The following is a 70,154-nucleotide window of genomic DNA, read 5'->3' on the forward strand; positions in this document are numbered from 1 at the left end:
CACTCCAAGATGAACATAGTCCATCAACTACTACCCTCTGTCTCCTTCCAGCCAGCCAATTCCTAATCCAAACCTCTAATGTATCCTCAATGACATACCTCCGTAATTTTAGCATTAGCCTACCATGGGGAACCTTATCGAACGCCTTACTAAAATCCATATACACAACATCTACTGCTTTACCCTCTACCACTTCCTTAGTCACCTTCTCAAAGAACTCAATAAGGTTTGTGAGGCACGACCTGCCCTTCACAAAACCATGCTGGCTATCCTTGATCACGTTATTCCTATCCAGATGTTCATAAATCTTATCCCTTACCATTCTCTCTAAGACTTTGCCCACCACTGAAGTCAGACTCACTGGCCTATAGTTACTAGGGCTATCCCTACTCCCTTTCTTGAACAAGGGGACCACATTCGCTATCCTCCAGTCCTCTGGTACTATTCCCGTTGACAATGACGACATAAAAATCCAGGCCAATGGCTCTGCTATCTCTTCCCTAGCTTCCCATAGGATCCTAGGGTAAATGCCATCAGGCCCAGGAGACTTATCTATTTTCATCCTCTCCAATATTCCCAGAACCTCTTCCCTGCATATTTCCGGGCCATCCATTCTAATCATTTGTGACTCCATATTCACATCAGCAACAGTGTCCTGTTCCTGAGTGAACACTGATGAAAAGTATTGATTTAGTGTCTCTCCAATCTCCTCCGCCTCCACACACAACTTCCCACTACTATCCTTGACTGGACCGATACCTACCCTAGTCATCCTTTTATTCCTGACATACCTATAGAAAGCCTTTGGGTTTTCCCTAATCCTACCAGCTAAAGACTTTTCATGTCCCCTTCTCGCTTCTCTTAGCTCTCTCTTTAGATCCTTCCTGGCTACCTTATAACTCTCTATCGCCCCAACTGAACCTTCACGCCTCATCTTTACATATGCCGCCTTCTTCCCTTTCACAAGGGATTCCAATTCCTTACTAAACCACGGCTGCCTCACAAGGCCCTTTACACCATGCCTGACTGGTACATACTTATCGAGGACACGTAGTAGCTGCTCCTTGAACAATCCCACATCTCATTAGTGTTCTTCTCTTGAAGCCTGTTTTTCCAATCCACACATCCTAAGTCATGCCTCACTGCATCATAATTTCCCTGCCCCCAGCTATAACTCTTGCCCTGCGGCGCACACTTATCCCTCTCCATCACTAAAGTAAAAGTCACCGAGTTGTGGTCACTGTCCCCGAAGTGCTCACCTACCTCCAAGTCTAACACCTGGCCTGGTTCATTACCTAGAACCAAATCCAGGATAGCCTCACCTCTTGTTGGCCTGTCTACATATTGTGTCAGGAAACCCTCCTGCACACATTGGACAAACACCGACCCATCTAATGAACTCGAGCTATAGCTCTCCCAGTCAATATCTGGGAAGTTAAAGTCCCCCATAACAACCACCCTGCTACCTTCACTCTTTTCCTGAATCATCCTCGCAATATTATCCTCTACTTCTCTAGGACTATTAGGAGGCCTGTAGAAAACACCTAACAGGGTGACCTCACCTTTCCTATTTCTAACCTCAGCCCAAACTACTTCAGATGGCAAGTCCTCTTCCATCGTCCATTCTACTGCTGTAATACTATCTTTGACAAGTAATGCCACACCTCCTCCTTTTTTACCCCCATGTCTGATCCTACTAAAACATTTAAACCCTGGAACCTGCAACAGCCATTCTTGTCCCTGTTCTACCCACGTCTCTGTAATGGCCACAACATCGAAGTCCCAGGTACCAACCCACGCTGCAAGTTCACCTACCTTATTTCTTATACTTCTGGCATTGAAGTATACACACTTCAATCCACCCTTCTGTTTACAGGCACCCTCCTTCGAGATCGCTGCATTATTCATAACCTCCCTACACTCAAGGTCCTGTACCCTAAAGCTACAGTCCTGGTTCCCATGCCCCCACGGAGTTAGTTTAAACCCTCCCAAAGAGCACTAGCAAACCTCCCCCCAAGGATACTGGTGCCCCTCAGGTTCAGGTGTAGACCATCCTTTTTATAGAGGTCCCACCTTCCCCAGAAAGAACCCCAGTTGTCCAGAAACCGGAATCCCTCCCTCCTGCACCATCCCTGTAGCCACGCATTTAACTGCTCTCTCTCCCTATTCCTCGACTCTCTATCACGTGGCACGGGTAACAAACCAGAGACAACAACTCTGTTTGTTCTAACTCTGAGCTTCCAACCTAGCTCCCTGAAAGCCTGTCTGACATCCTCACCCCTCTTCCTACCTATATCGTTGGTGCCAACGTGGACCACGATCTGGGGCTGCTCCCCCTCCCCCTTAAGGACCCGGAAAACACGATCAGCGACATCACGTACCCTTGCACCTGGGAGGCAACATACCAAACGTGAGTCACTGTCACCCCCACAAAACCGTCTGTCTGTACCCCTCACTATCGAGTCCCCAAGAACTATCGCTCTACCTTTCTCCACCCTTCCCTTCTGAGCAACGGGGCCAGGCTCCGTGCCAGAGGCCTGAACCTCGTTGCTTGCCCCTGCTAAGTCATCCCCCCCACAAGTATCCAAAACGGTATGCTTGTTCTTGAGGGGAATGACCGCAGGGGGTCCCTGCACTGGCTTCCTCCTCCCACTCCCCCTCACTGTCACCCATCTATCTTGAACTTTCGGAGTAACTACTTCCCTAAAGCTCTGATCTATGACCCTCTCTGCCTCCCGAATGATCCGCAGTTCATCCAAATCCAGCTCCAGTTCCCTAACACGGGCTTGGAGGAGCTGGAGATGGGTGCACTTCTTGCAAGAGTACTCAGCAGGGACGCTAATGGCTTCCCTCACCTCATTCTCCTGTATGTTTGTTCATCAGCCTGTTCTGTCATACTGTGACATACCTCTGCAACAGGCAGGACTTCAATCCAGGCCTTCTCGTCCAGAGCTAGGAACACTACGACACAAGTTCAGGAATTGGAATCAAACCCAGAGCTCTGGCTCAGAGACACGGACACTGCCCACTATACTACCATACCCAGATTTTGGGTCATATTTTAGTGCCCTCTTCCAGCTCAGTGTGGATTGATTATAATCAGGTTACTATTACTGAATTACAAACAACACTTTGTATTATTAAACAAATGCAAGATATTTGTCTCAACTGTAGGATATTGAGTGTACTTGCTGAATATTGAAATTAACTATGACCATCTTTAATCGCTATTATCTGTAGTCTGCAATATTAGGGAAAGAAATCCCGCAGAAACACTCTGCCCAATGAAGGGTCTCAAATAGATGTTTATTACTGAACACCAGAGGCGAAGGAAGGGATTAATTTCTGACCCCAAAACACCGATCAATCTTACCCACCTCTAACATGTGTCTGCCCTCTGCCTAAAACCATGAAATGATACCAGGCCGCTGATTACTGTCCAGCCTCTCCTCCCCACTGACTGTGTCTGCAATCTGTCCCTCCTCCCTCTAACCACACAAGGCAACCCAAGCTCAGGGTCTTTGTGAAAATCATGGCAAGAGTGTGCAGGCCTCCTGGAGAGGGGTGGGCATTTTAAAATTGAAGGGGGAGGGGGAGATGGCAGTCATATCGCACACTGGGCTGAGGGGTGGCAGATGGAGGATAGTCTGGATTAATGCCAGGCATTGGATTTGGTAAATCAAACAAGAACAGGGCCTATACAATTAAAAGTAGGGTCTTTTGGTGGTGTTGTAGTACAGAGACCTAGGCCGTCATGTTTAATTCTTTAAAATTTGCATCTGATATAGAAAGTGGCTAAGAAGGTGTTTAACACACTTGTCTTCATAGGTCAGACCTTTGAGTATCGGAATTGGGACGTCATATTGAGGTTGTACAGGACATTGGTGAGACCTCTCCTGGAATACTGTGTCCAGTCTGGTCATCCTGCCCGCTCATTCCATAGGCACACCACCCTCTGGGTGAAAAAGCTGCCCCTTACGTCACTTTTAAATGTTACCCTCTCACCTTAAGCCTATGTCCTCTAGTTTGGTCTCCCCCGTACCCTTAGCAAATACCTTGACTATTCTCTTTGATATTATTGACCTTGATATTATTAAGCTGGAGAGGGTTCAGAAGAGTTTAACCTGGATGTTGCTGGAAATGGAGGGATTGAGCTATAAGGAGAGGCTGAATAGGCTGGGACTTTTTTCACTGGAGAGTATGAGGTGGAGGGGTAACTTTGCAGAGGTTTATAAAATGATGAGGGGTACAGATAAGCTAAAGGGCTGATGTCTTTTCCCGAGAGTTGGGGATTCAAAACTGAGGGATATTTTGAGGCGTGAGGAAAAAGATTTACAAAAGTCAGGAGAGGTAATTATTTCAGACAGAAGCTGGCTTGTGTGTGGAATTAACTTCTAGAGGAACTGGTGAAAATAGGGACAGTTACAATGTTTAAAGGACATTTAGATCAGTACATGGATAAGACATCAGTTTGGATGGTGCTGTGAGCAGCTGCCCTCTCCCTCCCCCTCTCTGAGTGAATCCCTGTTGGTTTTCACCCTCTGCCAATGCCTGTGCAGTGGCGTGTGGAGGCCAGCAGAGGGAGGCATTGCATCACTTTCAGCACCACAGAGACAGCCAGACCTGCCCCACACAGAGACACACAGATACACACACAGTAATTGTTAGGGCACAGTGTGAAGCTCATTTGGTAAGTTAAACTAAACTAAACATAAAGAAATGCTCAAGTTACCTTGTAAACTGTTGAAATATGAGTGATAGAGAAGTCCCAAATTCCAGTGTTTAAACAAAAAATATCAATGTATTTTTTTAACTCTGAAAGTGAACATTTTACATCAACTATTCACAACTCTGGGACCCTCTTTCTCCTAACTGCTTATTACCCTACTCCAACTCTACAGCAATATACTGTTTCAATGAGACACTTATTAAAATTACATAAACGTAATTTCAAAACCACACAGCAGCTGTTGTTTCATCTGACCTCACACCAATGTCCCTTTTTCCCATCTTTCCTGGGAAGACTGGCTCATGTTACCGGATGCTATCGAAGTGTCTACATTTCAGCATTCTGACACCTGGGAACACATCCTTCCATGACACTGTCTCTCAGTCTCCCCCTCTCTGTCTATACCCCAAAACCCCTCCCATGTGGTGATATTTAAACTGATACCCCTGCCATCTCTCTCTGGCAGTGATGTTCACACCCACAGCACCCCCTTTTCTTGGCACAGTGGGGATATGGAGCTGGAAATGGGTGGGAGCTGCACATCCTGTCACTTCCAGCATGGGCTGCAAGTTTCCCCTCACTGGGCAGGGATCTAACAGTGTTACTGGGTAATGCACTGGGGTGGTGTACACAGTCCTACATGCTGGGAGGGTAACTGCTCCTGGGTTACAGATCAATGCACTGGGGTGGGGTACACAGTCCTACATGCTGGGAGGGTAACTGCTCCTGGGTTACAGATCAATGCACTGGGGTGGTGTACACAGCCCTACATGCTGGGAGGGTAACTGCTCCTGGGTTACAGATCAATGCACTGGGGTGGGGTACACAGTCCTACATGCTGGGAGGGTAACTGCTCCTGGGTTACAGATCAATGCACTGGGGTGGGGTACACAGCCCTACATGCTGGGAGGGTAACTGCTCCTGGGTTACAGATCAATGCACTGGGGTGGGGTACACAGCCCTACATGCTGGGAGGGTAACTGCTCCTGGGTTACAGATCAATGCACTGGGGTGGTGCACACAGCCCTACATGCTGGGAGGGTAACTGCTCCTGGGTTACAGATCAATGCACTGGGGTGGTGCACACAGCCCTACATGCTGGGAGGGTAACTGCTCCTGGGTTACAGATCAATGCACTGGGGTGGTGCACACAGCCCTACATGCTGGGAGGGTAACTGCTCCTGGGTTACAGATCAATGCACTGGGGTGGTGCACACAGCCCTACATGCTGGGAGGGTAACTGCTCCTGGGTTACAGATCAATGCACTGGGGTGGGGTACACAGCCCTACATGCTGGGAGGGTAACTGCTCCTGGGTTACAGATCAATGCACTGGGGTGGGGTACACAGCCCTACATGCTGGGAGGGTAACTGCTCCTGGGTTACAGATCAATGCACTGGGGTGGTGCACACAGCCCTACATGCTGGGAGGGTAACTGCTCCTGGGTTACAGATCAATGCACTGGGGTGGGGTACACAGCCCTACATGCTGGGAGGGTAACTGCTCCTGGGTTACAGATGAATTCACGGGTGATCACTGCACAGCTCCCGGTGCTGGATGGATATGTAGGCTGTGCACAGTACATCATGGTGGTGGGTAGGGGTGAAAGGTGATGGACAGGTCACGGAGTTTCCCGGAAGTTTCCGTCTCTGACATTCTATAACTGACATTCCCCGGAACGTTCTGTCCCGACATTCTATAACTGACATTCCCCGGAACGTTCCGTCCCTGACATTCTATAACTGACATTCCCGGAACGTTCTGTCCCTGACATTCTATAACTGACATTCCCCGGAACGTTCTGTCCCGACATTCTATAACTGACATTCCCCGGAACGTTCTGTCCCTGACATTCTATAACTGACATTCCCCGGAACGTTCTGTCCCTGACATTCTATAACTGACATTCCCCGGAACGTTCTGTCCCTGACATTCTATAACTGACATTCCCCGGAACGTTCTGTCCCTGACATTCTATAACTGACATTCCCCGGAACGTTCTGTCCCTGACGTTGTTTGTTTGTGAACGGCCGGACGTCAGTGAATTGAACAAACGATAAGATCCCGAGGGAAGAGATCCCGTTCCAGGGAGAAGGAGACACTGTTCCGAAGGCCCCTCAGGCAGTTAAAGGGGGGAATACGTTTTCCCTGCGTTTACATTTCTCCACGACACAGGATCGACCACAATTTAGACCAAAATATACGAAATTCCCAAACTCCGTTTGTCTTCAGGAAACTGGGAGAGAATCCTTCAGGACAACAACGTTCCCACCCTCCGTATTAGGAACTGGGAAGGAGTGACCTGTGTCTGCTCTCGAGTGATCGAGTGTGTGGGAATGTTCTAGAAACCATCTGTCCTTATGGATGTGTCTCTGTGTGTTTGGGGAGGGAGGGTTTCTTGTGGTTTATGTCACATTTTTGTCAGTAATTCCGACCTTCCCATTTGTTATTCCAGCTCCAATTATTTTAATAAATCCCTGAATACAGGGACACATTTGAAAATCTCACTGGGTCCCCGATCAAACGGGTCCCTTTGCCTCCAGGCTGATGGATAATGGGTTTGTTTTCCTTCCTCACAGTTAACGTAGTGACCATCTACGTCCTGCTTTATAAAGATTGTGGATTGTCTCCATGTGTCAGACGTTACCTGGGGGCCATGGCAGCGGCGGATCTCCTGGTCATTATCCTCGACCTGATCCTGAGACACATTCCCATTGTTTATAAGGAACAGTTTTATTTCCTGAGGACTCCGTCCCCGTGTGTAATATCCATGCCGTCCTGCTTTATGCAGCCACTGACTGCTCTGTCTGGTTCACCGTCACTTTCACCTTTGATCGGTTTGTGGCCATTTGTTGCCAGAAGCTGAAAAGTAAATATTGCAGTGAGAAAACGGCGGCTGTGGTTCTGGGAGCAGTGACTGTGCTGAGCTGTTTAAAGAACATTTCCTGGTATTTTATGCTCACGGCTCGGTATTGGCTGGGGAACGCCCCCTGGTTTTGTGATGTAACAGACGCTGTTCTATTCTCCAGTGTCTGGGTCACAATCGAGTTCCTCCACCACATTCTAACCCCGGGGGTCCCATTTCTCCTGATTCTGCTGCTCAATGTTCTCACCGTCAGACACATTTTAGTGACCAGCAGAGCCCGCAGGAGACTCCGCGCTCACACCAATGGGGACGCTCAGTCTGACACTGAAATGAGAAACCGAAAAAAATCCATCATTTTACTGTTTGTGATCTCGGCCAATTTCATCCTGTTATGGTCAATGTTAATGCTGTATTCTATATGGTTCCGGATGTATTGGATTGGGTATCGGTCTGTGTATCTCCATCGCTTTGTGCGGGAATTGGGCTTCATGCTGCAGCTCCTCAGTTGCTGCACAAACACCGCGATTTATGCCGTGACCCAGACTAAGTTCAGGCAGCAGCTGAAGAATGTGCTGAAATATCCCTTCACCCAAATCCATCCATCCATCAAATTCCCTCATTAATCACACCATCCGGGATTTTCTCATTTCAGTTCAGTGTTTCAGCGATGGAGCAGCCTGTCGCTATGGTAACAGACTGAGGGGAGCGCTGGTTTGTCCATCCTTATCCCACAGGGGGGGTTACAGGGAAACATTTCAATGTTTCTCACAACTCAGGGGCCAGTGAGAAAAGGCACCATCCCACTGACTGTATCCATCACTTCCATTTGTAACCAATAAAAATGCTGATTACAGCGTGCCGAGCAGCAGAGGGACCAATGTTGTTGTGTGTCTTTGTGTTGGAGAAGCTGAGCTGGAGAGAGGCAGACTCAGCCCCAAGTCCTGGTCCTCAGGGAAGGGGAGGGCACCGCGCCCTGGGCTCAGGAGCTGGGGTTAACTCCCTCTGGCCCCCACTCCAACCTGGCCTCCCCATTTCCTCTCCCCTACTCTTTCTCCACAATTCTCTCTCTCTCTCTCACACTCACTCTCTCCTCTTCACACTCCCTCGTTTCCCCTCTCACACAACAACCCCAACCCCGGTTTCTCCACCTGCCCACATCTTCACTGTCCCCTCACCCTCACACTCTCTGTCCTGCCCATCTCTGTCTCCTCCAGCAGTTCCATCTCTACCGCATTTTCCACTCCTACTACCACCAAGGGACAGGTACGTGATTTACGGAGTCAAGCTCCCTCCCCGCCAGAACCCCCTGACCCCTCCTGACCCCAGTCAAGAACAGGCCAGCGTGAGGTCCAGCCTGTTCTCCTGTCACAACCTGGGAAGGTTTGAGATAGCACCGAGGGAGGCCCTTTGGCCCATCGAGCTCCACGTGGGATAGAACCAAGCGAGCGCGATCCCACTTTCTTGGACGTGGGCCACTCCTTCCAGCGTACGGGGGTGGGCGGGCCTCTGGGTCGAACCATTGGGACCAGCAGAGTGTCTCCCCCCTCTCTCTCTCTCTCTGCCTCTCACCATCTTGTCCATCTCTATCCAGTCACCTCTCACCCTCCTTCACTCCCATGAGAAAAGCCCTAGCTCCCTCAGCCTTGCTTCATAACGTGTGCCCTCCAGGCCCGGCAGTGTCCTGGGAAATCCCCTCTGCACCCTCTCGAAAGCTTCCACATCCGTCCTCGATTGAGGTGACCAGAACTGAGCACAATGTTCCAAGTGTGGCCTAACTAGGGCTCTATAAAGCTGCAACATAACCTCGCGGCTTTTAAACTCAATCCCCATGCGAATGAAAGCCAACACACCGTACGCCTTAACAACCCGGTCAACTTGGGAGGCAATTTTGAGGGATCTATGAATGTGGACCCCCCCCAAGTTCCCTCGGTTCCTCCACACTGCCAAGAATCCAAGCTGTATTCAGCATTCAAATTGGACCTTCCAAAATGAATCACTTCACACCTTTCCAGGCTAAACTGCATCTGCCACGTCTCAGCCCAGCTCTGCATCCTGTCAATGGCCCCCTTGGCAAACTCCAACAGCCCTCCACACGATCCACAACTCCAAGCAAACGTCCCGTCATCAGCAAACTTACTAGCCCACCCTTCCACTTCCTCACCCAGGACATTTCTAACGATCAAAAGGGTAAAGCGCCCAGAACCGATCCCTGAGGAACACTCAGATCACCGAGCGCCTCGCTGAATACTTCCCATCTCCCACCACCCCCTCACGTCAATGGGCCAGGCAATTCCAAATCCGTGCCGCCAAAATTCCCTGTGCCCTCCTTACTTTCGGAATGACCGTACCACAGGGAAGCACATCAATGCTAAAATCCATGTACACCACACCCGCTGCTATCAATGTGCAGGCCTTGCTAAATTGTCCCCGTAGTGCCCAGGGATGTGCAGGTTAGGGTGGGATTGGCCGTGCTAAATTGTCCCATCGTGTCCAGGGATGTGCAGGTTAGGGTGGATTGGCCGTGCTAAATTGTCCCCGTAGTGCCCAGGGATGTGCATGTTAGGGTGGATTGGCCGTGCTAAATTGTCCCCGTAGTGCCCAGGGATGTGCAGGTTAGGTTGGATTGGCCGTGCTAAATTGTCCCCGTAGTGCCAGGGATGTGCAGGTTAGGGTGGATTGGCCGTGCTAAATTGTCCCCGTAGTGTCCAGGGATGTGCAGGTTAGAGTGGATTGGCCGTGCTAAATTGTCCCCATAGTGCCCAGGGATGTGCAGGTTAGGGTGGATTGGCCGTGCTAAATTGTCCCCATAGTGCCCAGGGATGTGCAGGTTAGGGTGGATTGGCCGTGTTAAATTGTCCCTGTAGTGCCCAGGGATGTGCAGGTTAGGGTGGATTGGCCGTGCTAAATTGTCCCCGTAGTGCCCAGGGATGTGCGTGTTAGGGTGGATTGGCCGTGCTAAATTGTCCCCGTAGTGCCCAGGGATGTGCAGGTTAGGTTGGATTGGCCGTGCTAAATTGTCCCCGTAGTGCCCAGGGATGTGCAGGTTAGGGTGGATTGACCGTGCTAAATTGTCCCATAGTGCCCAGGGATGTGCTGGTTAGGGTGGATTGCCCGTGCTAAATTGTCCCTGCATTAGTCAGAGGAGATTGGGTATGGGTGGGTTACTCTTCGGAGGGTAGGTTAGGATGTGTTGGGCCGAAGGGCCTGTTTCCACGCTGTCGGGATTCTAATCTAATCTAATCGAGAGGGTGATGGGCCAAGTGCTGGTCAACGGAGAGGAGGTGAGGTTGGGATATCTGGGTCAGCATTGACGCTGGGGAGTTCGAGAGAGAGAGAGAGAGAGGCGGGGGGACCTGTTTGAGTGATCAACAAACCCCGCTTCCTTCGTCAGGGAGGATCGATAAGGAGACCCTTCCTTCACACCCAACCCCGAGAGAGCACATGGAGGTCAAAGGGTCTCTCATGACGACAGCGACTGGCAACATCGGCGCTCCCGGTGAGTGAGGGCGACTGGGAATGTCGGAGACTGCAGGTGGGTGCGGTGGCATTGGCCAGGGTTAGGCCGGTCTGGAGTGGACAGGGCTAGGCCGGGCTGGAGAGGACAGGGCTAGGCCGGCCTGCAGAAGACAGGGCTAGGCCAGGCTGGAGTAGGGGGACTGGGCTGGGCTGGAGCTGACAGGGCTAGGCCGGGCTGGAGCTGGGGGACAGGGCTAGGCCGGGCTGGAGCGGGCAGGGCTAGGCCGGGCTGGAGCGGGCAGGGCTAGGCCGGGCTGGAGAGGACATGGCTAGGCCGGGTTGGAGTGGGCAGGGCTAGGCCAGGCTGGAGCGGGGGGACAGGGCTAGGCCGGCTGGAGTGGACAGGGCTAGGCCGGGCTGGAGTGGGGGGATAGGGCTAGGCCGGGCTGGAGCGGGCTGGGTTAGGCCGGGCTGTAGTAGACAGGACTAGGCTGGGCTGGGGCGGGGGGACAGGGCTAGGCCGAGCTGTTTGTCTGTCGGTGTTGACAGTGCCATGTTGTTACTACGCTGCAGGCTCCCAGCGGTACACCAGGGCCGTGAAGGTGAGTACGGACAGGGTGACGGAGTTGGCAGAGCGACAGCGGGCCATCGAGGAGATGTTGAGGAGGAAGATGGCCGAGCTGAGGGAGCTCTGCCTGCAGGAAGCGGTGAGTGAGATGGTCCCAACATCATCCTGCTGTGATCCATCGCCCCCCCGCCCCCAGCCTCCCTGGGGCAGGGGAGGGGGTGGTGGGGTAGGAGAGAGGAGGCATCTCTGGGAACGGCCTCACGTACCCCCCCTCTCTGCACCATTCCCACCCCTCCCTGAGAGACACTATTCCCATCATCCCCTGCTCTTGGCCATCTTGCTGCCCCTCACAGAGTCACACCATCTGACACCACGGTGACCACTCCACACACACACTCTCCATCATCGCCCCCCCTCCACGACCACCCACCCACATTCCCAAACCCTCCAGTATTTCCGGAGTCTCCCACCTCTGTATCCGCACCAACTCTCTGGAAGACTATAGCTGTTGCTTCCAGACACGAACGCAACATCTCTCTCCAGGAGATCCTCTCTCTCTCTCTGTCGCTCTCTCTCTCTCTTTCTCTCTCTCTCTCTCTCTCTCTCTCTCTCTCTCTCTCACACGCTCCCACACACACCCAGTCTCTCTTTCACTCTTCCCCATCTCTCTCGCTCTCTTCCCCTCTTTCTCACCCTCCCTCCCTCTCTCTCTCTCTCTCTCTCTCTCCCCCCCAGCCTCCCCTCCCGCTCTCTCACCCTCTCTGTCACCCACTCTCTCACCACTCTATCTCCCACTCTCTCTTTCACAATCTCACACCCTCTCTCGCCCTCCCCACTCCCTCAGCACTGACCCTCCCACAGCGCCCACTCCCTCAGCACTGACCCTCCCACAGCACCCACTCCCTCAGCACTGACGCTCCATCAGCACTGACCCTCCCACAGCGCCCACTCCCTCAGCACTGACCCTCCCACAGCGCCCGCTCCCTTAGCACTGACCCTCCCACAGCACCCACTCCCTCAGCACTGACCCTCCCACAGCACCCGCTCCCTCAGCACTGACCCTCCCACAGCACCCGCTCCCTCAGCACTGACCCTCCCACAGCGCCCACTCCCTCAGCACTGACCCTCCCACAGCGCCCGCTCCCTCAGCACTGACCCTCCCACAGCACCCACTCCCTCAGCACTGACCCTCCCACAGCGCCCGCTCCCTTAGCACTGACCCTCCCACAGCACCCGCTCCCTCAGCACTGACCCTCCCACAGCACCCACTCCCTCAGCACTGACCCTCCCACAGCGCCCGCTCCCTCAGCACTGACCCTCCCACAGCACCCACTCCCTCAGCACTGACCCTGATGGGTGATGGTTTTGAATCCTTGAAATTATATATATATAAAATGACTTGGATGCAAATGTGGATGAGTAAATTTGCAGGCGATACAAACATCAGGGGAGCTGGAGGACAGTGTTGGAGGTTATCACAGGCTACAGGGGACGTAGATCAGTCACAGATCTCAGTGGACAAGTGGCAGATGAAGTTTAATTCCGATAAATGCGAGGTGCTGCATTTTGGGAAAGCAATTCTTAGCAGGACTTATCCACTTAATGGGAAGGTCCTGGGGAGTGTTGCTGAACAAAGAGACCTTGGAGTGCAGGTTCATAGCTCCTTGAAAGTGGAGTCGCAGGTAGATAGGATAGTGAAGGAGGCGTTTGGTATGCTTTCCTTTATTGGTCAGAGTATTGAGTACAGGAGTTGGGAGGTCATGTTGCGGCTGTACAGGACATTGGTTAGGCCACTGTTGGAATATTGTGTGCAACTCTGGTCTCCTTCCTATCGGAAAGATGTTGTGAAACTTGAAATCAGAAAAGATTGACAAGGATGTTGCCGGGGTTGGAGGGTTTGAGCTACAGGGAGAGGCTGGACAGGCTGGGGCTGTTTTCCCTGGAGTGTCGGAGGCTGAGGGGTGACCTTATAGAGGTTTATAAACTTATGAAGGGCATGGATAGGATAAATAGACAAGGTCTTTTCCCCCTGGGGTGGGGGAGCCCAGAACTAGAGGTGGGGTTGGGTGGGGGATTGGGGGTGGTTTGGGGGGGGTTGAGGGTGGTTTGGCGGGGATGGGAGTGGTGGTGGTGGGGGTGTGGTGGTGGGAGGGGGGAGGTTTTACAACAGCCTGGAAAACGCTGAGGGAAAGGGAGGGCGGTCAGACCTGAAATGTCCGCAGTTCGGAGGCAGGAGGGTTGTCCAGAGGGAGTGGTGGGAGTCTGGAACGCGATGCCAAGGAAGAGGAGCTTGGTGGACCAGGCGGTGAGGGTGGGCATGGGGGCGTTTCCGGGATCAACGCGGTAACGTGCAAGGACACGGACTGAGGGCCAACAGCGAAGGGGAGAGGTTCGTTTCAGATTTCATTGTGAAGCCCATCGCCAGTCTCACATGCTCTCCCATCCCAACCAGGAACTGACGGGAATATTGCCCTCGGATTACCCACTGGAGCCTGGTGAGGTGCCACCAGTGGTGGGGCGCAGGGGGAGGAGAGGGAGCCAGTTACCCGGCCCCAGCGGGCATTTGGAAAAGGTAAGCAACACATAATCCAGGGAGGGAGTTCCAGACCGGAATCTAATCGAGGGATTCGGGATGGTTTATATACAGAATAACAGATACCCCGGGAGGGAGTTCCAGACCGGAATCTAATCGAGGGATTCGGGATGGTTTATATACAGAATAACAGATACCCCGGGAGGGAGTTCCAGACCGGAATCTAATCGAGGGGTTCGGGGTGGTTTATATACAGAATAACAGATACCCCGGGAGGGAGTTCCAGACCGGAATCTAATCGAGGGATTCGGGATGGTTTATATACAGAATAACAGATACCCGGGAGGGAGTTACAGACTGGAATCTAATCGAGGGGTTCGGGGTGGTTTATATACAGAATAACAGCTCCCGGGAGGGAGTTACAGACTGGAATCTAATCGAGGGGTTCAGGGTGGTTTATATACAGAATAACAGATACCCGGGAGGGAGTTACAGACCGGAATCTAATCGAGGGGTTCGGGGTGGTTTATATACAGAATAACAGATACCCCGGGAGGGAGTTACAGACTGGAATCTAATTGAGGGGTTCGGGGTGGTTTTATATACAGAATAACAGACACCCCGGGAGGGAGTTACAGACTGGAATCTAATCGAGGGATTCGGGGTGGATTATATACAGAATAACAGATACCCAGGGAGGGAGTTACAGACTGGAATCTAATCGAGGGGTTCGGGGTGGTTTATATACAGAATAACAGATACCCCGGGAGGGAGTTACAGACTGGAATCTAATCGAGGGGTTCGGGGTGGTTTATATACAGAATAACAGATACCCCGGGAGGGAGTTACAGACTGGAATCTAATCGAGGGGTTCGGGGGTGGTTTATATACAGAATAACAGATACCCCGGGAGGGAGTTACAGACTGGAATCTAATCGAGGGGTTCGGGGTGGTTTATATACAGAATAACAGCTCCCCGGGAGGGAGGTACAGACTGGAATCTAATCGAGGGGTTCGGGGTGGTTTATATACAGAATAACAGCTCCCCGGGATGGAGTTACAGACTGGAATCGAATCGAGGGGTTTGGGGTGGGGTTTATATACAGAATAACAGATACCCCAGGGAGGGAGTTACAGACTGGAATCTAATCGAGGGATAAGCCGTGTGTTCCAGCTGGCTGGGGTGCTGATGGGAAATGCATGTTATACTGACCGAGTCTGTCGGGGCCTGTTCTGTCTTCAGGCCTCTCACGTCTGGGAGTTCGGCCATCGCTTTGAACAACAGGAACGCATCGCCAATGCCCATCAACTGACGGGCACCAGAGCGCTGTGCCCCGATGGGGGATCAGCGAGACGGGTTCACCGGTACCATCGCTGGGACACGATGGACAAAACGCTGAATGAGAACCCGAGAGACTGCTTTTACCCAGAAGGTACAGTTACCATAGCAACAACACGGGGCTAACATCAGGAGAGATACAGTCAGTAACACAGGGCCGTGGTGGGGGGAGAGGGGTTACTGAGGGACAGTGTGAGGGAGCTGGATTAACATCAGGAGAGATACAGTCAGTAACACAGGGCCGTGGTGGGGGGAGAGGGGTTACTGAGGGACAGTGTGAGGGAGCTGGATTAACATCAGTAGGGATACAGTCAGTAACACAGGGCCCTGGGGGGGAGAGGGGTTACTGAGGGACAGTGTGAGGGAGCTGGATTAACATCAGTAGAGATACAGTCAGTAACACAGGGCCGTGGTGGGGGGAGAGGGGTTACTGAGGGACAGTGTGAGGGAGCTGGATTAACATCAGTAGGGATACAGTCAGTAACACAGGGCCCTGGGGTGTGGGGAGAGGGGTTACTGAGGGACAGTGTGAGGGAGCTGGATTAACATCAGTAGGGATACAGTCAGTAACACAGGGCCCTGGGGGGAGAGGGGTTACTGAGTGACAGTGTGAGGGAGCTGGATTAACATCAGTAGGGATACAGTCAGTAACACAGGGCCCTGGGGGGGAGAGGGGTTACTGAGTGACAGTGTGAGGGAGCTGGAGGCTGGCATCTATGGATTACCAAATGGGTGGGGTATTCATTAGGAATTTTCGAGTGAGCTGGGCAGAGGGAGTATGGTGAGGGTGCTGAGGGAGCTGGGGAGTGAGTCAGGATGTAGTGGGTGTACGCTGAGTGTGTAGAGAGAGGTGGTGAATGGTTGGGGATGTAGCGGGACTATGGTGGCGGTTTAGAGAGAACTGATGTGTGGGTGGGGATGTAGAGGGAGTACGGTGGGCATGTAGAGAGAGCTGGGGTGTGGGTGGGGATGTAGAGGGAGTATGATGGGTGTTTAGAGAGAGCTGGGGTGTGGGTGGGGGTGTAGAGGGAGTACGGTGGGGGTGCAGATGGAGTTGGGGAATGGGTGGAGCTGTAGAGGGAGCTGGGGAGTGGGCGGTGGTGTAGAGAGGTTATGGTGGGAGCACTGAGGGAGCTGGGGAGTGGGCGGGGATGTAGAGAGAGCTGGGGAGTGGGCGGGGGTGTAGAGGGAGCACAGCGGAGGTGTAGAGGGAGCTGGGGAGTTGGCAGGGGTGTAGTGAGGGCTGGGGAGTGGACGGGGGTGTAGAGAGAGTATGATGAGGGTGTAGAGGGAGCTGGGGAGTGGGCGGGGGTGTAGAGAGAGTATGATGGGGGTGTAGAGGGAGCTGGGGATTGGGCGGGGGTGTAGAGAGAGTATGATGAGGGTGTAGAGGGAGCTGGGGATTGGGCGGGGGTGTAGAGAGAGTATGATGGGGGTGTAGAGGGAGTGGGGGAGTAGGCGGGGATGTAGAGAGAGTATGATGGGGGTGTAGAGGGAGCTGGGGATTGGGCGGGGGTGTAGAGAGAGTATGATGGGGGTGTAGAGGGAGCGGGGGAGTGGGCGGGGATGTAGAGAGAGTACGGTGAGGATGCTGAGGGAGCTGGGGAGTGGGTGGGGGTGTAGAGGGAGTATGGTGAGGGAGCTGGGGAGTGGGTGGGGGTGGCTGAGTGAGTACGGTGAGGGTGCTGAGGGAGCTGGGGGTAGGTGGGGGTGTAGAGGGTGTACGGTGAGGGTGCTGAGGGAGCTGGGGAGTGGGTGGGGGTGTAGAGGGAGTACGGTGAGGATGCTGAGGGAGCTGGGGCTGGGTGGGGGTGTAGAGGGAGTACGGTGAGGGTACTGAAGGAGCTGGGGAGTGAGCAGGCGTGGCTGAGGGAGCTGGGGAGTGGGTGGGGGTGTAGAGGGAGGTGGGGAGTATGGTGGGGGACCCGGGCAAGGGTGGGAAAGATGAAGGGACTGTATGGATGGGCGGAGTGGCCCATCCTTGCCCACGCCCACCCCCGGCTGACTGTTTCCCTTCTGCCCACAGGCCTGGCATCGGTGCAGTGCGGTGAGCCATCCTGCTATCCCCTGGACACTGGGGGGAATGGCCAGAACGTCGGGCAGTGCCAGGGATGGACGCTGCTCCCTGCGGACATCTACTGCCAGGCTAGGGGGCGCCGCAGGTCCGGCGCCAGCCCCGCCAGGTAGGGAGGGAGGGGGGCGCGAGTGGGGGTGGGGCACGGACGGTGGGGGTGGGGTATGGTGGGAAGGGCACCTTTCTCTATTCAAGGCACTCTTCCCAATTTCCCATCACCCCCCCCCCGACCAACCCCCATCGCCAATTTCCCATCATCCCCCCTCCCCGACCAACCCCCATCGCCAATTTCCCATCACACCCCAACCAACCCCATCGCCAATTTCCCATCATCCCCCCTCCCCGACCAACCCCCATCGCCAATTTCCCATCATCCCCCACCGACCAACCCCCATCGCCAATTTCCCATCACCCCCCCCGACCAACCCCCATTGCCAATTTCCCATCACCCCACCCGACCAACCCCCATCGCCAATTTCCCATCATCCCCCCTCCCCGACCAACCCCCATTGCCAATTTCCCATCACACCCCAACCAACCCCATCGCCAATTTCCCATCACCCCCCACCGACCAACCCCCATCGCCAATTTGCCATCACACCCCAACCAACCCCATCGCCAATTTCCCATCACCCCCCCCCGACCAACCCCCATCGCCAATTTCCCATCACCCCCCTGCCCGACCAACCCCATCGCCAATTTCCCATCACCCCCCCCCGACCAACCCCCATTGCCAATTTCCCATCACCCCCCCCCGACCAACCCCCATCGCCAATTTCCCATCATCCCCCCTCCCCGACCAACCCCCATCGCCAATTTCCCATCACACCCCAACCAACCCCATCGCCAATTTCCCATCATCCCCCACCGACCAACCCCCATCGCCAATTTCCCATCACACCCCAACCAACCCCATCGCCAATTTCCCATCATCCCCCACCGACCAACCCCCATCGCCAATTTCCCAACAGCCTCCTCCCTGACCAAACTCCCTCCAACCCGCCTCCCGATTCATGTCCCTATCCAGGCGTACCAGCCTCCTGCCACTTCCTGTGACAGCTAGTTCCGCACGCTCTCCACGAGGAAGTTGCCCCACGGGGGCCCTGTGGGAGAGTCAGTGCTGAGGGAGCGGGTGCTGTGGGAGAGTCAGTGCTGAGGGAGCGGGTGCTGTGGGAGGGTCAGTGCTGAGGGAGTGGGTGCTGTGGGAGGGTCAGTGCTGAGGGAGCCAGTGCTGAGGGAGCGGGTGCTGTGGGAGGGTCAGTGCTGAGGGAGTGGGTGCTGTGGGAGAGTCAGTGCTGAGGGAGCGGGTGCTGTGGGAGGGTTAGTGCTGAGGGAGCAGGTGCTGTGGGAGAGTCAGTGCTGAGGGAGCGGGTGCTGTGGGTGGGTCAGTGCTGAGGGAGTGGGCGCTGTGGGAGGGTCAGTGCTGAGGGAGTGGGCGCTGTGGGAGGGTCAGTGCTGAGGGAGTGGGTGCTGTGGGAGGGTCAGTGCTGAGGGAGCGGGCGCTGTGGGAGGGTCAGTGCTGAGGGAGTGGGTGCTGTGGGAGGGTCAGTGCTGAGGGAGCGGTGCTGTGGGAGGGTCAGTGCTGAGGGAGTGGGTGCTGTGGGAGGGTCAGTGCTGAGGGAGTGCGCGCTGTGGGAGAGTCAGTGCTGAGGGAGAGCGGGTGCTGTGGGAGGGTCAGTGCTGAGGGAGCGGGTGCTGTGGGAGAGTCAGTGCTGAGGGAGCGGGTGCTGTGGGAGGGTCAGTGCTGAGGGAGTGGGTGCTGTGGGAGGGTCAGTGCTGAGGGAGCGGGTGCTGTGGGAGAGTCAGTGCTGAGGGAGCGGGTGCTGTGGGAGGGTCAGTGCTGAGGGAGTGGGCGCTGAGGGAGGGTCAGTGCTGAGGGAGTGGGTGCTGTGGGAGGGTCAGTGCTGAGGGAGCGGGCGCTGTGGGAGGGTCACTGCTGAGGGAGCGGGTGCTGTGGGAGGGTCAGTGCTGAGGGAGCGGTTGCTGTGTGAGGGTCAGCGCTGAGGGAGCGGGTGCTGTGGGAGGGTCAGTGCTGAGGGAGTGGGCGCTGTGGGAGGGTCAGTGCTGAGGGAGCGGGTGCTGTGGGAGGGTCAGTGCTGAGGGAGTGGGCGCTGTGGGAGGGTCAGTGCTGAGGGAGCGGGTGCTGTGGGAGGGTCAGTGCTGAGGGAGCGGGTGCTGTGTGAGGGTCAGCGCTGAGGGAGCGGGGGCTGTGGGAGGGTCAGTGCTGAGGGAGTGGGTGCTGTGGGAGGGTCAGTGCTGTGGGAGAGGGTGCTGAGGGAGCCGGTGCTGAGGGAGTGGGTGCTGTGGGAGGGTCAGTGCTGAGGGAGTGGGTGCTGTGGGAGGGTCAGTGCTGAGGGAGCGGGTGCTGTGGGAGGGTCAGTGCTGAGGGAGTGGGCGCTCTGGGAGGGTCAGTGCTGAGGGAGCGGGTGCTGTGGGAGGGTCAGCGCTGAGGGAGCGGGTGCTGTGGGAGGGTCAGTGCTGAGGGAGCGGGTGCTGTGTGAGGGTCAGCGCTGAGGGAGTGGGGGCTGTGGGAGGGTCAGTGCTGAGGGAGTGGGCGCTGTGGGAGGGTCAGTGCTGAGGGAGCGGGTGCTGTGGGAGGGTCAGTGCTGAGGGAGCGGGTGCTGTGGGAGGGTCAGTGCTGAGGGAGCGGGCGCTGTGGGAGGGTCAGTGCTGAGGGAGTGGGTGCTGTGGGAGGATCAGTGCTGAGGGACGGGGTGCTGTGGGAGGGTCAGTGCTGAGGGAGTGGGTGCTGTGGGAGGATCAGTGCTGAGGGACGGGGTGCTGTGGGAGGGTCAGTGCTGAGGGAGCGGGTGCTGTGGGAGGGTCAGTGCTGAGGGAGTGGGTGCTGTGGGAGGGTCAGTGCTGAGGGAGCGGGTGCTGTGGGAGGGTCAGTGCTGAGGGAGGGGTGCTGTGGGAGGGTCAGTGCTGAGGGAGTGGGTGCTGTGGGAGGGTCAGTGCTGAGGGAGGGGTGCTGTGGGAGGGTCAGTGCTGAGGGAGCGGGTGCTGTGGGAGGGTCAGTGCTGAGGGAGGGGTGCTGTGGGAGGGTCAGTGCTGAGGGAGCGGGTGCTGTGGGAGGGTTAGTGCTGAGGGAGCAGGTGCTGTGGGAGAGTCAGTGCTGAGGGAGCGGGTGCTGTGGGTGGGTCAGTGCTGAGGGAGTGGGCGCTGTGGGAGGGTCAGTGCTGAGGGAGTGGGCGCTGTGGGAGGGTCAGTGCTGAGGGAGTGGGTGCTGTGGGAGGGTCAGTGCTGAGCGAGCGGGCGCTTTGGGAGGGTCACTGCTGAGGGAGTGGGTGCTGTGGGAGGGTCAGCGCTGAGGGAGTGGGTGCTGTGGGAGGGTCAGCGCTGAGGGAGTGGGTGCTGTGGGAGGGTCAGTGCTGAGGGAGTGGGTGCTGTGGGAGGGTCAGTGCTGAGGGAGCGGGTGCTGTGGGAGGGTCAGTGCTGAGGGAGCGGGTGCTGTGGGAGGGTCAGTGCTGAGGGAGTGGGCGCTGTGGGAGGGTCAGTGCTGAGGGAGTGGGCGCTGTGGGAGGGTCAGTGCTGAGGGAGTGGGTGCTGTGGGAGGGTCAGTGCTGAGGGAGTGGGTGCTGTGGGAGGGTCAGTGCTGAGGGAGTGGGTGCTGTGGGAGGGTCAGTGCTGAGGGAGCGGGTGCTGTGGGAAGGTCAGTGCTGAGGGAGAGGGTGCTGTGGGAGGGTCAGTGCTGAGGGAGAGGGTGCTGTGGGAGGGTCAGTGCTGAGGGAGTGGGTGCTGTGGGAGGGTCAGTGCTGAGGGAGTGGGTGCTGTGGGAGGGTCAGTGCTGAGGGAGTGGGTGCTGTGGGAGGGTCAGTGCTGAGGGAGTGGGGGCTGCGGGAGGGTCAGTGCTGAGGGAGCGGGTGCTGTGGGAGGGTCAGTGCTGAGGGAGCGGGTGCTGTGGGAGGGTCAGTGCTGAGGGAGCGGGTGCTGTGGGAGGGTCAGTGCTGAGGGAGTGGGTGCTGAATCGAGTCCCATTGACAATCTCTCCCTCTTTCTCCCCTCGGGTCTCTCTGTGATTCCCGGCTCCAGGTTATTACAGCGGAGTGTGTCTGGGATGGAACGGAGGAGTGTCCCATCTTCCCCGGTCATCTACAAAGACCGAACTGGACAGTACCGGTGAGGACTGGGCTACCTGGGAGGAGAGAGACGGGCTGGCACCTGAGGGTGGGGAGTGGCGATGGGGTACCCGGTGTACTGACTGGCCAAGGAGGAAGCGGGTTCGAGTGAGCTGACTGAGGGAGAAGGGAGAGAGGCAGAGGGTGACATGGAGGGTGGAGAAAGAGAGGGGGAGCAAGAGAGAGTGATGGAGGGGGAGAGACAGAGCGAGAGATGGAGGGGGAGAGAGAGGGAGATGGAGGGGGAGGGAGAGAGAGAGATGGAGGGGGGCGAAGAGAGAGATGGAGGGGGAACGGGGAGAAGAGAGAGATGGAGGGGGTGAGAGAGAGAGAGAGATGGAGGGGGAACGGGGAGAGAGAGAGAGATGGAGGGGGAGAGGGAGAGAGAGAGAGATGGAGGGGGAGAGAGAGATGGAGGGGGAGAGAGGGAGAGAGAGATGGAGGGGGAGAGAGAGAGAGAGAGATGGAGGGGGAGAGAGAGAGAGAGAGAGAGAGATGGAGGGGGAGAGAGAGAGAGAGAGATGGAGGGGGAGAGAGAGAGAGATGGAGGGGGAGAGGGAGAGAGAGAGATGGAGGGGGTGAGAGAGAGATGGAGGGGGAGAGAGAGATGGAGGGGGAGAGAGAGAGAGAGAGAGAGATGGAGGGGGAGAGAAAGAGAGAGTGAGATGGAGGGGGAGAGGGAGAGAGAGAGAGAGAGAGAGAGAGATGGAGGGGGAGAGAGAGAGAGAGAGATGGAGCGGGAGAGAGAGAGAGATGGAGGGGGAGAGAAAGAGAGAGAGAGATGGAGGGGGAGAGAGAGAGAGATGGAGCGGGAGAGAGAGAGAGAGATGGAGGGGGAGAGAGAGAGAGATGGAGCGGGAGAGAGAGAGAGAGATGGAGGGGGAGAGAGAGAGAGAGAGAGATGGAGGGGGAGAGAGAGAGAGATGGAGCGGGAGAGAGAGAGAGAGATGGAGGTGGGGGAGAGAGAGAGTGAGATGGAGGGGGAGAGAGGGGGAGAGATAGAGATGGAGGGGGAGAGCGAGAGAGAGAGAGATGGAGGGGGAGAGAAAGAGAGAGTGAGATGGAGGGGGAGAGAGAGAGAGAGATGGAGGGGGGGGAGAGAGAGAGTGAGATGGAGGGGGAGAGAGAGAGAGAGTGAGATGGAGGGGGAGAGAGAGAGAGAGAGAGTGAGATGGAGGGGGAGAGAGAGAGAGAGAGAGTGAGATGGAGGGGGAGAGAGAGAGAGAGAGTGAGATGGAGGGGAGAGAGAGAGAGAGAGAGATGGAGGGGGAGAGAGAGAGAGAGAGATGGAGCGGGAGAGAGAGAGAGAGATGGAGCGGGGGGAGAGAGAGAGAGAGATGGAGGGGGAGAGAGAGAGAGAAATGGAGGGGGAGAGAGAGAGAGAGATGGAGGGGGAGAGAGAGATGGAGGGGGAGAGAGAGGGGGAGAGAGAGAGATAGAGAGAGGGGGGAGAGCGAGAGAGAGAGAGAGATGGAGGGGGAGAGCGAGAGAGAGAGAGAGATGGAGGGGGAGAGCGAGAGAGAGAGAGAGATGGAGGGGGAGAGCGAGAGAGAGAGATGGAGGGGGAGAGAGAGAGAGAGATGGAGGGGGGGAGAGATGGAGTGGAGAGAGAGAGAGAGAGAGAGAGATGGAGGGGGAGAGAGAGAGAGAGATGGAGGGGGGGAGAGATGGAGTGGAGAGAGAGAGAGAGAGAGAGAGATGGAGGGGGGGAGAGATGGAGTGGAGAGAGAGAGAGAGAGAAAGAGATGGAGTGGGTGCTGTGGGAGGGTGAGTGCTGAGGGAGGGGGCGCTGTGGGAGGGTCAGCGCTGAGGGAGTGGGTGCTGTGGGAGGGTCAGTGCTGAGGGAGCGGGCGCTGTGGGAGGGTCAGTGCTGAGGGAGCGGGTGCTGTGGGAGGGTCAGTGCTGAGGGAGGGGGCGCTGTGGGAGGGTCAGTGCTGTGGGAGCGGGTGCTGTGGGAGGGTCAGTGCTGAGGGAGCGGGTGCTGTGGGAGGGTGAGTGCTGAGGGAGCGGGTGCTGTGGGAGGGTCAGTGCTGAGGGAGTGGGTGCTGTGGGAGGGTCAGTGCTGAGGGAGCGGGCGCTGTGGGAGGGTCAGCGCTGAGGGAGTGGGTGCTGTGGGAGGGTCAGCGCTGAGGGAGTGGGCCCTGTGGGAGGGTCAGCGCTGAGGGAGCGGGTGCTGTGGGAGGGTCAGTGCTGAGGGAGTGGGTGCTGTGGGAGGGTCAGTGCTGAGGGAGGGGGCGCTGTGTGTGGGTCAGTGCTGAGGGAGTGGGTGCTGTGGGAGGGTCAGCGCTGAGGGAGTGGGTGCTGTGGGAGGGTCAGCGCTGAGGGAGCGGGTGCTGTGGGAGGGTCAGCGCTGAGGGAGCGGGTGCTGTGGGACAGAGGGAGGGAGAGTGAGAGAGAGGGGGACGGAGAGAGATGGATGGGAATGGGGAGTCCGAGAGAGGGGTGGAGGGGACGGACAGTGAGGGAGACAGACTGACCTAAACAGGTTCCCTGGGACTAAATGGGACATCTCTCTGTTCCTGTGTAACAGGCTGGAGGAGGAGGGGCTGAATGGCCTCCTGTTGCTGTGTAACAGGCTGGAGGAGGAGGGGCTGAATGGCCTCCTGTTGCTGTGTAACAGGCTGGAGGAGGAGGGGCTGAATGGCCTCCTGTTGCTGTGTAACAGGCTGGAGGAGAGAGGAGGGGCTGAATGGCCTCCTGTTGCTGTGTAACAGGCTGGAGGAGGAGGGGCTGAATGGCCTCCTGTTGCTGTGTAACAGGCTGGAGGAGGAGGGGCTGAATGGCCTCCTGTTGCTGTGTAACTGGCTGGAGGAGGGAGGAGGGGCTGAATGGCCTCCTGTTGCTGTGTAACAGGCTGGAGGAGGAGGGGCTGAATGGCCTCCTGTTGCTGTGTAACAGGCTGGAGGAGGAGGGGCTGAATGGCCTCCTGTTGCTGTGTAACAGGCTGGAGGAGGAGGGGCTGAATGGCCTCCTGTTGCTGTGTAACTGGCTGGAGGAGGGAGGAGGGGCTGAATGGCCTCCTGTTGCTGTGTAACAGGCTGGAGGAGGAGGGGCTGAATGGCCTCCTGTTGCTGTGTAACAGGCTGGAGGAGGAGGGGCTGAATGGCCTCCTGTTGCTGTGTAACAGGCTGGAGGAGGAGGGGCTGAATGGCCTCCTGTTGCTGTGTAACAGGCTGGAGGAGGAGGGGCTGAATGGCCTCCTGTTCCTGTCTGAACAATGGGATGTTTCGGCTGGGCACAGAGTGAGACTGTGGGCCCAGGTGGGACCGAGAGGAGACAGAGGGGCAGCCTTCCCATGGTGTCTGGGTCAGCATGGAGGGTGGGACCCTCGCTCACTGCACGCTTCTTCCATCACTGTCACTGGCTCTGTCACTCCCTCCCGCTGCCTCCCTGTCACTCTCTCCCTCTCTCTCCCTGTCACTCTCTCCCTCTCTCTCCCTGTCACTCTCTCCCTCTGCCTCCCTGTCACTCTCTCCCTGTCACTCTCTCCCTCTGTCTCCCTGTCACTCTCTCCCTCTGTCTCCCTGTCACTCTCTCCCTCTCTCTCCCTGTCACTCTCTCCCTCTGCCTCCCTGTCACTCTCTCCCTCTCTCTCCCTGTCACTCTCTCCCTCTGTCTCCCTGTCACTCTCTCCCTCTGTCTCCCTGTCACTCTCTCCCTGTCACTCTCTCCCTCTGTCTCCCTGTCACTCTCTCCCTCTGTCTCCCTGTCACTCTCTCCCTCTGTCTCCCTGTCACTCTCTCCCTCTGTCTCCCTGTCACTCTCTCCTTCTGTCTCCCTGTCACTCTCTCCCTCTGTCTCCCTGTCACTCTCTCCCTCTGTCTCCCTGTCACTCTCTCCCTCTGTCTCCCTGTCACTCTCTCCCTCTGTCTCCCTGTCACTCTCTCCCTCTGCCTCCCTGTCACTCTCTCCCTCTGCCTCCCTGTCACTCTCTCCCTCTGCCTCCCTGTCACTCTCTCCCTCTGCCTCCCTGTCACTCTCTCCCTCTGTCTCCCTGTCACTCTCTCTCTCTGTCTCCCTGTCACTCTCTCCCTCTCTCTCCCTGTCACTCTCGCCCTCTGCCTCCCTGTCACTCTCTCCCTCTCTCTCCCTGTCACTCTCTCCCTCTCCCTCCCTGTCACTCTCTCCCTCTCCCTCCCTGTCACTCTCTCCCTCTGTCTCACTGTCACTCTCTCTCTCTGTCTCCCTGTCACTCTCTCTCTCTGTCTCCCTGTCACTCTCTCCCTCTGTCTCCCTGTCACTCTCTCCCTCTCTCTCCCTGTCGGTCTCTCCCTCTCTCTCCCTGTCGCTCTCTCCCTCTGTCTCCCTGTCACTCTCTCCCTCTGCCTCCCTGTCACTCTCTCCCTCTGCCTCCCTGTCACTCTCTCCCTCTGCCTCCCTGTCACTCTCTCCCTCTGCCTCCCTGTCACTCTCTCCCTCTGTCTCCCTGTCACTCTCTCCCTCTGTCTCCCTGTCACTCTCTCCCTCTCTCTCCCTGTCACTCTCTCCCTCTCTCTCCCTGTCACTCTCTCCCTCTCTCTCCCTGTCACTCTCTCCCGCTGCCTCCCTGTCACTCTCTCCCTCTCTCTCCCTGTCACTCTCTCCCTCTCACTCCCTGTCACTCTCTCCCTCTGCCTCCCTGTCACTCTCTCCCTCTGCCTCCCTGTCACTCTCTCCCTCTCTCTCCCTGTCGGTCTCTCCCTCTGTCTCCCTGTCACTCTCTCCCTCTGTCTCCCTGTCACTCTCTCCCTCTGCCTCCCTGTCACTCTCTCCCTCTGCCTCCCTGTCACTCTCTCCCTCTGCCTCCCTGTCACTCTCTCCCTCTGTCTCCCTGTCACTCTCTCCCTCTGTCTCCCTGTCACTCTCTCCCTCTGCCTCCCTGTCACTCTCTCCCTCTGCCTCCCTGTCACTCTCTCCCTCTCCCTCCCTGTCACTCTCTCCCTCTGTCTCCCTGTCACTCTCTCTCTCTGTCTCCCTGTCACTCTCTCACTCTCTCTCCCTGTCACTCTCTCCCTCTCTCTCCCTGTCACTCTCTCCCTCTCTCTCCCTGTCACTCTCTCCCTCTCTCTCCCTGTCACTCTCTCCCTCTCTCTCCCTGTCACTCTCTCCCTCTGCCTCCCTGTCACTCTCTCCCTCTGCCTCCCTGTCACTCTCTCCCTCTGCCTCCCTGTCACTCTCTCCCTCTGTCTCCCTGTCACTCTCTCCCTCTGCCTCCCTGTCACTCTCTCCCTCTGCCTCCCTGTCACTCTCTCCCTCTGCCTCCCTGTCACTCTCTCCCTCTGCCTCCCTGTCACTCTCTCCCTCTGTCTCCCTGTCACTCTCTCCCTCTGTCTCCCTGTCACTCTCTCCCTCTGTCTCCCTGTCACTCTCTCCCTCTCTCTCCCTGTCACTCTCTCCCTCTCTCTCCCTGTCACTCTCTCCCTCTCTCTCCCTGTCACTCTCTCCCTGTCACTCTCTCCCTCTCTCTCCCTGTCACTCTCTCCCTCTGTCTCCCTGTCACTCTCTCCCTCTGTCTCCCTGTCACTCTCTCCCTCTCTCTCCCTGTCACTCTCTCCCGCTGCCTCCCTGTCACTCTCTCCCTCTCTGTCCCTGTCACTCTCTCCCTCTCTCTCCCTGTCACTCTCTCCCTCTGTCTCCCTGTCACTCTCTCCCTCTCTCTCCCTGTCGGTCTCTCCCTCTCTCTCCCTGTCGCTCTCTCCCTCTGTCTCCCTGTCACTCTCTCCCTCTGTCTCCCTGTCACTCTCTCCCTCTGCCTCCCTGTCACTCTCTCCCTCTGCCTCCCTGTCACTCTCTCCCTCTGTCTCCCTGTCACTCTCTCCCTCTGTCTCCCTGTCACCCTCTCCCTCTGTCTCCCTGTCACCCTCGCCCTCTCCCTCCCTGTCACTCTCTCCCTCTGTCTCCCTGTCACTCTCTCCCTCTGTCTCCCTGTCACTCTCTCCCTCTGCCTCCCTGTCACTCTCTCCCTCTGCCTCCCTGTCACTCTCTCCCTCTGCCTCCCTGTCACTCTCTCCCGCTGCCTCCCTGTCACTCTCTCCCGCTGCCTCCCTGTCGCTCTCTCCCGCTGCCTCCCTGTCGCTCTCTCCCTCTCTCTCCATGTCGCTCTCTCCCTCTGTCTCCCTGTCGCTCTCTCCCTCTGTCTCCCTGTCGCTCTCTCCCTCTGCCTCCCTGTCGCTCTCTCCCTCTGTCTCCCTGTCACTCTCTCCCTCTGTCTCCCTGTCACTCTCTCCCTCTGTCTCCCTGTCACTCTCTCCCTCTGTCTCCCTGTCACTCTCTCCCTCTGTCTCCCTGTCACTCTCTCCCTCTGTCTCCCTGTCACTCTCTCCCGCTGCCTCCCTGTCACTCTCTCCCGCTGCCTCCCTGTCACTCTCTCCCGCTGCCTCCCTGTCACTCTCTCCCGCTGCCTCCCTGTCACTCTCTCCCTCTGTCTCCCTGTCACTCTCTCCCTCTCCCTCCCTGTCACTCTCTCCCTCTCCCTCCCTGTCACTCTCTCCCTCTCCCTCCCTGTCACTCTCTCCCTCTCCCTCCCTGTCACTCTCTCCCTCTCTCTCCCTGTCACTCTCTCCCTCTGTCTCCCTGTCACTCTCTCCCTCTCCCTCCCTGTCACTTTCTCCTCTGTCTCCCTGTCACTCTCTCCCTCTGTCTCCCTGTCAGTCTCTCCCTCTGTCTCCCTGTCACTCTCTCCCTCTGCCTCCCTGTCACTCTCTCCCTCTCCCTCCCTGTCACTCTCTCCCTCTCCCTCCCTGTCACTCTCTCCCTCTCTCTCCCTGTCACTCTCTCCCTCTCTCTCCCTGTCACTCTCTCCCTCTGCCTCCCTGTCACTCTCTCCCTCTGCCTCCCTGTCACTCTCTCCCTCTGCCTCCCTGTCACTCTCTCCCTCTGTCTCCCTCTCACTCTCTCCCTCTGTCTCCCTGTCACTCTCTCCCTCTGTCTCCCTGTCACTCTCTCCCTCTGTCTCCCTGTCACTCTCTCCCTCTGTCTCCCTCTCACTCTCTCCCTCTGTCTCCCTCTCACTCTCTCCCTCTGTCTCCCTCTCACTCTCTCCCTCTGTCTCCCTGTCACTCTCTCCCTCTGTCTCCCTGTCACTCTCTCCCTCTCCCTCGCTGTCACTCTCTCCCTCTGTCTCCCTGTCACTCTCTCCATCTGCCTCCCTGTCACTCTCTCCCTCTGCCTCCCTGTCACTCTCTCCCTCTGCCTCCCTGTCACTCTCTCCCTCTGTCTCCCTGTCACTCTCTCCCTCTGTCTCCCTGTCACTCTCTCCCCCTGCCTCCCTGTCACTCTCTCCCTCTGTCTCCCTGTCACTCTCTCCCTCTGTCTCCCTGTCACTCTCTCCCTCTGCCTCCCTGTCACTCTCTCCCTCTGTCTCCCTGTCACTCTCTCCCTCTCACTCTCTCCCTCTCTCTCCCTCTCACTCTCTCCCTCTGTCTCCCTGTCACTCTCTCCCTCTCTCTCCCTGTCACTCTCTCCCTCTCTCTCCCTGTCACTCTCTCCCTCTGTCTCCCTGTCACTCTCTCCCTCTCTCTCCCTGTCACTCTCTCCCTCTCTCTCCCTGTCACTCTCTCCCTCTGTCTCCCTGTCACTCTCTCCCTCTCTCTCCCTCTCACTCTCTCCCTCTGTCTCCCTGTCACTCTCTACCTCTCTCTCCCTGTCACTCTCTCCCTCTCTCTCCCTGTCACTCTCTCCCTCTGCCTCCCTGTCACTCTCTCCCTCTCTCTCCCTGTCACTCTCTCCCTCTGCCTCCCTGTCACTCTCTCCCTCTGCCTCCCTGTCACTCTCTCCCTCTCCCTCCCTGTCACTCTCTCCCTCTGTCTCCCTGTCACTCTCTCCCTCTGTCTCCCTGTCACTCTCTCCCTCTGTCTCCCTGTCACTCTCTCCCTCTGCCTCCCTGTCACTCTCTCCCTCTGTCTCCCTCTCACTCTCTCCCTCTGCCTCCCTGTCACTCTCTCCCTCTGCCTCCCTGTCACTCTCTCCCTCTGTCTCCCTGTCACTCTCTCCCTCTGTCTCCCTGTCACTCTCTCCCTCTGTCTCCCTGTCTCTCTCTCCCTCTGTCTCCCTCTCACTCTCTCCCTCTGCCTCCCTGTCACTCTCTCCCTCTGCCTCCCTGTCACTCTCTCCCTCTGTCTCCCTGTCACTCTCTCCCTCTGTCTCCCTCTCACTCTCTCCCTCTGTCTCCCTGTCACTCTCTCCCTCTGTCTCCCTCTCACTCTCTCCCTCTGTCTCCCTCTCTCTCTCTCCCTCTGTCTCCCTCTCACTCTCTCCCTCTGCCTCCCTGTCGCTCTCTCCCTCTGCCTCCCTGTCGCTCTCTCCCTCTGCCTCCCTGTCGCTCTCTCCCTCTGTCTCCCTGTCGCTCTCTCCCTCTCTCTCCCTGTCGCTCTCTCCCTCTCTCTCCCTGTCGCTCTCTCCCTCTCTCTCCCTGTCGCTCTCTCCCTCTCTCTCCCTGTCGCTCTCTCCCTCTCCCTCCCTGTCACTCTCTCCCTCTCTCTCCCTGTCACTCTCTCCCTCTCCCTCCCTGTCACTCACTCCCTCTGTCTCCCTGTCACTCTCTCCCTCTGCCTCCCTGTCACTCTCTCCCTCTCCCTCCCTGTCACTCTCTCCCTCTCCCTCCCTGTCACTCTCTCCCTCTGTCTCCCTGTCACTCTCTCCCTCTGTCTCCCTGTCACTCTCTCCCTCTGTCTCCCTGTCACTCTCTCCCTCTGTCTCCCTGTCACTCTCTCCCTCTGTCTCCCTGTCACTCTCTCCCTCTGCCTCCCTGTCACTCTCTCCCTCTGCCTCCCTGTCACTCTCTCCCTCTGTCTCCCTGTCACTCTCTCCCTCTGTCTCCCTGTCACTCTCTCCCTCTGTCTCCCTGTCACTCTCTCCCTCTGTCTCCCTGTCACTCTCTCCCTCTGTCTCCCTGTCACTCTCTCCCTCTGCCTCCCTGTCACTCTCTCCCTCTGCCTCCCTGTCACTCTCTCCCTCTGCCTCCCTGTCACTCTCTCCCTCTGTCTCCCTGTCACTCTCTCCCTCTGCCTCCCTGTCACTCTCTCCCTCTGTCTCCCTGTCACTCTCTCCCTCTGCCTCCCTGTCACTCTCTCCCTCTGCCTCCCTGTCACTCTCTCCCTCTCTCGCCCTGTCACTCTCTCCCTCTGCCTCCCTGTCACTCTCTCCCTCTGCCTCCCTGTCACTCTCTCCCTCTGCCTCCCTGTCACTCTCTCCCTCTCTCTCCCTGTCGCTCTCTCCCTCTGCCTCCCTGTCACTCTCTCCCTCTGTCTCCCTGTCACTCTCTCCCTCTGTCTCCCTGTCACTCTCTCCCTCTGTCTCCCTGTCACTCTCTCCCTCTGTCTCCCTGTCACTCTCTCCCTCTGTCTCCCTGTCACTCTCTCCCTCTGTCTCCCTGTCACTCTCTCCCTCTGTCTCCCTGTCACTCTCTCCCTCTGTCTCCCTGTCACTCTCTCCCTCTGTCTCCCTGTCACTCTCTCCCTCTGTCTCCCTGTCACTCTCTCCCTCTCTCTCCCTGTCGCTTTCTCCCGCTGCCTCCCTGTCACTCTCTCCCTCTGTCTCCCTGTCGCTCTCTCCCTCTGTCTCCCTGTCGCTCTCTCCCTCTGCCTCCCTGTCGCTCTCTCCCTCTGCCTCCCTGTCGCTCTCTCCCTCTCTCTCCCTGTCGCTCTCTCCCTCTCTCTCCCTGTCGCTCTCTCCCTCTGCCTCCCTGTCGCTCTCTCCCTCTCTCTCCCTGTCACTCTCTCCCTCTGCCTCCCTGTCGCTCTCTCCCTCTGCCTCCCTGTCGCTTTCTCCCGCTGCCTCCCTGTCGCTCTCTCCCTCTGTCTCCCTGTCGCTCTCTCCCTCTGTCTCCCTGTCGCTCTCTCCCTCTGTCTCCCTGTCGCTCTCTCCCTCTGTCTCCCTGTCACTCTCTCCCTCTCCCTCCCTGTCACTCTCTCCCTCTCTCTCCCTGTCACTCTCTCCCTCTGTCTCCCTGTCACTCTCTCCCTCTGCCTCCCTGTCACTCTCTCCCTCTGTCTCCCTGTCACTCTCTCCCTCTGTCTCCCTGTCACTCTCTCCCTCTGTCTCCCTGTCACTCTCTCCCTCTGTCTCCCTGTCACTCTCTCCCTCTCTCTCCCTGTCACTCTCTCCCTCTGTCTCCCTGTCACTCTCTCCCTCTGTCTCCCTGTCGCTCTCTCCCTCTGTCTCCCTGTCGCTCTCTCCCTCTGTCTCCCTGTCGCTCTCTCCCTCTGTCTCCCTGTCGCTCTCTCCCTCTGCCTCCCTGTCACTCTCTCCCTCTCTCTCCCTGTCACTCTCTCCCTCTGCCTCCCTGTCACTCTCTCCCTCTGCCTCGCTGTCACTCTCTCCCTCTCCCTCCCTGTCACTCTCTCCCTCTCCCTCCCTGTCACTCTCTCCCTCTGTCTCACTGTCACTCTCTCTCTCTGTCTCCCTGTCACTCTCTCTCTCTGTCTCCCTGTCACTCTCTCCCTCTGTCTCCCTGTCACTCTCTCCCTCTCTCTCCCTGTCGGTCTCTCCCTCTGTCTCCCTGTCGCTCTCTCCCTCTGTCTCCCTGTCGCTCTCTCCCTCTGCCTCCCTGTCACTCTCTCCCTCTCTCTCCCTGTCACTCTCTCCCTCTGCCTCCCTGTCACTCTCTCCCTCTGCCTCGCTGTCACTCTCTCCCTCTGCCTCCCTGTCACTCTCTCCCTCTGTCTCCCTGTCACTCTCTCCCTCTGTCTCCCTGTCGCTCTCTCCCTCTGCCTCCCTGTCGCTCTCTCCCTCTGTCTCCCTGTCGCTCTCTCCCTCTGTCTCCCTGTCACTCTCTCCCTCTGTCTCCCTGTCATTCTCTCCCTCTGTCTCCCTGTCACTCTCTCCCTCTGCCTCCCTGTCACTCTCTCCCTCTGTCTCCCTGTCACTCTCTCCCTCTGTCTCCCTGTCACTCTCTCCCTCTGTCTCCCTGTCTCTCTCTCCCTCTGTCTCCCTCTCACTCTCTCCCTCTGCCTCCCTGTCACTCTCTCCCTCTGTCTCCCTGTCACTCTCTCCCTCTCTCTCCCTGTCACTCTCTCCCTCTCTCTCCCTCTGTCTCTGTGTGTGTCTCTCTCACTCTATCTGTCTGTGTCCATCTCTCTGTCAATTGCTCTCTCCCTCACTCTCTCTCTGTCCCTTTTTTTTGTCATTTTAACTCTTCTGTCTGTTTCTCTCTCTCTATCTCGATCTCTCTCGCTCTGTCTCAGTGACACGGTGGCTCAGTGGTTAGCACCGCTGCCTCACATCTCCCGGGTTCGATCCCAGCTTCAGGAGACCGGCCTGTGTGGAATTTGCACTTTCTCCCCCGCCCATGTCTCCCTGGGATTCCACCCACAGTCCAGGGATGTGCGGGTTAGGGTGGATTGGCCGTGCTAAATTGTCCCCATAGTGCCCAGGGATGTGCAGGTTAGGGTGGATTGGCCGTGCTAAATTGTCCCCGTAGTGCCCAGGGATGTGCGGGTTAGGGTGGATTGGCCGTGCTAAATTGTCCCCGTAGTGCCCAGGGATGTGCAGGTTAGGGTGGATTGGCCGTGCTAAATTATCCCGTAGTGCCCAGGGATGTGCAGGTTAGGGTGGGATTGGCCGTGCTAAATTGTCCCGTGGTGTCCAGGGATGTGCGGGTTAGGGTGGATTAGTCAGGGGTAAATGTAGAGTAACGAGGAATGGGTCTTGGTGAGTTACTGTTCGCAGGGTCGGTGTGGATTTTTTGTCCTGGTTCCACACTGTTGGGATTCGATGATCTTTCTCTCTCTGTGTCTGTTCCTCTGTTCTTCTCTCTCTCATTCAGTTTTCGACTCTAGTATATGATTCCTTCTTTCTCTCTCTCTGTCTCTCATCTCTCTCTCTGCTATCTGTGATTGTCTCTTTATCTCTCTGTCTGTCTGTGCCTGTCTCTCTGCTTGTGTATTATCTTTTCCTGTGTCTCTCTCTCTCGCTCCGTCTCTCGCTCCGTCTCTCGCTCCGTCTCTCTCTCTCCGTCTCTCTCTCGCTCTCGCTCCGTCTCTCGCTCCGTCTCTGTCTCCGTCTCTATCTCTGTCTCTCTCTTTCTGTGTCTGTCTCTGTCTCTCTCTCTGCCTTGCTACCTATCCTCCTCTCTTTACCCCTCTCTCTGGGGCCTGAGAGTTTCAAGTTAGCCAGAAAAGATCTAAAGAGAGAGCTAAGATGAGCCAGGAGGGGACATGAGACGTTGTTGACTAATAGGATCAGGGTAAACCCTAAGGCATTCTATCGGTATATCAGGGATAAAAGAATGACTCGAGTAAGATTAAACCCAGTCAAGGACTGTAGGGGGAAGTTGTGTGTTGAGTCCGAGGGGATAGGAGAGATCCTAAATGAATATTTTTCGTCAGTATTCCCACTGGAAGAAGACAACGTTGTGGAGGAGAATACTGAGGCACGAGCTACTAGGCTAGATCGGATTGAGGTTCACAAGGAGGAGGTGTTAGCAATTCTGGAAAGTGCGAAAATAGATAAGTCCCCAGGGCCGGATGGGATTTATCCAAGGATTCTCTGGGAAGTCAGGGAAGAGATTGCAGAGCCTTTGGCTTTGATCTTTACGTCCTCATTGTCTACAGAATAGTGCCAGAAGACTGGAGGATAGCAAATGCTGTCCCCTTCTCCAAGAAGGGGAGTAGAGACAACCCTGGTAATTATAGACCAGTGAGTCTTACTTTGGTTGTGGGTAAAGTGTTGGAAAAGCTTATAAGAGATAGGATTTCTAATCATCTCGGGAGGAATAAGTTGATTAGGGATAGTCAATACAGTTTTGTGAAGGGTAGGTTGTGCCTCACTAACCTTAGTGAGTTCTTTGAGAAGGTGACCAAACAGGTGGATGAGGGTAAAGCGGTGGATGTGGTGTATATGGGTTTCAGTCAAGTGTTTGATAAGGTTCCCCACGGTAGGCTACTGCACCAAACACGGAGGTATGGGATTGTGGGAGATTTAGCGGTTTGGATCAAAAATTGGCTCGCTGAAAGACGACAGAGTGGTGGTTGATGGGAAATGTTCATCCTGGAGCTCAGTTCCCAGTGGGGTACCACAGGGTCTGTTCTGGGGCCACTGCTGTTGGTCATTTTTATAAATGACCTGGATGAGGGTGTGGAAGGATGGGTTAGTAAATTTGCGGGTGACACTAAGGTCGGTGGAGTTGTGGATAGTGCTGAAGGATGTTGCGGGTTACAGAGGGACGTAGATAAGCTGCAGAGCTGGGCTGGGAGGTGGCAGATGGAGTTTAATGTGGAAAAGTGTGAGGTGATTCACTTTGGAAGGAGTAACAGGAATGCAGAGTCCTGGGCTAATGGTAAGATTCTTGGCAGTGTAGATGAGCAGAGAGATCTCGGTGTCCATGTACATAGATCCCTGAAAGTTGCCGCCCAGGTTGATCGGGTTGTTAAGAAGGTGTACGGTGTGTTAGCGTTTATTGGGAGAGGGGTTGAGTTTCGGAGCCACGGGGTCATGCTGCAGCTGTACAAAACTCTGGTGCAGCCGCACTTGGGAGTATTGTGTACAGTTCTGGTCACCGCATTATAGGGAGGATGTGGAAGCTTTGGAAAGGGTTATAGAACATAGAACATAGAAGGATACAGCGCAGTACAGGCCCTTCGGCCCTCGATGTTGCGCCGACCGAATCCTACCTAACCTATACTAGCCCAATAACTTCCAAATGCCTATCCAATGCCCGCTTAAATGACCATAAAGAAGGAGAGTTCACCACTGATACGGGCAGGGCATTCCATGAACTCACAACCCGCTGTGTGAAGAATCTACCCCTAACATCTGTCCTATACCTACCACCCCTTAATTTAAAGCTATGTCCCCTAGTAACACCTGACTCCATTAGCGGTAAAAGGTTCTTAGTATCTACCCTATCTAAACCCCTAATCATCTTATACACTTCTATCAGATCTCCCCTAAACCTTCTCTTCTCCAATGAGAACAGCCCCAAGTGCCTCAGCCTTTCCTCATAAGATTTTCCTACCATTCCAGGCAACATCCTAGTAAACCTCCTCTGCACTCGTTCTAAAGCTTCCACATCCTTCCTATAGTATGGCGACCAAAACTGCACACAATACTCCAGATGAGGCCTCACCAGAGTCTTATACAACTGCAACATGACCTCAGGACTCCGGAACTCAATTCCTCTGCCAATAAAGCCCAGTACACCATATGCCTTCCTCACAGCACTATTTACCTGGGTGGCAACTTTCAGAGATCTGTGTACATGGACACCAAGATCCCTCTGCTCATCCACACTACCAAGTAGCCTACCATTAGCCCAGTAATCCATCATCTTGTTATTCCTACCAAAGTGAACGACTTCGCACTTAGCTACATTGAATTCCATTTGCCACATTTCCGCCCAGCTCTGCAACTTATCTATATCCCGCTGTAACCTACCACTTCCTTCCTCACTATCCACAACTCCACCGACTTTTGTGTCATAAAAGTTCAGAGGAGATTTCCCGGGATGTTGTCTGGTACGGAGGGAAGATCATACGAGGAAAGGCTGAGGGACTTGAGGCTGTTTCCGTTAGAGAGGAGGAGGTTGAGAGGTGACTTAATTGAGACGTATCAGATAATCCGAGGGTTAGATAGGGTGGGCAGGGAGAGGCTTTTCCCTCGGATGGTGATGGCTAGCACGAGGGGACACAGCTTTAAACTGAGGGGGGGTGATAGATACAGGACAGATGGCAGAGGGAGTTTCTTTACTCAGAGAGTAGGAGGGGGTGTGGAACGCACTGTCTGTAACAGTAGTAGACTCGCCAACTTTAGGGGCATTTAAATGGGCATTGGATAGGCACAGGGATGAGAATGGAATAGTGTAGGAGAGAGGGGCTTCAGATTGGTCAGCACAACATGGAGGGGCCAAAGGGCCTGGACTGCGCTGGAACGTTCCATGTTTTGACTGTCCCTTGTTCCCTCTCTCTGCCGCACGATGCCCATGATCCTCTGTTTACCTGTCTCTCTCTCTCTGCCTGTAGGTACCTGACATCGGTTCCCCGTTGCACTCAGCGCCCGGACGCCCCTCCCTCGGAGCCCGGGGTGTGGCCCGGCGTCGCTCTGACCCGAAGGACGCGCCGCAGCAGCAGCTCGGAGACGCTGAGCGACAGCGCCACGGTTACCCGCCCCGGGCGCCGCTCGCTGGGGGGGTCGGGAGCCTCTGGCCTGGCCGGGCCCCATGACCCCGAGGGCAGCGCCTGCCCCCCCAGGCGCTGGCCAGGCCCAGGATCCACGGCTGGCGGGTCCCATCGGAGGGCAGTGGGTGAACGGGCGGACCGAGACATCCACAGGGCGTTGGCGCTGGAGGGTCTGAGGTCCTGGTACATGCGGGCAGCTGTCCACCGAAACCAGGAGGAGTGGGTCATCCCGGGCTGGAGGCGGGGTAAGGGGGCAGGGCAAGGGGGGCCCCTGGGGAAGGGGCACGGGTAATGGGGGCGGGCATCTCTCTGCCATCTCTCCACAACCTCCACTCGGTTCTTCGGCAATCATTCCTCTACCTCTGCTTCGTCACTCTCCGTAATCTCTCAGAGATCTCTCCATGATCTCTCCTAACTCTTTCCCACTTCGACCCACCCCCAATCCCTGTATCCCTGCATTCCCCACGGCCGATCCACCCTAACCTGCACATCCCTGGGCACTACGGGGACAATTTAGCACGGCCAATCCACCCTAACCCGCACATCCCTGGGCACTACGGGGACAATTTAGCATGGCCAATCCACCCTAACCCGCACATCCCTGGGCACTACGGGGACAATTTAGCACGGCCAATCCACACCTAACCCGCACATCCCTGGGCACTACGGGGACAATTTAGCATGGCCAATCCACCCTAACCCGCACATCCCTGGGCACTACGGGGACAATTTAGCACGGCCAATCCACCCTAACCTGCACATCCCTGGGCACTATGGGGACAATTTAGCACGGCCAATCCACCCTAACCTGCACATCCCTGGGCACTACGGGACAATTTAGCACGGCCAATCACCCTAACCCGCACATCCCTGGGCACTACGGGGACAATTTAGCATGGCCAATCCACCCTAACCTGCACATCCCTGGGCACTACGGGGACAATTTAGCACGGCCAACCCACCCTAACCCGCACATCCCTGATCACTATGTGGACAATTTAGCACGGCCAATCCACCCGAACCTGCACATCTTTGGACTGTGGGAGGAAAGCGGAGCACCCGGAGGAAACCATCGCCGACACGGGGGTGGGGAGAGGGGTGCAGAAATGTTGAACCTCCACGCCGACAGTCGCCAGAGGCTGGGATCGAACCTGAGACTCTGGTGCTGTGAGGCGGCAGTGCTAACCAACTGAGCCACCGTTCCCTCTCTCTCTTCTCTATCTCTTTGCGATGTGTCGTTTACCTCTGTCTGTCCCTCTGACGCGGTCTGTGCGGTGTCCGTCCCCCAGTCCCAGGAGGGCGGTGGAGGGGAGCCCCTTGGGTCGGAAACGGTTACATTTTGAGTGCAGCTTGCGACAGCCTTGGGGGTGCGGAGGGAGGGGGGAGTGGGATTGACCTCGCCCCGGGGGATTAAGATGGTGAAAGAGTTGTCTGAGTGGCGAGAGACCAGACCATGTCCCCCGCTCCCCCCACACCCCTCCCCCCGAAATATTTTAAGACAATAACCTGACCCTTTATAAATTCTTCCTTATTTATAAAGTCCCATGTGATGGGCAGTGTTCCAGATGGAACCAGAGGCTGAACAGGCTGGGGCTGTTTTCCCTGGAGCGTCGGAGGCTAAGGGGTGACCTTATAGAGGTTTATAAAATCATGAGGGGCATGGATAGGGTAAATAGACAAGGTCTTTTCCCCCTGGGGTGGGGGAGTCCAGAACTAGAGGTTTAAGGTGAGGGGGGAAAGATTTAAAAGGGACCGTGGGTAACTTTTTCCCCCAGAGGATGGTGTGTGTGAGGAACGAGCTGCCAGAGGAAGTGGTGGGGGCTGGTACAATGACAACATTTAAAACGATGGGGGACATGGATAGGAAGGGGTTAGGGGGAGATCGGCCGAGTGCTGGCACACGGGGACTGGATTAGGTTAGGGTATCCGGGTCAGCACGGGGGAGTTGGGCCGAAGGGCCTGTTTCTGTGCTGTACAGCTCTCTGACTCTGAAAGTGAGGTCACGTCTGCCGCTGTCGAACGCTGCTGAGAAGGTTCCCTCGGATCGTGTGAACGTGAGGGAGTTCAGGAACGGATTAAGGTGGACGCCAAAATGCGCAACATTGTGTTTGGGAGACGAGCAGGGAGTGTCCAAAAAAGGGTCCGCAGGGCAGAAAACCAGCAAGCAACATGAAAACAGACAGTAGGATCTTCTGCAGGTGAATTAAAAGGAGGGGAGTAGCTAAAGTAGAACTTGCCTGAAATGGTGCAAATAATAGACACAGCAGCAGAGGTATGTGTTGTAGGGGGGTGTGGTGGAGAGTGAGGGAGGGTTATTTGCTTCTGGATGTGTTTCCCAACCCCCCCCCCCCCGCCAACATTTTGGTTTTACTCTTCCTTTTCCTCTTCACAGGTTCTATGCCAGTGACCTCTCAAGTGAACTGGGAGGCGTGTCGGAGATCAGCGAGGGTGTCCCAGCAGGTCAGGGGCACGCCACGGGCTCTCTGGTATGACCCGCCCTCCTGACTGGACGATGGCGGGGGTGGGGGGCAGTGCGTGAGAGTGGGGGCAGGGAGCTGTCGCTCTAAGGGGAGTCCACCCCGCGCTGGGTCTGTCTCCTAGGTAACCAGGGCAAGGGGGAGGGGAGGGAGGGGGCAGTGCGCTGGGGGAATCGAGGGGAATGAGACTGACCAGCCAGACATCCTAGGGCCGCACAGAGATCCTAACCATCTGTGTGTGTGTGTGTGAGGGGAGGAATGGCCTCTCCAACACGGCCTGTAAAACTGGGCTCGGTCAGGCAGCCTGTGTGAACGTACCAGGCCAATGTATCCCATAATGCCCCCTGTAGTCTGTCAGCACCTTGCCCCTTACCCCCCCACTTCCCTCCCACTCCCCTTCCGTTAACCCCTACTCCCTCCCCTTACCCCTCAACTGCCCTCCCCTTAACCCCACACCCCGTGCCCCTTGACCCCACAACCCCCTCCTTGACCCCATGCCTCTTCACCAATCCCCCCCACCCCCCCTCCCCGAGCCCAACAACATCCCGCGCCCCTCCATTCCCCGCTGCCCTCACCCGCTCCGTGCGGGCATTGTTGGCGCAGGAGACCACAGCGAGGCCGACGTCGGTTGGGGGTGGGACGGGCTGGGCATTTTCCGCTCCCCTCCATCTGTTCACCCACCACCCCCTGCTGCGACTTGGTGCCCGGTTTGCCCCACAGTGCCCGTCCCCTTTAGCCACCTCGCTGCCCTGCGTCACCAGCCCCAGCCGAGGTCAAAGGTAATCGGCTGCTCGACTGGGTGTGGCTTCGCCCGGTGAATCGAGGCGGTCCACAGGTTGAACTGCGTCCTGTAATTGATATTGTACAGAGAGATATGCTGTTAATTCCTTTCCGAGCTGAAAACTCTTGTATATGTAGTGTATATTTCCATGGAAACGGTTTTGGTCGGAATCTCCTGGTGTTTATAACCAATCACAATAAACCTATAAGCTGCAGCCAGTGCTGCGTTGGTTTGCCTTTATTCACGAACACGGGCACATCCCAACATTCGTCGCCCGTGCCCAGACTCTGCTGAATTTAACGCCCAGGGCCATTTCCGTAGCTGTCACCCACTTGCCAGTGGCAATACAAACGGGCAGTGTACAGACATCCCTCCCAAAAGGGGCATCGAGGGGCACAGCAGCTCAGTGGATCGTCTCCCTGTGCCAGGGACCCAGGTTCGAACCCAGCCTCGGGCGCCCATCGGTGTGGAGTCGCCCTCCCCCATGTCTGCGTGGGTTTCCTCCCATAATCCCAAGCTCTAGGGTGGATTGGCCGTGCTAAATTGTCCCCGTAGTGCCCAGGGATGTGCGGGTTAGGGTGGATTGGCCGTGCTCAATTGTCCCCGTAGTGCCCAGGGATGTGCAGGTTAGGGTGGATTGGCCGTGCTCAATTGTCCCCGTAGTGCCCAGGGATGTGCAGGTTAGGGTGGATTGGCTGTGCGGAATGCGGGGTTACAGGGAGAGGGTTGGGTCAGAGTGGGCCATTGTTTGAGGGTCAGTACGGACCCAAGGGGCCGAATAGTGTTCCTCCACTCTGTCAGGTTTCTCTGGTGGTGTGGGTCTGGACGACGGCGCTTGATGTGAACGCGTGAAAACTCAGCATCTTTATTTCGGTTCCGTGGACAGGAGAATCCTGGAGGCCCACAGCACAGCAGTAGGCCCTTCGGCCCGTCGCTTCCATGCTGCTGAGCCACCTCTGGTTTTCTCCTCCCATTTTCCAGCTCGTCCCCACGTGGGCAGTGGGTGAGCACTTCGAGTGGCATCACATCCAAGCCCTGGGACGTGAGCTGGCTGTGGATAGGTCACTTTGGAGCCAATTGTGTTCATCTCTGCTCTGCCAACCAGCAGCTCCACACTTCGAAGGCTGCATTCATCGAGTTGGCAGTGACATTCCAGCGCGATCCAGGCCCTTCGGCCCCTCCATGTTGTGCTGACCAATCTGAAGCCCCTCTCTCCTACACTATTCCATTCTCATCCCTGTGCCTATCCAATGCCCATTTAAATGCCCCTAAAGTTGGCGTGTCTACTCCTGTTACAGACAGAGCGTTCCACACCCCCGGCTACTCTCTGAGTCAAAAAACTCCCTCTGCCATCTGTCCTGTATCTATCACCCCCCTCAGTTTAAAGCTGTGTCCCCTCGTGCTAGCCATCACCATCCGAGGGAAAAGCCTCTCCCTGCCCACCCTATCTAACCCTCGGATTATCTGATACGTCTCAATTAAGTCACCTCTCAACCTCCTCCTCTCTAACAGAAACAGCCTCAAGTCCCTCAGCCTTTCCTCGTATGATCTTCCCTCCGTACCAGGCAACATCCCGGGAAATCTCCTCTGAACCCTTTCCAAAGCTTCCACATCCTCCCTATAATGCGGTGACCAGAACTGTACACAATACTCCCAAGTGCGGCCGCACCAGAGTTTTGTACTGAGTGAGTGCCTCTCAAAAGGTGGTTGGAGAGGGACAGACGAGCGCTGTTAACACCGAGGGTGAAACAGAGAGCCACTTTTGTCACGCAGAGTAGCTCAGCCCGCCGTTGAGTAACGCCTGTGGGTAAGGAACCAGCTCAGCTGCATTCCGCAGACACCTGAATCGAGTGAGGGCCGACTGTGAAATTTAATTCGATTACCTCCGGGAGCACACGGGAAGAGAACTCACGCGTGGTTTTGTCATAAATATGGCCGAAACGCATCCTCAAAAGCATGGGTCACTGACGTCCTGTTCAGACAGGAAGCCTCGAACAGTGCAGGCCCTTCGGCCTTCGGTGTTGTGCCAGCCTTCTGTCCGACTCGATAAGAATCGGACTAACCTCCGTACCCAACATTTTACTGTCGCCCGTAGGCCCATCCAAGAGTCGCTTCAATGTATCTGACTCGGCTCCCACTGCCGGCCGTGTAGTCACACACCCACCATTCTGTGGGTTGGGGGAAATTAGAACAAGGGTGGCCAAATCTGAAACGTTAACTCTGAATGTTCTTCACAGACGGTCCCTGCCCAGCACCCTCTCAGAATTAAACGCCTCGGGTTCGGTGACCCCCGCCCTTTTGCTGTCTCTCCATTGACGCTGTTGGATCTGCTGAGTTTTTCCAGCAGCATCTGTCTCCAGCATCACCTTGTTTCTGTTTTTTTTTTGGATTTTGGAATAGATCTCTCCGCCTCACTGAATCGGTCCCTCCCTTGGCGTTTTGTTCAGCTGTTCCCGGTTGACACAGAGCCGAAAATGTGTTGCTGGAAAAGCGCAGCAGGTCAGGCAGCATCCGAGGAGCAGGAGAGTCGACGTTTCGGGCATGAGCCCTTCCTCAGGATTCCTGAAGCAGGGCTCATGCCCGAAACGTCGACTCTCCTGCTCCTCGGATGCTGCCTGACCTGCTGCGCTTTTCCAGCGCCACACTCCATGGTGTTTATCGGCAATCTCTTCAAAGCCTGTGCTGTCATGTTCCACCTATCCACCACAGGGATCAAATTGTGTCCCAGTTCCACATTACTCCAGGCTCACCTCAGGGACGCCCGCACCAACCAACCCAACCGCCCTGTGGGTCAACACTTCAACTCCCCCTCCCACTCCACCAAGGACATGCAGGTCCTTGGACTCCTCCATCGCCAGACCATAGCAACGCGACGCCTGGAGGAAGAGCGCCTCATCTTCCGCCTGGGAACCCTCCAACCACAAGGGATGAACTCAGATTTCTCCAGCTTCCTCATTTCCCCTCCCCCCACCTTCTCTCAGTCCCAACCCTCGGACTCAGCACCGCCTTCTTGACCTGTAATCTTCTTCCTGACCTCTCCGGCCCCCACACCCTCTCCGGCCTATCACCCTCACCGTAACCTCCTTCCACCTATCGCATTCCCAACACCCCTCCCCCAAGTCCCTCCTCCCTACCTTTTATCTTAGCCTGCTTGGCACACCCTCCTCATTCCTGAAGAAGGGCTCATGCCCGAAACGTCGATTCTCCTGCTCCTCGGATGCTGCCTGACCTGCTGCGCTTTTCCAGCAACACGTTGTTCAGCTCTGATCTCCAGCATCTGCAGACCTCACTTTCTCCTGGACAGCTTACACACACCCCGGCAGAGATGGTGATGAGGAGGTGTTAGACTTGGGGTGGGCAACGTTCAAAATCAGGCAAGGCCAAGGTTTATTGTCCCGAACAGGTAAATTTGGAAGAACACGCTCTCTGAGCGCCACTCCTTCATCCGGTCATGCACGGGGCAGGACCATGGATCACAGACTTTATAGAACAGGATTGTTCAACTGATGCGATATATTGTACGAACCGGAATTGCTGTCCAGTCTTTCAGAATGGGTCACAGGTTTCGATTCCTGAACGGGCAAATCCCCAGGAATTCTCATTTGCCCAAAAAAACGGTGACTTTGCAGACACATTCTGTATCACGCAGAGAGCACATAATCTCCAGGCAGTCAGTCCATCCACATGACATTTTATGAATTCCAACTGTGACCAGTCTGACTCAAGGTTTGGGGTGGTGTGGTTGGCACCGCTGCCTCACAGCACCAGGGACCCGAGTTCGATCCCAGCCTTGGGTGACTGTCTGTGTGGAGTTTGCACATTCTCCCCTACCCGTGTCTCCCACAGTCCGAAGATGTGCAGGTTAGGGTGGATTGGCCGTGCTAAAATGTCCCGTAGTGCCCAGCGATGTGTAGTTTAGGGTGGATTGGCTGTGCTAAATTATCCCATAGTGCCCAGGGTGTGCAGGTTAGGGTGGATTGGCCGTGCTGAATTGTCCCCGTAGTGCCCAGGGATGTGCAGGTTAGGGTGGATTGGCCGTGCTAAATTGTCCCGTAGTGCCCAGCGATGTGTAGTTTAGGGTGGATTGGCCGTGCTGAATTGTCCCCGTAGTGCCCAGGGATGTGCAGGTTAGGGTGGATTGGCCGTGCTGAATTATCCCCGTAGTGCCCAGGGATGTGCAGGTTAGGGTGGATTGGCCGTGCTGAATTGTCCCCGTAGTGCCCAGGGACGTGCAGGTTAGGGTGGATTGGCCGTGCTAAATTGTCCCCGTAGTGCCCAGGGATGTGCATGAGCCAGGGGTAAACGTTGGGGAGTGGGTTTGGGTGGGATACTCTTTGGAGGGTCGGTGTGGGACAAAGGGCCTGTTCCCACACTGTTGGGATTCTAAAAGAATTCTGAACCTGAACCCATGAGGTCTCTCTGTTTTGCAACACGACCCAACGCCCTATTTTGAATTGTAGAAGTTGCAAAAGCTTGTTTTTTAATAAATGCAGCAACTCCTTCGAAACCCTTGCATCTTTTGTTTTAATCTCGAATCCTGCAGTGAAGTAAAATTACAAGATGTGGTCTTTACGTGATTGTACTCTTATACAGCTGTCGGACTGGAGTGGACAAAGTCAGGAATCACGTCAGTGGGGTGGAGACCAATGGGTTTATTTTTAATCACGAGCTTTTGATGCGTAGCTTCTTGAGTGAGGGGGGAAAGCAGGCAGAATACAGAATTTCTGGGCAGAGAGACCAAGAGATCAGACAAATGGTGGGAGGGGAGTGCCTATCAATAAGCCTCAGCACCAGGTTAGAGTCCCAACAGGTTTATTATGAAGCAATAGCTTTCAGAGCGCTGCTAGAGAGGCAGGGTCATAGGACACCGAATTTATAGCACACGATCAAACCGTCAAACACCTTGATGTGATTTCTTGAGTAACTCTACATTACTGTGAGGTTTCTCATCTTTTAGAATGGGTTTGCAGGTTTCGATTCATTGATATGTAAGTCGCAGAACGTCTCACAAGTCACATTCCCGAGATAACGGAAGGCATTTGTTCAAACGAAAGGAAACATTGCAGCTCAGACCGTCTGAGGTTAGAGTCTGCCTGAATGAGATCAGGTTTTTTTATTGAGATTCCCGATAGCGTGGAAACAGGCCCTTCGGCCCAACAAGTCCACACCGACCCGCGGAAGCGCAACCCACCCAGATCCATTCCCCTATCCTATATTTACCCCTGACTAAAGCAGTGAACACTACGGGGACAATTTAGCACGGCCAATCCACCCTAACCTGCACACCCCTGGGCACTACGGGGACAATTTAGCACGGCCAATCCACCCTAACCTGCACATCCCTGGGCACTACGGGGACAATTTAGCACGGCCAATCCACCCTAACCTGCACATCCCTGGGCACTACGGGGACAATTTAGCACGGCCAATCCACCCTAACCTGCACATCCCTGGGCACTACGGGGACAATTTAGCACGGCCAATCCACCCTAACCTGCACATCTTTGGACTGTGGGAGGAAACCGGAGCACCTCGAGGACACAGGGAGAATGCGCAAACTGCGCACACACAGTCACCCAAGGCTGGGATCGAACTTGGGTCCCTGGTGCTGGGAGGCAGCGGTGCTAACCACTGAGCCACCGTGCCGCCCCTAATTCTTTGAAGTTTGCATCACATGTAGACCAGGTTTGGCACGCTCGCCTTCATTGATCAGATCTTTGAGGATAGGATTTGGCGCCGTCACATTGGGGTTGTACAGGACCTTGGTGAGGCCTCGTCTGGAGCACTGTGTGCAGTTCCGGTCTCCCTGTTAGCGGAGGGATAGTATTCAGCTGGAGAGAGGTCAGCAGAGATTTACCAGGATGTTGCCAGTTACAAAAGGCTTGAGTTATAGAGAGGTTAGGGCTTTTTTCACTGGAGTGTCGGAGGCTGAGGGGTGACCTTATTGAGGTTTATAAAATCGTGAGGGGCACAGATGAGGTGGAATTGCTTTTCTCCAAGTTTTTGGGGGGGGGGGGGTTTTGAGGCTCGAGAACATATTTGTTCAGGTGAGAGGAGAAAGATTTGAAAAAGACAAGGGAGGGCGGGCAACATTTTTACCCAGAGAGGGGTTTGTGTGTAGAGTGGCCTTTCTGAGGAAGTGGTGGATGTGGGTACAATTATAATGTCGCAAAGACGTTTGGGTAAGTGGGTGAACAGGAAAGGTTTGGTGGGACATGGACCAGGCCTGGGGCAGGTGGGACTGGTTTCGACTGGTTGGACTGAACACTGTGCTCCCCTGCTGTCTGACCCTACAACGCAGCGTCGGTTATGTTTACACCTGTTTTCTTCAAGTGATCGGGAAGATGTCCGAGACTCAAAGACACGACTGGGTGTGCGTTCGGAGCAAGCTGGAGTCAGATTATTATTGACTGAGTTTGCAATTCCGAACGTGCCAGGGACTATCGGTATCAGCTCTCTCCGATTGGCTCCTGGACAGGCGTGTCATCGATATGGAGGGGGGAGGTCTCCAGACGGCAGGAAGCAGCATTATTAGAAGTTTCCAGCGCAGTACAGGCCCTTCGGCCCCTCCATGCTGTGCTGACCAATCTGAAGCCCCTCTCTCCTACCCTATTCCATTCTCATCCCTATGCCTATCCAATGCCCATTTAAATGCCCTTAAAGTTGGCGAGTCTGCTCCTGTTGCAGGCAGTGCGTTCCACGCCCCCTCCTACTCTCTGAGTAAAGAAACTCCCTCTGCCCTCTGTCCTGTATCTATCACCCCCTCAGTTTAAAGCTGTGTCCCCTCGTGCTAGCCATCACCATCCGAGGGAAAAGCCTCTCCCTGTCCACCCTATCTAACCCTCGGATTATCTTGTACGTCTCAATCAAGTCACCTCTCAGCCTTCTTCTCTCTAACGAAAACAGCCTCAAGTCCCTCAGCCTTTCCCCATAAGACCTTCCCTCCGTACCAGGCAACATCCCGGGAAATCTCCTCTGAACCCTTTCCAAAGTTTCCACATCCTCCCTATAATGCGGTGACCAGAACTGTACACAATACTCCCAAGTGCGGCCGCACCAGAGTTTTGTACAGCTGCAGCATGACCTCGTGGCTCCGAAACTCAATCCCTCTCCCAATAAACGCCAACACACCGTATGCCTTCTTAACAACTCGATCAACTTGGGTGGCAACTTTCAGGCATTAAGTTTGTGATGAAGCAGCCAAAAAAATTGAAAGCTTGCTCCCAACCATTCACTGTAACCTCTAACCATTCACAGGAAAAGCGAATGACTAATGTGTCAAACATCCCGTGTCTTTGCTGTTTCCAAGTCCTTGTGGTCTCTGATCTTCGAATTTAAGATTCCTGTGGACTGGCGCTATCGAACTGTGTTTCCCCAGTAATTTCTATCACCACCAACATATAGGTTTGTCTGCAAGTGTAACTATAGGAAGTGGACAGACCATAAAATAAAAAGTTTATATGTTGATAATTCTGTTTATCAGAGATTAGAAATTATTTATTTGGGACAAGTAGCTCATGTCAAGTACATTTTTAATTTAAAAAACTGGCCCAGCATTATTACCTCACACATCTCGAACAGCCCAAACTAAATCGCCGTGGGTGTTACGAAATTGAAGGTGTGTGCTGTACCTTGAAGAGAGAGTGAATGCTGTTCTGAACTGAGAGTTTACAAGCCCCCTGTTTGTATATGTGGCAGTCCCAGAGTGTGCTGAAAAATTGCAAATATGTAACATTTGGCTGTGAAATGGATGCCTGAGTTTTGGTTGCTGTTTTGACAATGCTCTGAATTTAACCTAGCAGTTTAAATTATGCCCCATGATACTAAAACCCAATCGAGCTTGAATTTATGGTTTTGCCAACAACGAACCATGAGACAATCTGATGTTGGGAATGGAAAAGTGCAGGCATTTTGAAAATTGCAGACAGAGCAACAGCCACCAACACAGACCTAAGAAATTAGTAAACACTCGCTATCAAAGGTACCTTTTCAACAAAATGTAAGACAATGACCCAGGGAGATCTACAGCTGGAAGACAGACACTGAAGATGACAGCTGCTGTGTGGTTTTGAAATTAAGTTGATGTAATGTTAATAAGTGTCCTACTGGAACAGTATATCGCCATAGAATTGGAAGCAGGTATTATATAGAATCACTACAGTGTGGAAACAGACCATTTCGCCGGACATGTCCTCACCAACCCTCGAAGAGGAGCTCACCCAGACACATTCCCTGACCCTATTACTCTACATTTCCCTCTGACTAATGCACCTAATCTGCACATCCTTGTGCAATACGGGTACAATTTAGCACGGCCAATCTACCCTAACCTGCACATCCCTGGGCACTACGGGATAATTTAGCACGGCCAATCCACCCTAACCTGCACATCCCTGGGCACTACGGGGACAATTTAGCACGGCCAATCCACCCTAACCTGCACATCCCTGGGCACTACGGGGACAATTTAGCACGGCCAATCCACCCTAACCTGCACATCCCTGAACACTATGGGACAATTTAGCACGGCCAATCCACCCTAACCTGCACACCCCTGGACACTAGGGGGACAATTTAGCATAGCCAATCCACCCTAACCTGCACATCCCTGGGCACTATGGGGACAATTTAGCACGGCCAACCCACCCTAACCCGCACATCCCTGGGCACTACGGGGACAATTTAGCACGGCCAATCCACCCTAACCCGCACATCTTTGGAAACCGGAGCGTCCGGAGGAAACCCACGCAGACACGGGGAGAATGTGCAAACTCCACACAGACAGTCGCCAGAGGGTTGGAATGAACCTGGGTCCCTGGCGCTATGAGGCAGTAGCGCTAACCCCTGAGCCACCGTGCTGCCCTGTCACTGTCACTCGTCACACTGCCCTCCTTCCAACCCAGTGCTGCCTCGTGCCATTCTTTGGGGCAGTGCCTTATAGTTCAGTTGCCCACTCCCCTGTTTCCGTGGTAACAGGGTTGGGACCGGATGGGGGGTAGCAGGCCGCAGACTGGGAGGGGGCGTAAAAGAAGACTGGCCCCGAGGATTGCAGCTTTCCGCAGCCGTAGAATCCTGAGGGAGAAGGGGCAGGCCATTCTGCCCATCCCCATCTGCCAGAGAGCATCCTGTCCAGGCCCAAAGCCTCCTGAAGACGCTGCGTTTCCCCGGGGCCAGTCCTGAACATCCCTGGACTCTGGGAGGAAACCCACACAAACACGGGGTGGGGGAAACGTGGCGGCTTCGCACAGAGAGTAATCTCTTCCGGGGGGATGTTGGGATGGGAGTGTGAACACAAGGAGCACGGTAGCCTCCTCTTGTACTATAGCCTGCCGGCCGTTTCATGATCGGAGAATCTTCCGGAAGGAGGCCATAGAGACCTACAGCACAGAGACCACCTTCGGCCCAAACATGTCCGCCCACTCTGACCCCATTTCCTTACACTTTCCTTTCAAAGATTAGATTACTTACAGTGTGGAAACAGACCCTTCGGCCCAACAAGTCCACACCGACCCGCAACCCACTCATACCCCTACATTTACCCCTTACCCAACACTACGGGGACAATTTAGCATGGCCAATTCACCGGCACATCTTTGGACTGTGGGAGGAAACCGGAGCACCCGGAGGAAACCCACGCAGACACGGGGAGAATGTGCAAACTCCACACAGTCGCCCGAGGCGGGAATTGAACCAAGGTCTCTGGTGCTGTGAGGCAATAGTGCTAACCACCGTGCCACCATACCACTCATCTGACCCCAAAAAAACAGTGAACATAGTTACGAGAGAATGGTCGGTCTTTGGAGGGTCAGTGTGGACTTGTTGGGCCTGTTTCCACACTGGAGGGAATCTGGTCTAATCTCATCTGGAACGAGCTGCCAGTGAAAATGGTTCAGGCAGGTACATAAACAACTTTGAAGGCAGTTGGACAAATACATGGACAGGAAACAGCACGGTGGCACAGCGGTTAGCACTGCTGCCTTATAGTGCCAGAGACCCGGGTTCAATTCCAACCTCAGGCAACTGACTGTGTGGGGTTTGCACGTTCTCCCTGTGTACGATGAGCCATTCGGCCCACTGGGTCTATACAAGCCACCCAGTCAGTTCCATTCTCCATTTCCATCTCTGTGGCCCTCAGAGTTCCTCATTTTCCAAATGAAGCTATGATTTGGCGTTGGACTGGGGTGTGCAAAGTTAAAAATCACACAACACCAGTGTCTAGTCCAACAGGTTTAACTGGAAGCACGCTAGCTTTCGGAGCGACGCTCCTGACTACCGCCTGATGAAGGGGCAGCGCCCCGAAAGCTAGTGCTTCCAATTAAACCTGTTGGACTATAACCTGGTGTTGGGTGATTTTTAACAAATGAAACTAGACATGATTTTCTGGGCTGAAAATGTGTTGCTGGTTAAAGCACAGCAGGTCAGGCAGCATCCAAGGAACAGGAAATTCGACGTTTCGGGCATAAGCCCTTCATCAGGAATGAGGAGAGGGTGCCAGGCAGGCTAAGATAAAAGGTAGGGAGGAGGGACTTGGGGGAGGGGCGATGGAGGTGGGATAGGTGGAAGGAGGTCAAGGTGAGGGTGATAGGCCGGAGTGGGGTGGGGGCGGAGAGGTTAGGAAGAAGATTGCAGGTTAGGAGGGCGGTGCTGAGTTGAGGGAATCGACTGAGACAAGGTGGGGGGAGGGGAAATGAGGAAACTGGAGAAATCTGAGTTCATCCCTTGTGGTTGGAGGGTTCCCAGGCGGAAGATGAGGCGCTCCTCCTCCAGCCGTCGTGTAGTTGTGTTCTGCCGGTGGAGAAGTCCAAGGACCTGCATGTCCTCGGTGGAGTGGGAGGGAGAGTTAAAGTGTTGAGCCACGGGGTGGTTGGGTTGGTTGGTCCGGGCGTCCCTGAGGTGTTCTCTGAAGCGTTCCGCAAGTAGGCGGCCCGTCTCCCCAATGTAGAGGAGGCCACATCGGGTGCAGCGGATGCAATAGATGATGTGTGTGGAGGTACAGGTGAACTTGTGGCGGATATGGAAGGATCCCTTGGGGCCTTGGAGGGAAGTGAGTGTGGAGGTGTGGGCGCACGTTTTGCATTTCCTGCGGTTGCAGGGGAAGGTGCCGGGGGTGGAGGTTGGGTTGGTGGGGGAGGGTGTGGACCTGACGAGGGAGTCACGGAGGGAGTGGCAAAGAGGTTTCTCCTCATCTTACTCCTAGCTCTCTTGCTAGGCAATCTTGGTAGTTAGAGAGTGTTTTGCAAGGTGAGGGGGGAGAGACCAGTCTGCATGCATGTTCCTCCCTCTTGCCTCATGCTCCTGCTGGGTGGACCCATTTCATTGAGACATGAGGTGCCAGCCACCACGCAGGCGCACTGATGGCAAAGGATGCGACAAGCCGGGTGTGCACATGCGTGTTGCCGGCAAAGGGACGAAACGCCGGGCGCGCACATGCGTGTTGCAGCCACGCCGACGGCAAAGGGGCGAAATGCCGGGTGCGCACATGCGTGCCGCCGCGGGGAGCTCGCATCTACGCATGCGCAGTGACGGAGAGCGGCGAGGTGCCGTGGGTACACATGCGCGACATCATCCGCAGCACCCGTCAGCCGATTCTCGGCTCAAGGGGGGGGGGGGGGGGGGGGAAAAAGGGCCGGGCGTGCACATGCGCGCCGCCGAGGCCCTCGGCAACAAGCCGGCAGCCGCGCAGGCGCAGTGATGGCGGACTGGCAGGAGAGCCGGTTGTGCACATGCGCGCCTCTGCCGCCCACCCGGGAGGCACGCATGCGCGGCGGTGGCGGGACCCCTGTCAGACGGTTGGACGCGGCGCCCGTGTCCCGCCATGGCCCGCAGCTCCGAGGTGCAACTGCCGCCGCTGCGCACGCTCGACGACTTCGTCTGCAGCTCGGCCCGCTTCAGCTTGCCGGACCTGAAGGACCCGCTGCGCTGGAACAACCGGGTGATCAACAACCTGCTCTACTACCAGACCAATTATCTGGCAACGGTCGGCGCCATTCTCCTGCTGGTCGGGTGGGTGCCCCGGCGGCCTCGCCCTCCATTGGTCAGCGACGTCGATCAATCACGGCGGCGGCGCGGGCCGATTGGCCGAGCGACCTGTCCGTCCGGGCTTTCCGTTCAATGGCGGCCGAGGGCGGGGTGGGGTCGCCGTCGGTTGGTCGATGCCGCCGTCGGTCAGACCCTCCTCTGCAGCCCATTGGTCCAGCGCTTTGTCACTCGGGAATGGATTGGGTGGGCTCACGGTGGATGGTGCAATAGCTTGGGGCCCCGCCCCCTGGAGCATCTGCAGAGCTGATTGGCAAAGTCGGCTGTCACTCAGGCGGAGCAGCCACGTGGTTCATGCTTGGCATTAAAGGGATGGGCATGGAGGGTGGGATTTATGTTTTAGCCGTCATTTATTCCTTTGTCCACTTATGCAGTGAACCAGGGAGTCCCATCAGACTGTCCAAGGACAGGCACAGCATTGGGGGGGGTGGTATGCATTAAACCTAACACTACCCTTTTAAACAGAACATCAAGTGAATGCAAAACACTCCCAACTCATTAGATTAGATTACTTACAGTGTGGAAACAGGCCCTTCGGCCCAACAAGTCCACACTGACCCGCTGAAGCGCAACCCACCCATCCCCCTACATTTACCCCTTTACCTAACACTACGGGCAATTTAGCACGGCCAATTCACCCTGACCTGCACATCTTTGGACTGTGGGAGGAAACCGGAGCACCCGGAGGAAACCTACACAGACACGGGAAGAATGGGCAAACTCCACACAGTCAGTCGCCCGAGGCGGGAATTGAACCCGGGTCTCTGGCGCTGTGAGGCAGCAGTGCTAGCCACCGTGCCGCCCTCTCCAGAGTTCGATAGATGCGGGATCAGTTCCTGCGGGTTGGAGGGTGGCTAACGTTGTACCACTGTTTAAGAAAGGAGCGAGAGAGAAAGCAGGGAATTATAGACCAGTTAGTCTGAACTCAGTGGTGGGAAAGATGCTGGAGTCAATTATAAAGGATGAAATTACGGCACATCTGGATAGGTCAGAGTCAGCATGGATTTATGAAGGGGAAATCATGCTTGACTAATCTTGAATTTTTTGAGGATGTAACTCTGAAGATGGACAAGGGAGATCCAGTAGATGTAGCGTACCCGGACTTTGATAAAGTCTCACGTAGGAGGTTAGTGAGCAAAATTAGGGTGCATGGTATTGGGGGCAAAGTACTGACTTGGATTGAAAGTTGGTTGGCTGATACAAAACAAAGAGTAGTGATAAACGGCTCCCTTTCGGAATGGCAGGCAGTGACCAGTGGGGTACCGCAGGGATCAGTGCTGGGACCGCAGCTTTTTACAATATAAGTTAATGATATAGAAGATGGTATTAATAGTTACGTTGAAAATGTGTTGCTGGTTAAAGCACAGCAGGTTAGGCAGCATCCAAGGAATAGGAAATTCGACGTTTCGGGCATAAGCCCTTCAATAGTTACGTTAGCAAAGTTGCTGATGATACTAAGCTGGGTGGCAGGGTGAAATGTGAGGAGGATGTTCGGAGATTACAGGGTGACCTGGACAGGTTAGGTGAGTGGTCAGATGCATGGCAGATGCAGTTTAATGTGAATAAATGTATGGTTATCCACTTTGGTGGCAAGAACAGGAAGGCAGATTACTACCTAAATGGAATTAATTTAGGTCAAGGGGCAGTACAGAGAGATCTGGGTGTTCTTGTACACCAGTCAATGAAGGCAAGCATGCAGGTACAGCAGGTAGTGAAGAAGGCTAATAGCATGCTGGCCTTCATAACAAGAGGGATAGAGTATAGAAGCAAAGAGGTTTTTCTGCAGTTGTACAGGGCCCTCGTGAGACCACACCTGGAGTACTGTGTGCAGTTCTGGTCTCCAAATTTGAGGAAAGCTATTCTGGCTATTGAGGGAGTGCAGCGTAGGTTCACGAGGTCAATTCCTGGAATGACTGGACTGCCTTACACTGAAAGACTGGAGCGAGTGGGCTTGTATACCCTTGAGTTGAGAAGACTGAGAGGGGATCTGATTGAGACGTATAAGATTATTAAAGGATTGGACACTCTGGAGGCAGGAAACATGTTTCCGCTGATGGGTGAGTCCCGAACCAGAGGACACAGCTTAAAAATACGGGGTAGACCATTTAGGACAGAGATGAGGAGCAACTTCTTCACCCAGAGAGTGGTGGCTGTGTGGAATGCTCTGCCCCAGAGGGCAGTGGAGGCCCAGTCTCTGGATTCATTTAGGAAAGAGTTGGATAGAGCTCTCAAGGATAGTGGGAATCAAGGGTTATGGAGATAAGGCAGGAACAGGATACTAATCAAGGATGATCAGCCATGATCATAATGAAAGGTGGTGCAGGCTTGAAGGGCAGAGTGGCCTAATCCTGCACCTATTGTCTACACTGTCCCCCTATCAAACACTCCGAGGGACAGGGGGTTAGATACAGAGTAAAGCTTCCTCAACACTGTCCCTGCACTCCCAGGGACAGGGGGTTAGATACAGAATAAAGCTCGCTCTACACTGTCCCCCATCAAACACTCCCAGGGACAGGTATAGTCCAGGATTCGATAACGACCCCAGTTACAGAGTCAAAGAGCCATACAACACAGAAACAGACCCTTCGGTCCAACCTACCTGTGCTGACCAGATAGCCTAAATTAATCCCGGTCCCATTTGCCAGCACTTGGCCCATATCCCTCGCAGCCCTTCGTGTTGATATACCCCTCCCTGGGCTGTAAGAGAAGAGAAATTGAAAGTGAATGGAAACTCATGCCAGGAGATGGACGCTTGCGAAACTGAAATAACAGTTTAGGGTGATGCTGCACCTTTGTCACAGGGGATGGTTAGGAGCGATCTTTCAAAGAGCGAGCAGAGGCGAAAGGGGCTGAACAGCCTTTGGCTGCGCTGAGACCCCAGTGACAGCATCGTCGTTCTGACAACTCCCAGAGAAGGGACCGTCAATCAGGCCTGTCCTATTCCCGCTCGGAGGAGCGCTGCACTGTCAGAGGGTCCGGCCGCGCTCTCACATCACCGGTGTGCGAACGCGAAGTCTGTGGTTGGCTGTGCAGTGAGGGCAGTGTACTCCTGATCCCAGTTTCCTCTGGAACACAAAATGATCCTGAGAGGTGACTTAACTGGGACGTATAAGAGCCTTTTCCCTCGGATGGTGATGGCTAGCACGAGGGGACATAGTTAAAAATAGCACAACAGTTGTAGATTCCCGTCCGACAGGTTTATTTGGAAGCACTAGCTTTCGGAGCGCCGCTCCTTCGTCAGGTAGTAGTGGAGTACAAGATCTATAATTCTGCGTCTTATGATCTTATACTCCACAACCACCTGATGAAGGAGCAGCGCTCCGAAAGCTAGTGCTTCCAAATAAACCTGTTGGACTATATCCTGCTGTTCTGTGATCTCTTTGTACACCCCAGTCCAAAACCAACACCTGTAAAGCAAGAGGGGACATACCTATCACCCCTCAAGTTTAAAACTAATTATCAGATGTCGAAGGTAGTTCCTTTTACTCAGAGAGTAGGAGGGGGCGTGGAACACATTGCCTGCAGCAGTAGTAGACTCGCCAATTTTAAGGGGCATTTAAATGGGCATTTGATAGTGTCGAGAGTGTGTGGTGCTGGAAAAGCACAGCAGGTCAGGCAGCATCCGAGGAACGGGAGTCATGTTTTGGGCATTTCCCCCTCTTTTCCCCCCGCACCCCTCCCCATTATCCCAGCCTCCAACTCGGCACTGCCCTCCTGACCTGTCCATCACTCCGCCCTCTGACCTATCACCTTCTCCCTCACCTACATCCACCCAATCGTGTTCCCAGCTACCATCCCCCTCCCCCGCACCAACCCCCACACCCCTCCCATTTATCTCTCGCCTCCCCCTGACCCACAAGCCTCCTCCCTGATGAAGGGCTTGTGCCCGAAACGTTGATTCTCCTGCCCCTCGGAGGCTGCCCAACCCTGCTGTGCTTTTCCAGCAACGCCCACTCTCTCGACCCTGATCTCCAGCGCCTACAGTCCTCCTTTCCTCCCATTGGATAAACGTGTGAAGGTAACGGGGTAGGGCTGGAGAGATGGGCTTCAGATTGGTTCCAGGGGTCGGGGCGACATCGAAGAGTCTGTAATGCGCTGGAACGTTCTCTGTTCGTCCACATCCCTGCCTCTTCCCCCTTGCTGTTTCCCTCTGTGCAGTATCTGCCCTGTGTCGACACAGAATCCATTCCCTGCCCAGCAGTGCCCCCTTGTGACTGGAGGTCAGGATGGCAGTGTGACCTGTTTACATAGGATTCATTCCCTGCCCAGCAGTGCCCCCTTGTGACTGGAGGTCAGGATGGCAGTGTGACCTGTTTATATAGGATTCATTCCCTGCCCAGCAGTGCTCCCTTGTGACTGGAGGTCAGGATGGCAGCGTGACCTGTTTACATAGGATTCATTCCCTGCCCTGCAGTGCCCCCTTGTGACTGGAGGTCAGGATGGCAGTGTGACCTGTTTACATAGGATTCATTCCCTGCCCAGCAGTGCCCCCTTGTGACTGGAGGTCAGCATAGCAGCGTGACCTGTTTACATAGGATTCATTCCCTGCCCTGCAGTGCCCCCTCGTGGTTGGAGGTCAGGATGGCAGCGTGACCTGTTTACATAGGATTCATTCCTGCCCAGCAGTGCCCCCTTGTGACTGGAGGTCAGGATGGCAGCGTGACCTGTTTACATAGAATTCATTCCCTGCCCTGCAGTGCCCCCTTGTGACTGGAAGTCAGGATGGCAGCATGACCTGTTTACATAGGATTCATTCCCTGCCCAGCAGTGCCCCCATGTGACTGGAGGTCAGGATGGCAGCATGGTTTGTTTACATAGAATTCATTCCCTGCCCTGCAGCGCCCCCCCCTTGTGACTGGAGGTCAAAAGACAATAGGTGCAGGAATAGGTCATTCTGCCCTTCGAGCCTACACCACCATTCAATATGACCATGGCTGATCATCCTTAATCAGTATCCTGTTCCTGCCTTATCTCCATAACCCTTGATTCCACTATCCTTGAGAGCTCTATCTAACTCTTTCTTAAATGAATCCAGAGACTAGGCCTCCACTGCCCTCTGGGGCAGAGCATTCCACACAGCCACCACTCTCTGGGTGAAGAAGTTGCTCCTCATCTCTGTCCTAAATGGTCTACCCCGTATTTTTAAGCTGTGTCCTCTGGTTCGGCACTCACCCATCAGCGGAAACATGTTTCCTGCCTCCAGAGTGTCCAATCGTTTAATAATCTTATACGTCTCAATCAGATCCCCTGTCAGTCTTCTCAACTCAAGGGTATACAAGCCCAGTCGCTCCAGTCTTTCAGTGTAAGGTAATCCCACCATTCCAGGAATTGACCTCGTGAACCTACGCTGCACTCTCCTCAAATTTGGAGACCAGAACTGCACACAGTACTCCAGGTGTGGTCTCACCAGGGCCCTGTACAGCTGCAGAAGGACCTCTTTGCTTCTATACTCAATCCCTCTTGTTATGAAGGCCAGCATGCTATTAGCCTTCTTCACTACCTGCTGTACCTGCATGCTTACCTTCATTGACTGGTGTACAAGAACACCCAGATCTCTCTGTACTGTCCCTTTGCCTAAATTGATTCCAGTGAGGTCGTAATCTGCCTTCCTGTTCTTGCCACCAAAGTGGATAACCATACATTTATCCACATTAAACTGCATCTGCCATGCATCTGCCCACTCACCTAACTTGTCCAGGTCACCCTGTAATCTCCTAACATCCTCATCACATTTCACCCTGCCACCCAGCTTAGTATCATCAGCAACTTTGCTAATGTTATTGCTGATACCATCTTCTATATCGTTAACATATATAGTAAAAAGCTGCGGTCCCAGCACTGATCCCTGCGGTACCCCACTGGTCACTGCCTGCCATTCCGAAATGGAGCCGTTTATCACTACTCTTTGTTTCCTATCAGCCAACCAACTTTCAATCCAAGTCAGTACTTTGCCCCCAATACCATGCGCCCTAAGTTTACTCACTAACCTCCTACGTGGGACTTTATCAAAAGCTTTCTGAAAGTCCAGGTACACTACATCTACTGGATCTCCCTCGTCCATCTTCAGAGTTACATCCTCAAAAAATGGCAGCATGGCTTGTTTACATAGGATTCATTCCCTGCCCTGCAGTGCCCCCTTGTGACTGGAGGTCAGAATGGCAGTGTGACCTGTTTACATAGGATTCATTCCCTGTCCTGCAGTGCCCTCTTGTGACTGGAGGTCAGGATGGCAGTGTGACCTGTTTACATAGGATTCAATCTCTCCCCTGCAGTGCCCTCTTGTGACTGGAGGTCAGGATGGCAGCGTGACCTGTTTACATAGGATTCATTCACTGCCCTGCATTGCCACCTTGTGACTGGAGGTCAGGATGGCAGCGTGGTTTGTTTACAGAGGATTCATTCACTGCCCTGCAGTGCCCCCTTGTGACAGGAGGTCAGGATGGCAGTGTGACTTGTTCACATAGAAGTACCTCTGCCCTCCAGTGTCCCCTCATGGCGGGAGACTGGAATGGGGGACAATTGGGGGATGCAGGGGGGACTGGGAGAGGCAGGGGTGTACAGGAGGGGAGTGGGGGCCTGGGGGAGGGTGGTGGTGGTGGTGGGGAATGGGATGGAGGGAGGGGGGGAGATTGGGGAGGATGGGATGGAGGGAGGGGGGGAGATTGGGGAGGATGGGATGGAGGGGAGTGAGGGACGAGGGAGGGGAGTGTGATGATGAGACGGAGGGAGTGAGGTCTGGGGGAGGAGTGGGAGAATGAGGGAGGGAGTGGGGGATGTGGGAGGGGAGTGGGCGAGGAGATGGAAGGTGGGAAGCCTGACCCCCTCCCTGCCTGCCTGTCTGTGCTGTAGGTACGTGGAGCCTGTGAAGACGGTGCTGGGCGGTGCGCTGGTCTCCCTGCTGTTCCTGGCCTTTGTCTGGTCAGCGGAGAACAAGGCGGTGATCCGGAGGCTGCGAAGGAACCACCCGAGCGGGTGCCTGCTGGCCGTGTTGCTGCTCACCTACTGCCTGCTGTCCCTGGTCGGGGGGGTCGCTGTCTTCCTCTTCGGGATCACCTTCCCCATGCTCCGTGAGTGATGCTGGGTGTGAGCGGGCACGCCACCCCGGGACGCTGTCTCACCCCCCACCACCCCCCAGCCCCCTGTCTGATCCCCCCAGCCCCAGCCCCCTGTATGACCACCCCAGCCCCCTGTCTGACCCCCACCCAGCCACCTGTCTGACTCCCTCCCTGGCCCCTGTGTCATCCCCCCCCCCCCAGTCCCGGACACCTGTACACCCCTATCTCAACGCCCTCAGGCCCCGTCTCACCTCCCCCGCCCCCCCAAGCCAATATCTGATCACCCAGGCGCTCCTGCCTCAATTCCCACCCACCCCCAACGACACCTGTCTCAGCCCCGGGCCACTGACTGACCCCCTCCCTGGACCCTGTCTCACCCCCCAACCCCTGTCTCATTCCCCCCCCCCCCACCCACCCCCGACAGGTTTGTGCGAGGGGGAGAGAGCACGTTGACAGGTTTGTGCGAGGGGGAGAGAGCGAGTCGACAGGTTTGTGCGAGGGGAGAGAGAGAGAGAGCGAGTCGACAGGTTTGTGCGAGGGGAGAGAGAGAGAGAGCGAGTCGACAGGTTTGTGCGAGGGGGAGAGAGAGAGAGCGAGTCGACAGGTTTGTGCGAGGGGAGAGAGAGAGAGAGCGAGTCGACAGGTTTGTGCGAGGGGAGAGAGAGAGAGAGCGAGTCGACAGGTTTGTGCGAGGGGGAGAGAGAGAGAGCGAGTCGACAGGTTTGTGCGAGGGGAGAGAGAGAGAGAGCGAGTCGACAGGTTTGTGCGAGGGGAGAGAGAGAGAGAGCGAGTCGACAGGTTTGTGCGAGGGGAGAGAGAGAGAGCGAGTCGACAGGTTTGTGCGAGGGGAGAGAGAGAGCGAGTCGACAGGTTTGTGCGAGGGGGAGGGAGAGAGAGAGAGAGTCGACAGGTTTGTGCGAGGGGGAGGGAGAGAGAGAGAGAGTCGACAGGTTTGTGCGAGGGGGAGGGAGGGAGAGAGCGAGTCGACAGGTTTGTGCGAGGGAGAGACAGAGAGAGAGCGAGTCGACAGGTTTGTGCGAGGGAGAGAGAGCGAGTCGACAGGTTTGTGCGAGGGGGAGAGAGAGAGCGAGTCGACAGGTTTGTGCGAGGGGAGAGAGAGAGAGAGCGAGTCGACAGGTTTGTGCGAGGGAGGGAGGGAGAGAGCGAGTCGACAGGTTTGTGCGAGGGGGAGAGAGAGTGAGAGAGAGCGAGTCGACAGGTTTGTGCGAGGGGGAGAGAGCGAGCGAGTCGACAGGTTTGTGCGAGGGAGAGAGAGAGAGAGCGAGTCGACAGGTTTGTGCGAGGGAGAGAGAGAGCGAGTCGACAGGTTTGTGCGAGGGGGAGAGAGAGAGAGAGCGAGTCGACAGGTTTGTGCGAGGGGGAGAGAGAGAGAGCGAATCGACAGGTTTGTGCGAGAGGGAGAGAGAGAGAGAGAGCGAGTCGACAGGTTTGTGCGAGAGGGAGAGAGAGAGAGAGAGCGAGTCGACAGGTTTGTGCAAGGGAGAGAGAGAGAGAGAGCGAGTCGACAGGTTTGTGCGAGGGGGAGGGAGAGAGAGAGCGAATCGACAGGTTTGTGCGAGAGGGAGAGAGAGAGAGAGAGCGAGTCGACAGGTTTGTGCGAGGAGGAGAGAGAGAGAGAGCGAATCGACAGGTTTGTGCGAGAGGGAGAGAGAGCAAGTCGACAGGTTTGTGCGAGGGGGAGAGAGAGAGAGAGCGAATCGACAGGTTTGTGCGAGAGGGAGAGAGAGAGAGAGAGCGAGTCGACAGGTTTGTGCGAGGGGGAGAGAGAGAGAGCAAGTCGACAGGTTTTTGCGAGGGGGAGGGAGAGAGAGAGCGAGTCGACAGGTTTGTGCGAGGGGGAGGGAGAGAGCGAGTCGACAGGTTTGTGCGAGGGAGAGAGAGAGAGCGAGTCGACAGGTTTGTGCGAGGGGGAGGGAGAGAGAGAGCGAGTCGACAGGTTTGTGCGAGGGAGAGAGAGAGAGAGAGAGATCGAGTCGACAGGTTTGTGCGAGGGGGAGAGAGAGAGAGAGCGAGTCGACAGGTTTGTGCGAGAGGAGAGAGAGAGAGAGCGAGTCGACAGGTTTGTGCGAGAGGAGAGAGAGAGAGAGAGCGAGTCGACAGGTTTGTGCGAGGGGGAGAGAGAGAGAGAGAGAGAGCGAGTCGACAGGTTTGTGCGAGGGAGAGAGAGAGAGAGAGAGCGAGTCGACAGGTTTGTGCGAGGGAGAGAGAGAGAGAGAGCGAGTCGACAGGTTTGTGCGAAGGAGAGAGAGAGAGAGAGAGCGAGTCGACAGGTTTGTGCGAGGGGGAGAGAGAGAGAGCGAGTCGACAGGTTTGTGCGAGGGGAGAGAGAGAGAGAGAGAGAGCGAGTCGACAGGTTTGTGCGAGGGAGAGAGAGAGCGAGAGCGAGTCGACAGGTTTGTGCGAGGGGGGGAGAGAGAGAGAGCGTGTCGACAGGTTTGTGCGAGGGGGTGAGTGGGTGCGTGTTGACAGGTTTGTGCGAGGGGGAGAGTGTGTGCGTGTTGACAGGTTTGTGCGAGGGGGAGAGTGTGTGCGCGTGGACAGGTTTGTGCGAGGGGGAGAGTGTGTGCGTGTTGACAGGTTTGTGCGAGGGGGAGAGTGTGTGCGCGTTGACAGGTTTGTGCGAGGGGGAGAGTGTGTGCGCGTGGACAGGTTTGTGCGAGGGGGAGAGTGTGTGCGCGTGGACAGGTTTGTGCGAGGGGGAGAGTGTGTGCGCGTTGACAGGTTTGTGCGAGGGGGAGAGTGTGTGCGCGTGTTGACAGGTTTGTGCGAGGGGGAGAGTGTGTGCGCGTTGACAGGTTTGTGCGAGGGGGAGAGTGTGTGCGCGTGGACAGGTTTGTGCGAGGGGGAGAGTGTGTGCGCGTTGACAGGTTTGTGCGAGGGGGAGAGTGGGTGCGTGTTGACAGGTTTGCCTGTGCGGTGTCCTGTGCCTGTCTCTGTGCTGTGACACAGTCCGGCTGTTCCCTGTTCCACACTCACTCCCGTTTCCGCTCCCCTCTGCAGTCATTCTGGTCCATGCATCGCTGCGACTCCGGAATCTGAAGAACAAAATCGAGAACAAGATCGAGAACATTGGCCTGAAACGGACTCCCATGGGCATTCTGTTGGAAGCTCTGGGTCAGGAGCAGGAGGCTGGATCCTAGAGCACGCACACACACGCGCGCACACTCGCACACACACATACACAATCCCAGAGAGCGAATGGGGAAGGAAGCTGCCCAATCCTCACGCTGCTCTCTGTCACACTCACTGCCAATCTCCCAGCATGTCTTGCACATTCCCCTGCAGCCCTCTCCGCACACACACACACTCACACACACACATGGGCACACGCACACACTCGCGCACACATGCACACACTCGCGCACGTGCACACAGACACTCGCGCACAATCCCGCGCACACTCGCGTGCTTGCACACACGCACACACACTGACACTCGCGTGCGCGCGCACACACACTGACACCCATGCGCACACACTCGCACACACTCCCGCACACACACTGACACTCAAGCACACACACTGACACGCACACACGCACGCGCCCACACTGACACTCGCGCACACACGCTGACACTCATGCACACTCCCGCACACACTCGCGCGCGCGCGCACACACACACTGACACTCGCGCGCACACTCCCACACACTGACACTCGCGCGCACACTCGCACACACACCCTCACGCGTGCGCGCACACGCACTGGCACTCATGCACACTCCCACACATACTCGCACGCGCGCGCTCACACACACACACTGACACTCGCGCACACTCCCACGCACACTCGCGCGCGCACGCACACACACACACTGACACTCGCGCACACTCCCACACACACTCGTGCACACACTCACGCACACACACTCGCGCGCGCGCACACACACACACACACTGACACTCGCGCGCGCACACACCCCCCTTCCACCTTCCCTGGGTCCAAAGGGCGAGAGGACATTGGTTCAGTAGCTCTCCCTCTGTCTCCAGTGTCTGTCTGTCCCTGGTAGTTTTCACGCTCTGTAAACCTTCTTACCAGGATACGCTGAACTCTCTCCCTGTGGCTGACCCTCTCACCTTCCTCTGTACATAACCCTGTGCTGTATCTGTTTGATGAGGACCATGTAGAGGGAGCTTTACTCTGTATCTAATCCAATGATGTCCCTGTCTGGGCAGTGCTTGGCTCTAGGGATCTTCAGTTTCAGTTTAAAATAGCCCAGGACGGTTTACTTACAGTTGGAAAGAGTGTAGAGGGAGCTTTACTCTGTATCTAACCCCCTGTCCCTGGGAGTGGGGGGACAGTGTAGAGGGAGCTTTACTCTGTATCTAACCCCCTGTCCCTGGGAGTGGGGGACAGTGTACAGGGAGCTTTACTCTGTATCTAACCCCCTGTCCCCGGGAGTGGGGGACAGTGTACAGGGAGCTTTACTCTGTATCTAACCCCCTGTCCCTGGGAGTGGGGGGACAGTGTAGAGGAAGCTTTACCTAATTTGCCACGGTAGGGAGGTGATAAGCACCGACTGAGAAACGCTGTCTGCTGTCGGTTGCCAGACGGCTCTGAGTGATGAACCCTGAGTCCTTGCCTTTTGATGAATGTCTGAGACTGCGGGTTGTTGAGGGATCCCTGTTTAAATGGTTGTGTTTGTGTATAATCTGTAACTGTTAAAACATTCTGGGTTATTGATAATGTCTGTCAGCATATTCCCAGCAGGACTTGTCTGTGCAATGTATGTGTGTAATATATATTATGTATATATACCTTGGCATAATATTAAAGATTATTCCCTCATGTCAGGCGAACGTGGACAGTCAGGGAACGGTTTTTCTGTAAACTGACACATGCTTCAGGGAAACTTGCGTGTGACGTTAATATTTCAAATAATTAAACCACCGCTCAGATGTACAGCAAGGAAACGGACCCTTTGGTCCGTGCTGACCCGGATACCCTAACCTAACCCAGTCCCCAGCACTTGGCCCATCTCCCTCCAACCCCTTCCTATCCATGTCCCCCCCCATCCTTGTAAATGTTGTCATTGTACCAGCCCCCACCACTTCCTCTGGCAGCTCGTTCCACACACGCACCACCCTCTGGGGGAAAAAGTTACCCCTCGGGTCCCTTTCCCCCCTCTCACCTTAAACCTACCCCCCTCTAGTTCTGGACTCCCCCACCCCAGGGGGAAAAGACCATGTCTATTTACCCTATTTAGCACGGCCAATTCACCCGAACCTGCATATCTTTGGACTGTGGGAGGAATCCCACGCAGACACGGGGAGAATGTGCTAACACAGACAGTCACGTGAGGCTGGAATCGAATGCGGGTCCGTGGTGCTGTGAGGCAGCAGTGCTTAGCACAAGAGAGAGGGAGAGAGACACACACAAACCCCTACCTTTTATTTAAGGATAAGATGCTGTGTTCCAGTTCTGATCAGCTGATCCACCACTTGGCTTAATTCATGCAACACAGTTGAAATAAGTCTTTTTTTTAAAAAAAGATAAAATTGGTGCAACTAAAAGTGTGTGGAAGAGCTGAACAAGACCATGTATGGTTCACATCTCAACAATTCCAATGGGAGCCACGTTCCCTAACCAAACCCTTTGGTGAAAAATACAATTCAGCGCAATCTTGCAGTTCTCACGTGCGGTCTCTCTCCAGACCAGACGAAAGAAACAATCTTGCCCCTTTTCCAGGGAATAAAGACAAAAATTAGAGCAAGTGCTTGTATCCAAAATCGACAGGCAGAGACTGGGAGAACACAGCAAGCCAGGCAGCACCAGGAAAGGGCAGGATGCCGACATTTTGGGGATGTATGTAACCCTTCTTCAGAACGTCACCCTGGCACCGTGCGGTTTGAAGACTTCACCCGAACAGCCGGGAACTCCAATCATCTGCCTCAGCGCCCAGCAGAAACCTCCTCGGAGGGAGACTTTATTAAGCAAAGTCTTCTCGGATCTGAGTGAGCTCCGACCCAGTCCCCTCATGGTGGTTCGGCCGGGGTTTCAGACACAGGAATGCAGGGAGATCTGGCGAGCAGTTTGTCAATTGGCCGGGCCGAAGGAGACACCACTCCTCTGTAAGAGACACAGAACGCGTGTGGTCATATCGGCATCAGAGAGACAGGACGACAATTTAGCACGGCCAATCCACCCTAACATGCACATCCCTGGGCACTACGGGGACAATTTAGCACGGCCAATCCACCCTAACCTGCACATCCCTGGGCACTACGGGGACAAATTAGCACGGCCGATCCACCTTAACCTGCACATCCCTGGGCACTACGGAGACAATTTAGCATGGCCAATCCACCCTAACATGCACATCCCTGGGCACTATGAGGCACTTTAGCACGGCCAATCCACCCTAACCTGCACATCCCTGGGCACGACGGGGACAATTTAGCAAGGCGAATCCACCCTAACCTGCACATCCCTGAACACGATGAAACAATTTAGCACGGCCAATCCACCCTAACCTGCACATCCCGAGGCACTTTGAGGAAATTTAGCACGGCCAATCCAACCTAACCTGCACATCCTGGGCACTACAAGACAATTTAACACGGCCAATCCACCCTAATCTGCACATCCCAGGGCACTGCAGGGACAATTTAGCACAGCCAATCCACCCTATCTTGCACATCCCTGGGCACTGCAGGGATCAATTTAGCACAGCCAATTCACTCGGACGTGCACATCACTGGGCACTACGGGGCAATTTAGCACGGCCAATCCACACTAACCTGCACATCCCTGGGCACTATGGGACAATTCAGCACAGCCAATCCACCCTAAACTGCACATCCCTGGGCACTACGGGGACAAATTAGCACGGCCGATCCACCTTAACCTGCACATCCCTGGGCACTGAGGGGACAATTTAGCATGGCCAATCCACCCTAACCTGCACATCCCTGGGCACTATAAGGCAGTTTAGCACGGCCAATCCACCCAAACCTGCACATCCCTGGGCACTATGGGACAATTTACTATGGCCAATCCACCCTAACCTGCACATCCCTGGGCACTGCAGGGACAATTTAGCACGGCCAATCCACCCTAAAATGCACATCCCTGGGCACTACGGGGACAATTTAGCACGGCCAATCCGCCCTAACCTGCACATCCCTGGGCACTACGGGACAATTTAGCACAGCCAATCCACTTGAACCCGCACATCCCTGGGCACTACGGGACAATTTAGCACGGCCAATCCACTCTAACCTGCACATCCCTGGGCACTACGGGACAATTTACTATGGCCAATCCACCCTAACCTGCACATCCCTGGGCACTACGGGGACAATTTAGCACGGCCAATCCAACCAAACCTGCACATCCCTGGGCACTACGGGACAATTTATCACGGCCAATCAACTCTAACCTGCACATCCCTGGGCACTAGGGGACAATTTAGCATGGCCAATCCATCCTCACCCGCACATCCCTGGGCACTACGGGGACTATTTAGCACGGCCAATCCACCCTAACCTGCACATCCCTGGGCACTACGGGGACAATTTAGCACGGCCAATACACCCTAACCCGCACATCCCTGGGCACGATGGGGACAATTTAGCACGGCCAATCCACCCTAACCTGCACCTCCCTGAGCACTTTGAGGAAATTTAGCACGGCCAATCCACTAACCTGCATATCCCTGGGCACTACGGGACACTTTAGCACGGCCAATCCACCCTAACCTGCACATCCCTGGGACTACGTGGACAATTTAACGCGGCCAATCCACCCTAACCTGCACATCCCTGGGACTACGTGGACAATTTAACGCGGCCAATCCACCCTAACCTGCACATCCCTGGGCACTACGGGGACAATTTAGCACGGCCAATCCAACCTAACCTGCACATCCCTGGGCACTGCAGGGACAATATAGCACGGCCAATTCATCCTAACCTGCACATCCCTGGGCACTACGGGGACAATTTAGCACGGCCAATCCACCTTAACCTGCACATCCCATTACACTACGGAACAATTTACCACGACCAATCCACCCTAACCTGCACATCCCTGGGCACTGCAGGGACAATATAGCACGGCCAATCCACACTAACCTGCACATCCCTGGGCACTACGGGACAATTTAGCACGGGCAATCCACCCTAACCTGCACATCCCTGGGCACTAGGGGACAATTTACCACGGCCAATCCACCCTAACCTGCACATCCCTGGGCACTACGGGGACAATTTGGCACGGCCAATCCACCCTAACCGGCACATCCCTGAGCACTATGAAGCAATTTAGCAGGGCCAATCCACCCTAACCTGCACATCCCTGGGCACTACGGGACAATTTAGCACGGCCAATCCACCCTAACCTGCACATCCCTGGGCACTACGGGACAATTTAGCACGGCCAATCCACACTAACCTGCACATCCCTGGGCACTACGGGACAATTTAGCACGGGCAATCCACCCTAACCTGCACATCCCTGGGCACTAGGGGACAATTTACCACGGCCAATCCACCCTAACCTGCACATCCCTGGGCACTACGGGGACAATTTAGCACGGCCAATCCACCCTAACCGGCACATCCCTGAGCACTATGAAGCAATTTAGCAGGGCCAATCCACCCTAACCTGCACATCCCTGGGCACTACGGGACAATTTAGCACGGCCAATCCACCCTAACCTGCACATCCCTGAGCACTATGAAGCAATTTAGCACGGCCAATCCAACCTCACGCGCACATCCCTGGGCACTACGGGGACATTTTATCAAGGCCAATCCACTCTGACCTGCACATCCCTGCGCACGACGGGGACAATTTAGCACGGCCAATCCACCCTAACCTGCACATCCCTGGCAACGACAGGGACAATTTAGCACGGCCAATCCACCCTAACCTGCACATCCCTGTGCACTGCAGGGACAATTTAGCACGGCCAATCCACCCTAACCTGCACATCCCTGTGCACTGCAGGGACAATTTAGCATGGCCAATCCACCCTAGCCTGCACATCCCTGGGCACTACAGAGACAATTTACCACGGCCAATCCACCCTAATCTGCACATCCCTGCGCACTATGGGACAATTTAGCACGGCCTATGCACCCTAACGTGCACATCCATGGGCACTAAGGGGACAATTTAGCACGGCCAATCCACCCTAACCTGCACATCCCAGGGCACTACAGGACAATTTAGCACGGACAATCCACTCTAACCCGCACATGCCTGGGCACTACGGGATAATTTAGCATGGCCACTCCACCCTAACCTGCACATCCCTGGGCACTACGGGACAATTGAACACGGCCAATCCACCCTAACCTGCATATCCCTGGGCAATACGGGGACATTTCAGAACGGCCAATCCATTCTGACCTGCACATCCCTGGGCACTATGGGGACAATTTAGCACGGCCAATCCACCTTAGCCTGCACATCACTGGGCACCACGGAGACAATTTAGCACGGCCAACCCACCCAACCTGCACAACCCTGGGCACTACAGGGACAATTTAGCACGGCCAACCCACCCAACCTGCACAACCCTGGGCACTACGGGGACAATTTAGCACGACCAATCCACCTTAACCTGCACATCCCTGGGCACTACGGGGACAATTTACTATGGCCAATCCACCCTAACCTGCACATCACTGGGCACTACGGGACAATTTAGCATAGCCTATCCACCCTAACCTGCACTTCCCTGGGCACAACGGGGACAATTTAGCACGGCCAATCCACCCTAAACTGCACCACCCTGGGCACTACGGGGACAATTTAGCACGGCCAATCCACCCTAAACTGCACATCCCTTGGCACTACGGGACAATTTAGCATGGCCAATCCACTAACCTGCACATCCCTGGACACTACGGGACAATTTACCATGGCCAATCCGCCCTACCTGCACATCCCTGGGCACTACGGGACAATTGAACACGGCCAATCCACCCTAACCTGCGCATCCCTGGGCACTACGAGTACAATTTAGCATGGCCAAGCCACCCAATCCTGCACATCCGTGGGCACTACGGGACAATTGACCACGGCCAATCCAACCTAACCTGCACATCCCTGGGCACTGCAGGGACAATTTAGCACAGCCAATCCACCCTAACTTGCACATCCCTGGGCAGTGCAGGGATCAATTTAGCACGGCCAATTCACTCGGACCTGCACATCCCTGGGCACTACGGGGACAATTTAGCACGGCCAATCCACCCTAACCTGCACATCCCTGGGCACTACGGGACAATTTAGCATGGCCAATCCTCCCTAACCTGCACATCCCTGGGCACTACGGGGACAATTTAGCACGGCCAATCCTCCCTAACCTGCATATCTCTGGGCACTACGGGGACAATTTAGCACGGCCAATCCACCCTAACCTGCACATCCCTGGGCACTACGGGGGCAATTTAGCACGGCCAATCCACTAACCTGCACATCCCTGGGCACTACGGGGACAATTTAGCACGGCCAAACCACCCTAATCTGCACATCCCTGTGCACTAAGGGGACAATTTAGCACGGCCAATCCACCCTAACCTGCACATCCCTGGGCACTACGGGGACAAATTAGCACGGCCAATCCATCCTCACCCGCACATCCCTGGGCACTACGGGGACATTTTATCAAGGCCAATCCACTCTGACCTGCACATCCCTGGGCACGACGGGGACAATTTAGCACGGCCAATCCACCCTAACCTGCACATCCCTGGCAACGACAGGGACAATTTAGCACGGCCAATCCACCCTAACCTGCACATCCCTGTGCACTGCAGGGACAATTTAGCACGGCCAATCCACCCTAACCTGCACATCCCTGTGCACTGCAGGGACAATTTAGCATGGCCAATCCACCCTAGCCTGCACATCCCTGGGCACTACAGAGACAATTTACCACGGCCAATCCACCCTAATCTGCACATCCCTGCGCACTATGGGACAATTTAGCACGGCCTATGCACCCTAACGTGCACATCCATGGGCACTAAGGGGACAATTTAGCACGGCCAATCCA

General features: G+C 55.5%; 2 protein-coding genes across 2 annotated transcripts; both read left to right on the forward strand.

Moving 5' to 3' along the window:
• Positions 1–8,853: 8,853 nt before the first annotated feature.
• Positions 8,854–40,251, forward strand: LOC132805679 (coiled-coil domain-containing protein 120-like). Its single transcript, XM_060820860.1, has 8 exons — positions 8,854–11,091; positions 11,625–11,758; positions 14,072–14,191; positions 15,396–15,585; positions 17,518–17,674; positions 21,598–21,684; positions 36,620–37,020; positions 39,168–40,251. The coding sequence occupies exons 1-8, from the start codon at positions 11,037–11,039 to the stop codon at positions 39,278–39,280; spliced, it is 1,257 nt and encodes a 418-aa protein (XP_060676843.1). The 5' UTR covers positions 8,854–11,036; the 3' UTR covers positions 39,281–40,251.
• An 11,532-nt stretch (positions 40,252–51,783) lies between these two features.
• On the forward strand, positions 51,784–63,942 carry praf2 (PRA1 domain family, member 2). Its single transcript, XM_060820861.1, has 3 exons — positions 51,784–52,036; positions 58,919–59,136; positions 62,146–63,942. Exons 1-3 carry the CDS (start codon positions 51,849–51,851, stop codon positions 62,283–62,285), a joined length of 546 nt encoding a protein of 181 aa, XP_060676844.1. The 5' UTR covers positions 51,784–51,848; the 3' UTR covers positions 62,286–63,942.
• Positions 63,943–70,154: the final 6,212 nt, after the last annotated feature.

The sequence above is a fragment of the Hemiscyllium ocellatum genome, chromosome 52 (genome assembly GCF_020745735.1).
Source record: "Hemiscyllium ocellatum isolate sHemOce1 chromosome 52, sHemOce1.pat.X.cur, whole genome shotgun sequence".
Classification (NCBI taxonomy): Eukaryota; Metazoa; Chordata; class Chondrichthyes; order Orectolobiformes; family Hemiscylliidae; genus Hemiscyllium; species Hemiscyllium ocellatum.

Coding starts and splice junctions, on each gene's coding strand:
- LOC132805679 (XM_060820860.1), top strand. CDS start 11,037: ATGGAGGTCAAAGGGTCTCTCATGACGACAGCGACTGGCAACATCGGC. Junction 17,675..21,597: donor TCCGGCGCCAGCCCCGCCAG/GTAGGGAGGGAG, acceptor TCCCGGCTCCAG/GTTATTACAGCGGAGTGTGT. Junction 21,685..36,619: donor GACCGAACTGGACAGTACCG/GTGAGGACTGGG, acceptor CTCTGCCTGTAG/GTACCTGACATCGGTTCCCC.
- praf2 (XM_060820861.1), top strand. CDS start 51,849: ATGGCCCGCAGCTCCGAGGTGCAACTGCCGCCGCTGCGCACGCTCGAC. Junction 52,037..58,918: donor GCCATTCTCCTGCTGGTCGG/GTGGGTGCCCCG, acceptor TCTGTGCTGTAG/GTACGTGGAGCCTGTGAAGA. Junction 59,137..62,145: donor GATCACCTTCCCCATGCTCC/GTGAGTGATGCT, acceptor TCCCCTCTGCAG/TCATTCTGGTCCATGCATCG.